Source organism: Squalius cephalus (genome assembly GCF_949319135.1).
Source record: "Squalius cephalus genome assembly, chromosome: 3".
Classification (NCBI taxonomy): Eukaryota; Metazoa; Chordata; class Actinopteri; order Cypriniformes; family Leuciscidae; genus Squalius; species Squalius cephalus.
In genome coordinates, this window is record NC_137124.1 from 3,758,073 (window position 1) to 3,824,192 (window position 66,120).

Genomic DNA, 66,120 nt, shown 5'->3' on the forward strand with positions numbered 1-66,120 from the left:
CCCTCCAAGTTCAGGCGGCTGAAAATATTAATATTGCAGTAAACGAGCCTGTTACAGTACACGCACGCCTGCAAACATGATAACGCTCTCTGGCTACTCGCTCTCCCCGCACTCTCTCCCTCTGTTCGAGCCGCGCAGACTGCGCCGCTCACAAGGGATTGCAGAAGCTGACAGTCGCGGGGTTAGTTTTCTTTACGTTACAAGAAAGCTACTGTCCCCGCGTCCGTCACTCGCCGGTGATAGGAGAAAAGAGAGTGTTCGAGTCTCACCGAGGCTTGGCTACCGCCTTTCTCACATATTTCTCAGTCCCCTCCAAGTTCAGGCGGCTGAAAATATTAATATTGCAGTAAACGAGCCTGTTACAGTACACGCACGCCTGCAAACATGATAACGCTCTCTGGCTACTCGCTCTCCCCGCACTCTCTCCCTCTGTTCGAGCCGCGCAGACTGCGCCGCTCACAAGGGATTGCAGAAGCTGACAGTCGCGGGGTTAGTTTTCTTTACGTTACAAGAAAGCTACTGTCCCCGCGTCCGTCACTCGCCGGTGATAGGAGGAAAGAGAGTGTTCGAGTCTCACCGAGGCTTGGCTTCCGCCTTTCTCACATATTTCTCAGTCCCCTCTAAGTTCAGGCGGCTGGAAATATTAATATTGCAGTAAACGAGCCTGTTACCTTACACGCTCGCCTGCAAAACATGACGACGCTCCGGCTACTCGCCCCGCTTCCCGCGCAAACTGCGCCGTTCTCAGGGATGTCAGAGCGGACGGTCACGAGTAATGCTCAGCACCCCGCGTGCCTCACTCACCGGCGGAATGAGGAGGGAGATGTTTGTAGCCCCGCTGAGGCCGGGCCATTCTCCAATTCCCATACGTTTCTCAGCCCCCTCTGAGTTTAGGCGGCTGAAAATGTTAATGTTGCAGCAACGAGCCTGTTATAATACACGCACGTCTGCACGCTATCGCCGACGAAAAACATGACCCGCACTCTCTTATGCTCGAGCGAACCGATAGCCTATGCACTCTTCCCCTGTGGCTCAGTGGCAGAATAACAGGCTTTCACACCAGAGACCCGTGTTCGATCCCGGCTCTGGCAGCAAAATTTTTATGCTGTTCGCTGATCCAAGCTCGCGGCCAGCTTCTCACACGCAGAAAGTGTGTGTATTGCAGCCAATGAGTCAGTTATACAACTCGCTCGCCTGCACACAAACGCTGTTCGTACAGCGGCCCAGAAAATCTGGCAAAGAGTGTTAATTCTGGTTATTCGGCTCACGCCGACGGTGTTTGAGTGTAGTAAATATGCCCACGACCCAGTGTTCATTTCTACACACAAGCACAATTCCCCCTGTGTACCCCACAGAGCACACTCACATAAAGCGCGCACTTGCCGCTCGAGTGTTAAGTGTAGGAAAGGTGCCCGCTCACGAGTGCTCACAACCACACGCTGTTCGCTCTGTCTCACACGTTCAGGGTTCAGATATCGCCACTGCCACCGGCCGTGTTTTAATAAAGAGTCCTGTGCCCGCTCCCCTGCGTTCACACTCTGCTATAAACACTCACGCGCGCTCTCTCAGCGCAATCCGGCCGGTCACTGCTATCAGCGAGTCCCCGTCTCGCAGCACTGTCTCGGCGCGCACCGCGCGCCCGCCACTGCAGTTCCCTCGTCCCGCGCTATGCAGCGGGCAGGACTCAGAGGCCATTCGACCCCTAGCTATGAGTGCGAATGCATGGAAAGCTATTCCGGGTGTGTCGACATGGGTGCTGGACACGGTAATACAGGGCTATTCGCTACAGTTCAGTCGTCGGCCTCCGCGCTTTCAAGCCCGGACCGAAATGAAAGTGAACGCAGAAGCAGCCCATCTGCTTCATGCAGAAATAGCGAAGCTGCTACGAAAAAAAAAAAAAAAAAAAAAAAAAAAAAAAGGCGATAGAGAGAGTTCCTCCTTCTCTGACCGAGGCGGGCTTTACAGCCGTTATTTCCTCGTGCCCAAGAAGGACGGTGGGCTCAGACCCATATTAGATCTGAGACATTTGAACAGGGCTCTCATGAGACGGCCGTTCAAAATGCTTACGACCAGGCAGATCCTCGCGCTAATTCGCCCGAGGGACTGGTTCATATCTCTAGATCTGAAAGACTAGCGCAGTCAAAAGAGGAACTCATCTCTCACAAGATAGCGCTTCTCAGTCATCTGGAAAGCCTGGGTCTTTCGGTGAACTGGGCCAAGAGCTCACTTATCCCCAGTCAGTCAATTTCCTTCCTAGGAATAGAACTGGACTCGGTGGCGATGACGGCCAGGCTGTCAGAACAGCGCGCGCGCTGTGTTCGACACCTCGCAGCATCCTTCCAAAAGGGCAGATACCTCCCTCTGAAACGTTTCCAGAAGCTGTTAGGCCATATGGCATCAGCCGCAGCGGTCCTACAGCTGGGTTTACTTCGAATGCGCCCGCTTCAATGCTGGCTGAAATCGAAAATACCCCGCGGAGCGTGGGTTTCGGGCAGCGCTCAAGTCAGCGTGACTCAGGTCTGTGTCTCAGCCCTGCAGCCCTGGCTAGCGCCCGAATGGTACCGACAGGGAGTGACAATGGGAGTCATCTCACACCGCAAAGTGGTCTCGACAGACGCGTCCAACATGGGTTGGGGAGCGCTTTACGGGGGCAGACCAATCTGCGGCCCCTGGTCGGGCCCAGAGCGGAACCTCCATATAAACTGTCTGGAGATGTTAGCGGTCGAGAAGGCTTTGAAGCATTTTCTCCCATACTTGCGGGGACACCACGTGCTAGTTCGCTCAGACAACATGTCAGTGGTGTCCTACGTGAACCGCCAGGGCGGACTCAGATCCAGAGCCCTGCGCGCTCTAACAGAACGCCTTTTGGTCTGGGCTCAGGGCTCGCTGCGCTCGCTGAGAGCCGCGCACGTGCCCGGGCACCTGAACGACGACCCGGACAAACTGTCCAGGGACAATGTTACCCCAGGGGAATGGGCGTTACACAGCCAGACGGTACAGACGTTGTGGCGCCGCTTCGGCGAAGCGAAATTGGACCTTTTTGCCACAAGCGAGAACGCTCAGTGCAAAAGGTTCTTTTCGAAGAGCAAGGATGCGCTGGCCCAAGTTTGGCCCAGTGTCCCGTTGTACGCTTTCCCCCCGATCTCAATGCTGCCTCAGGTATTAGCAAAGATCAGGGAAACGCGCTGCGCAGTGCTCCTCATAGCCCCGCACTGGGAGAACCAACCCTGGTTCCCGGAGCTGGTGAGCCTGTCAGACACAGCCCCGTGGCCGATTCCGGCGAGGAGAGACCGTCTCTCTCAAGCCCGAGGGTCAATTCTGCATCCCCATCCAGAGCGCTGGTCTCTGCATGCGTGGGTAATCAACGAATATTCGCTGATCTGCCAGAAGGGGTAGTTAACACGACCTCGCAGTCCAGAGCCCCCTCGACGAGGCGGCTCTATGCGTCTAAATGGTCAGTGTTTAACAAATGGTGTGCAGGGAAGAGTTTGAACTCTCAGTCCTGTGGGGTTCCACAGGTTCTGAACTTCCTCCAAGAGCTCTTGGACGCGGGCAGGTCCCCCTCCACGCTCAAGGTGTATGTTGCGGCGATTGCTGCGTTCGCCGACTCGGCGCGCGGCCGCGCACTAGGAAGAAACAAACTCATTACCCGTTTCCTGCGAGGCGCCAGGAGGCTGAACCCTCGCGGCCACCTTCGGTTCCGATATGGGATCTGTCTTCGGTCCTGGAGGCCCTTAAAGCTTTTCCCTTCGAGCCGTTAGACTCTGTGGGTCTCTAATACCTCACTTTCAAAACCGTTTTTCTGCTGGCCCTCGCCTCAGTAAAACGTGTGGGTGACTTGCATGCGCTATCAGTTAGCGCGTCGTGTCTCGAGTTTGGACCTAACGACTCGTTAGTCATTCTCAAACCTAGACATGGCTATGTCCCTAAAGTGTTGGGTACTCCTTTCAGAGCACAGGTTATCTCCCTCTCAGCCCTGCCGCCGGCAGCCAGCGAGGTCGATAATAACCTCCTTTGCCCTGTCAGGGCGTTAAGGCTTTATATTACGCGCTCTGCAGCCTTCAGGCTCTCAGAGCAGCTCTTTGTTTCGTTTGGTGGGCACACCAAGGGTCTCGCCGCCTCGAAACAGACGCTATCCAGATGGATAGTGGACGCTATTGCGACAGCATACGCGTCCAAAGACCTGCAGTGCCCTCTGGGCATACGGGCTCATTCCACCAGAGGCGTTGCCTCATCGTGGGCATGGTCCAGTGGGATTTCCATTTTTGACATTTGTACGGCAGCAGGCTGGGCCTCCCCGTCTACATTTGTTAGGTTTTATAACCTGGAAGTTCCCGCCCTGCAGGCTAAACTTCTTGCAGTCTAAAATCATGTTCATGCCCTGCTCTTCGCAGGCTGGATATTAGATTTGACTCTTCTGGTCGAGCCGCACTTTCAGGGAAAGCTTTTATATACAGACCGGCTGCGCCGCTCTGTTTCTCCCTACGGGTGCTTATGTACATGTGTTGGCCCGCATTGCTGGCCACCTCTCTCCCCACTCTTCACTCCCCGGGTCCCCTCCCCCTGGAGTTGTGTGTGGATGCATGGCGCGCACGGCGTTGACAAAGGGTTCCCGTAGCGTAAGTTCCTTACGCAATACGAGAGAACCTCTCGTAAGAGAACGATACTCGGTTACTCACGTAACCTCGGTTCTCTCTAGAGAGGGAACGAGTATTGCGTTCCCTGCCGTGCTTGCGCCTCGAGCTCATGTCGCTTCATTCGACAGAAACCAGAGAATTAAGCCTCCGAGCCCTGTTTTTATACGCTCTGACGCCGCCCCTTCTGGCGGGCTGTGACGCGCGAGGGCGCGCGCACCCTGATTGGGCGTGACGTCACGCGGGGCTCACTGGTAGGCTTAAGCAGTTGCCGCGCGGCAGCCAATGAGCACGCAGTATTGCCCGCTCTAGCTCTGCTGTGCTGCCTGCTGCACTGCGTTGACAAATTATGAAAAATTAATTAAGGATAATTTTTTGGCTTCAGTATCTCGAGAAAAGATGACTTTTCCCGTAGCGTAAGTTCCTTACGCAATACTCGTTCCCTCTCTAGAGAGAACCGAGGTTACGTGAGTAACCGAGTATCGTTTTCCTGGTTTCGCTTTAGCTTGGTTTGTTTTCCACTGCAGTCAGTACCGCTTCAAAGTGGGTGGGATTATAGACTGATCGTTATTGTTTGAGATGAGCAAAATCTGCGCAGAACCGATCACCGGTGATCAGCGCGAGATGCATGTGTAGCGGTGTAGATATTTTTAAATGTTTTGAATAAAATAATTTTCCACACAAAGCTGGTCGTGCAAAAGTTGAATTTAATTACAATACCTGTGTGATAAAACACATAAACAGACAGGCACTGTTAAACCGCAGCTCTTTTAACCTCTCCTCAAGTGACATTGCAGGAAAGAGAGACACACACTTCGCCACACACATACACAATATATAATAATAGCAATAGTATAAATAATGATAATAATGATAATAATAATAATAACAAAAATGTCATTGTATGCAAATAATTCAAAACAGCATTAGGCTACAGTGTTTCTTAGATCCCAATTAACATACCTGTGTGATAAAACACATAAACAGACAGGCACTGTTAAACCGCAGCTCTTTTAACGTTACCCGTTAAGCACAAAATACATGTTTAAATACACCACAGTAAGTTAACTACAGAAACCAGCACATATACATATACACATATACATATACATACACATACACACACACACACACACACACATATATATATAAGTTTAATATATATATATATATATATATATATATATATATATATATATATATATATAGCCTAGCCTAAGTTTATTTTTGTGCTGTTAATGAGTGAATAGTGCGTTGCGTGAAATGGCGGCGAGGTGTGTGCGTCACAAGTGAGACTTAGCCTCAATTGTCTCGTATAAAACCCATAATGCATCGACCTTTACGGTCGTATAAGTTGGAGGACTTGTTGGAGAGATGTGTTAGTGGCTAAGCGGCTAAAGTCTTGATTAAATTATATATATAAAGCGGCTAAAGTCTTGATTAAATTATATATAATTTAATCAAGACTTTAGCTGCTTAGCCACTAACACATCTCTCACTTGTGACGCACACACCCCGCCGCCATTTCACGCAACGCACTATTCACTCATTAACAGCGCAAAAATAAACTTAATTTAACAAGTTAATGACTCGAACTAATAGTCAAATATAACATCTCAATGAATACTCTTTCACAATTGATTATTTAAACCTGACATGAACACTTATGGGTGCGATTTGCCGGGGGGGATGCGTGGGATTTCCCCCTTTCTGGTCAATGTATCCCTGCCTCTGCTTAATTATTTTTGTCCTTTTATTTTATTTTTATTATTTGTATGCTTATTAAAGTTATCTAACGTTATATTTGTGTGTGTGTGGACTGTGGAGCTTTTTAATCTATGGTGCTGTTAACGTTACCGTGGTCATTACGTTAATTAATCACAGAAAGCTGCAGAGACTGTTAGGTTATATTACGTTTATAAAAAGTTGTTATGGTCGATGGGAAGTAACTTTAGATAAACCCCGCTGCTTGTTGACGATGATATAGCTATGCGCGGATTTCGATCCTGAAATATCGATACTGATGTTGTATATTCTATACAGGATATCCACACATAAAAAATGTCGATCCTAAGGTGTTTTTTTTTATTTATTTTAAACCAGTCATTTTATTTATTTAGCACGAATTTATTTTATTCAGAAAGTATGCATTAAATTGATTAAACGTGACAGTAAAGGATTTTACATTGTTACACAAATATATATATTTCATGTAAATGCTGTCCTAATAATTATTGATGCTGAAAACTCAGCTTTGATCACAGGAATAAATTACATTTTAACATATTGTTTTAAATTGCAATAATATTTCACAGTATTTGTTTTTACAAAGATTTACTGTATTTTTGATCAAATAAATGCAGCCTTGGTAAGCAGATTAGACTTCTTCCAACATTAAACATCTTACCAAACCCAAACTCTTGAAAACTAGCATGCAACATTTACTATAATTTTGATAGTTTGTGCAATTAAATTTATTTTGATTGATCGTTAAAGTTCAAATGGATTGTGTTATGTTCTGTAATTGTTGTTAATAAATCTGTCAGAATGAAACGTGCAAAAGTTTTACCTATTGGGGTACAACAGTGGCAATCTTTAAAAAAAATAACAATGGTTTTACGGTAACCATATAATCCAGGAAGCTTACCGCTACCTGTATCTCTTCATAAGAAAACCAACGGAGCCACTCCTTTTAAGAGCCACTCCTATACTCCTCTTACTGCCTCTCTCTCACACTCTCTTTCTTTCTTTCTTCACACACATTTCTATTTCTCTCTCTCTCTCTCTCTCTCTCTCTCTCTCTCTCTCTCTCTCTCTCTCTCTCTCTCTCTCTCTCTCACACACACACACTCTCTCTCTCAATTTCTTTCTTGTAAAGCTTCACTGTCTTCAAAGTATTGCTACTCTATTCTTTATTTTTCTTTCACCTTACTCTATCTCTCACTGTCCAAAACATTTTTTAAAAATGTAGTTTTTAATTTGCAAAAGGTTTACCTATTGGGGTACAACAACACTGGCAGCCTTTTAAAAAAAATTAACAATGGTTTTACTACGGTAACCATACACATGACTAATTACAGGCGCATCGAGAGCACAAATCACAAATTATTTTAGAGGTCATGAAAATGTATTCACCTCATATATCAACCCAAAGTGCATGCTTTTAAAAGTAAAAAGTATCGGTATGTTGTAAAGTTTTTCTTTCTTCAAAGCAGACCAGGAGATGTTGGAGTTATTGTTTATTGAGCGCGGCTGCGGATTCGTCCAACAAAATCTAATGTACATAAATTTACATGGGGTCTTATAGGTATTTTAGGAGGAGGGACTTTTGATGGAGACAAATTCAAACAAAGCATGTAAATGAGTATACAGGTTAAGGAAACCCGCCCCAGACTCCAGCGTGTTACCAGTCTCAATCCAATCAGCATAACCATTCAAACATGTGCTAATCCAATCAGCCTAACGATTCAACGTCTGGACTGTGGCTCTTGCTCCAAGAGCCATTAAAGACAATAGGTTAGCATGATAACATGATCCTTCAGAAATCATTCTAATATGCTGATTTTATGCTCAAAAAACATGAATTATTATTTTCAATGTTGAAAACAGTTGTGTACAATTTTTTTTTTTTCAAAATTCTTTGATGAATAGAAAGTTCAAAAGAACAGCATTTATTTAAAATATAATATTTTCTACATTATAAATGTCTTTACTGTAACTTTTGATGAGTTTAACTCATCCTTGATGAATAAAAGTATTGATTTATTTTATTTCTTTCCCCCAAAAATAAAATTAAAATTCTTACTGACCCCGAACTTTTGAACGGTAGTGTTTAATGTTACAAAAGCTTTCCATTTCAGATAAATGCTGTTCTTTTGAACTTTCTATTCATCATAGCATCATGAAATAAAATTGTAAAAAACTGTTTTCAACATTGATATAATCATAAATGTTTCTTGAGCATCAAATCATCATATTAGAGTGATTTCTGAATGATCATGTGACACTGAAGACTGGAGTAATGATGCTGAACATTCAGCTTATGCACAGGAATAAATTACACTTTACTATATATTCACATAGACAACAGATGTTTTAAATTGTAATAATATTTCACAATATTACTGTTTTTGTTTGTATTTTTAATCAAATAAATGCAGCCTTGGTGAGCAGAAGATACTTCTTTTAAAAACAAAAAAAATCTTACTGATCTAAAACTTTTGACCGGTAGTGTAGGTGCTGGTCATAAATATATATATATATATTTATTTCAAGAATTCAACTTAACAGGTGAAACTAATATATTATATATACTCATTACATGCAAACTGAGATATTTCAAGCCTTTATTTGTTATAATTTTGATGATTATGGCTTACAGCTTATGAAACCAAGAAATCAAAATCCCAGAAAATTAGAATATTACTTAAGACCAATACAAAAAAAGGATTTTTAGAAATGCTGGCCAACTGTAAAGTATGAACATGAAAAGTATGAGCATGTACAGCACTCAATACTTAGTTGGGGCTCCTTTTGCCTGAATTACTGCAGCAATGCGGCGTGGCATGGAGTCGATCAGTCTGTGGCAGTGCTCAGGTGTTATGAGAGCCCTGGTTGCTCTGATAGGGGCCTTCAGCTCTTCTGCATTGTTGGGTCTGGCGTATCGCATCTTCCTCTTCACAATGCCCCATAGATTTTCTATAGGGTTAAGGTCAGGCGAGTTTGCTGGCCAATTAAGAACAGGGATACCATGGTCCTTAAACCAGGTACTGGAAGTTGCCAAGTCCTGTTGGAAAATGAAATCTGCATCTCCATAAAGTTGGTCAGCAGCAGGAAGCATGAAGTGCTCTAAAACTTCCTGGTAGACGGCTGTGTTGACCTTGGACCTCAGAAAACACAGTGGACCAACACCAGCCGATGACATGGCACCCCAAACCAACACTGACTGTGGAAACTTCACACTGGACTTCAAGCATCTTGGATTGTGTGCCTCTCCATTCTTCCTCCAGACTCTGGGACCTTGGTTTCCAAATGAGATGCAAAATTTCCTCTCATCAGAAAAGAGGACTTTGGTCCACTGTTCTTCATTACATCCAGAGTCAACGCAGCCGTCTACCAAGACATTTCCAGAGCACTTCATGCTTCCTTCATTTTCCAGCAGGATTTGCACCTGCCCACACTGCCAAAAGAACCAAAACCTGGTTCAATGACCATGATATTATTGTGTAATTACTGTGTGATTTCATGTAATATTCTAATTTTCTGAGATTTTGATTTCGTGGTTTCATAAGCTGTAAGCCTTAATCATCAAAATTATAACAAATAAAGGCTTGAAATATCCCAGTTTGCATGTAATGAGTCTATATAATATATTAATTTCACCTGTTAAGTTGAATTCTTGAAATAAATCAACTTTTTGATGATATTCTAATTTTATGACCAGCACCTGTATATAGGCTATATAATCCACAAATCCGAGTGGAGACAGATGCAGTGATTTGGTTGAAACTGTAACAAACCAGACGAGACCAGTTTACTCATTGTTAAAAAATTGTTGAATTACATGAAGTGGTTAAAAGGAAATCATGACCTGTGCTGTCTCTTGCTTTAAATTAGCAATAATTTCCATTTACATGTTCCCTAAGAGATGAATGGCGAATCAGTAGACACAAATCCTTTATTACAATTAAAATATTTATGTTGTGATATGATGCTGGCCTACATCAACGATTTATTTAACGTGTTTAATGAGATAACATATTGATAATCTGCTGACCGAAGATAAGGGCCACAGACAGACTCTGAGACGCCGGATGATGTTCGTGTGCTTCAAGCTGCCCAAAACAACAGCTGTATGAAAGCCTCCTAACGCTCATCACTGATGCTGATTACATTGAAGTCTCTTTCAGACTGTTTTCTGAGCACACACATTACGCGTTCAGGCTTTTATCAACTGTTCCGTTAAAACTATCCATCAGATTTGAGCACGGCTTTCCCCCGCGGCTGATGCTCACCTTGGATTTGGTCTGACGAAGGCAAAAGTAACTTTTCCTCTTCGCGTTTTTTAGTCTCTAATGAAAGCCCAGAACCTCTGCTTGGTGTTCACTTAGTTTTGATTGTGACAAACTAGTTAACAGCTCCAGTTTCGCCCCAAATGTAAGAGAAGAAAACACAAGCGTCAGTGAGCAGCAGACACCGAGCGGGACAGGTTGAGTCTACGAGGTTCTCATGTGTCATTTAAGACCGCGGCGCCGCTCGAGCGCTATTCATTCATTGCTGAAACCAGACAGAGTTTATCAGATCCGACCAGAGAGAGAGAGAGAGATGGCAGAAACCGCCCCAGCCCCCGCTGCTGCCGCCCCGGCCAAAGCGCCCAAGAAGAAGTCCGCTGTGAAAGCCAAGAAAGCAGGTCCAGGCGTCGGCGAGCTCATTGTCAAGGCTGTGTCCGCATCGAAGGAGAGGAGCGGTGTGTCCCTCGCCGCCCTGAAGAAAGCGCTCGCTGCCGGTGGATACGATGTGGAGAAGAACAACTCCCGCGTCAAGATCGCCATCAAGAGCCTGGTGACTAAAGGCACCCTCGTTCAGGTCAAAGGGACCGGTGCCTCAGGCTCCTTCAAACTCAACAAGCAGCAAGCCGAGACCAAGAAGAAGCCAGCGAAGAAAGCGGCTCCTAAAGCCAAGAAGCCCGCAGCCAAGAAACCCGCTGCCGCTAAGAAGCCCAAAACTGCAGCAGCGAAGAAGCCCGCCGCTAAGAAATCCCCGAAGAAGGTGAAGAAACCCGCCGCTAAGAAGGCGACGAAGAGCCCCAAGAAGGCCAAGAAACCGGCGACTCCTAAGAAAGCAGCCAAGAGCCCAAAAAAGGCAAAGGCAGCAAAACCCAAAGCGGCGAAACCTAAAGCAGCGAAACCTAAAGCCGCCAAGCCTAAAAAGGCAGCTCCCAAGAAGAAATAAATCTAACGTTACTGTGTGTTCCTCAACGGCTCTTTTCAGAGCCAACCACTGACTCCAGTAAAGAGCAAAACTCATGTTTCTGAATGATTTGTTAGTTCTGGAATCAAATAGCCAAATATGTGACTCAACAAATTTAGTTTAGGTAAAACTCAAATAAATAATTTTTATTCGCAAGAAATTGATTGAAAATTGCCAAAAAGCTTGTTATATTTCAAAGTAAACCGTTATCACAGTTCGACTCGATGTTGATTAACAGTAAATATTAGAATTTATACACAAACCATAATGCTGGAGAAACGTGGCAATTCAAAATAACCCCACAAACAATAATGGCAGTGATAAAATTATAATATTACATTAAGGGTAATAATACTCTACACTACAGTATCAGATCTGGTCAGTGTGAACAAGTGTGTGAAATGTGTAGCACTTTTGGTAGGAACATCGTATAATATCCATTGTTGTACTTATTTGAATTTTCTATAAAACATTTCAGTGATTCAGTCTCTGGATACATTATACGTTTATCTCTGTAAAGCTGTTTTGAAACAATCTACATTGTTAAAAGCGCTATATAAATGAGGATGACTTGATTTAATCTCTTCTGTCTAGTCAATACATGTGATCGTTCCAAAAAAGGGGTTGGGCTTTTAAGGGGAAGCTCAGTGATTGGTTTAAAACTTATCACAGTCTAAACCAATGGGCGACTGGCACTCTCGTTTAAAGCTAGTATGAGCCGACACTGATCTTCATTCTGTTATCTTCGTCACGGTATTCTTCTCTTTTAGTTTCTGATTTTAATAATGAGTGGAAGAGGTAAAACCGGGGGAAAGGCTCGCGCTAAGGCCAAGAGTCGCTCTTCCAGGGCGGGACTGCAGTTCCCCGTCGGCCGTGTTCACAGGCTTCTCCGCAAAGGCAACTATGCCCAGCGCGTCGGTGCCGGAGCTCCGGTGTATTTGGCCGCTGTGCTCGAGTATCTGACCGCTGAGATCCTGGAGTTGGCTGGAAACGCCGCTCGGGATAACAAGAAGACCCGCATCATCCCTCGACACCTGCAGCTGGCGGTGCGCAACGACGAGGAGCTGAACAAGCTTCTGGGCGGCGTGACCATCGCTCAGGGCGGTGTGTTGCCCAACATTCAGGCCGTGCTGCTGCCCAAGAAGACCGAGAAGCCCGCGAAGGCCAAGTAGACTGACGGAAGCTTCTCTTCAGACCAAAGGCTCTTTTAAGAGCCACACAATTCCCCAAGAAAGAGTGAATTCATTTACCCGATTTTTATTTGATTTTCTATTGAAAGTCCCTTTGATAAAACAAATAAGAAAGTTGCTGCAGAATGCACATGAATAGACTTTTATGAATAGTAAACATGAATATTGTACAATGCTGACATCAAAAAAAAAGTTTGTTTCTTGTCTGAGATTCCATTATACACTTAAATTTTGACTAGAAATACACATGGTCCCCAAATATTCTTTTTGAAAATAAAGCATTTTCTAACTAACCGCTACACTTTGTGAGGGTTTAATGAGGGCATTATGAAAATGTAGTTTTATTTGGCATTGCTAAAAATATTTAAGCTGATACATTGATAAAAAAATGAATGAAATGTATCGTGATGATATAAGTATCTGTACTTGTCTAAATTTTATACTATATTATTTCCACAAGTCAAACTGTACGTCCAATTCGTTTTTAAGAAACATTACAAATCGCCTATTTTGGTTTACAAATTTAAAACTGATTTCGCCTAATGTATTTTCGTGGATACAGAGAAAAAGCAAAGTACGTTTGGGCGGGAACCACAAACTGACGTCACTTGTTTGAAAACAGCCATTGGCCAACTGTCATTTACAGACGCCAGACAATAACCAATCAAATGCATCTGAAGCAAAGCCATCCAATGAGCGCACGGCAGCCCTGGGCTTAAATACGCGCTGTGTTCGCCTGAACTACTCACTCAGTCTTTCGATCTGATTAAATCAGCATCTGAACACTTTAAATAATGGCGAGAACTAAGCAGACCGCTCGTAAGTCCACCGGAGGTAAAGCCCCGAGGAAGCAGCTGGCCACTAAAGCCGCCCGTAAGAGCGCTCCCGCCACCGGTGGCGTTAAGAAGCCTCATCGGTACAGGCCCGGTACCGTGGCACTGAGAGAGATCCGCCGGTACCAGAAATCCACTGAACTGCTGATTCGCAAACTGCCCTTCCAGCGCCTGGTGAGAGAGATCGCTCAAGACTTCAAGACGGATCTGCGCTTCCAGAGCTCGGCTGTTATGGCCCTGCAGGAGGCGAGCGAGGCTTATTTAGTGGGTCTGTTTGAGGACACCAACCTGTGCGCCATCCACGCCAAGAGAGTCACCATCATGCCCAAAGACATCCAGCTGGCCCGCCGCATCCGCGGAGAGCGCGCTTAAACCCCCAGCAGACACACAAACCCAACGGCTCTTTTAAGAGCCACCTCATTAACTCTATGAAAGATGATTTCCATATTATATGGTGTTTTGAAATCGGAACTTCATATGTCACGGTTGTAAAAATGCAATTTGTATGTATTAAATCTAAAAGCAAAGTTAAGGAAATGAGCGGTGGTTTTAGTGTTATGTGCTACAATAGTTAATATGTAGTCAAAATGACTGAAGCTCTATAGTTATATTTGTTTATAGGGGTTTTTATGTATTATATAGTTAAATTATAGAGCTATTAATATTACTTAAATTCTACTCATTTCCACTAGTATCAAGAATCAACTGACCTCGACTAGGTAATGCGTAACTGGTGACGTTTACTAGAACCGCCCATGAATGTGGTTTCAACCAGGTCCGCTAGCTGACTATAAATCCTCTTCTCCAGTGGTTTTACTCTCATCTGTTGTTGTCAGTTGAAGAGAATCTGTCGTCATGTCTGGAAGAGGAAAAGGCGGGAAAGGACTCGGGAAAGGAGGCGCTAAGCGGCACCGAAAGGTTCTTCGCGATAATATCCAGGGAATCACTAAACCCGCTATTCGTCGTCTTGCTCGGCGTGGCGGCGTCAAGCGTATTTCTGGCCTGATCTATGAAGAGACTCGCGGTGTGTTGAAGGTGTTTCTGGAGAACGTCATTCGTGATGCTGTGACTTACACTGAACACGCCAAGAGAAAGACCGTCACCGCCATGGATGTTGTGTACGCGCTGAAGCGACAGGGGCGCACTCTGTACGGGTTCGGGGGTTAAGAGATCCACGAAGAAGAAAAAACAACGGCTCTTTTAAGAGCCACACACATTATCACACAAAGAACAAGTTACGAGGTGGTGAAATTATATTTTGTAATATAATAATTATTGTGCTTTCCTTAAACGTTACCTCAAAATGATTTATTAAGCAAATACAAATAATAAACTACTGTTATTCTCACTATTGTGCTTTGCAGTTAAAACTACATTTTCACAGAGTTGTGGGCGTTCGTTGTCATTGTGCAACATTTTATGTAGTTCACTATTGTTCTTACATTTGTATATGCATGTCTTTCAAAATACAGTTTATTCTTCACCTTATATTTTAGTGAATTTCTATCACAGAACGTGTTTTTCAGCCTGGATGTAAAGTCAAATTCAGGGCTTTCCAAAATTTATAAATGTTACAGAGCGAGAGGTAACACTTCTGTCTGATCTCTCAGATACCAAATGTTTGGAGGTTTTATCATGACTACTACAACTTCTGCTTAGTCTTTAAAAATGACTGGCATTAATTTAGCACTCATATGGAAAATTAAAATATTTTGTAATTATCATTTAAATCAGACTTGCTTTCAAGTTGTTTGTCATAAATCAACATCTCAGGAAACATATATGGGGTTTTGGAGACGAGGTGTCTAGGGAAGGAAATTATACATCGATATTCATATGAATGTAGACACTTTTGTCATCATGTTGCCCCAAGAACACATTAATGCTGATTAGATACAGTTAGATACATTGTGTTGAATGGGAATGGCATTTATGGCCATGTTTACAGGCATAATTAAGTGCATGAAGTATACATTACATTATATCTTTCATAACATAGCTGAGAATCATCTTTGCACAACGTTTGATTAAACAAATCCTGAAACTTCCCATAGTTTTTGCCTAAACATGTAATATCTTGTCATTTTATTTTTAAACAACTGGACACAGCATAGCATATGAATAAAATATAATGTTTCAATCTGTTTCGTATGTTATCTTATGCTGTTTCTTCTGCTGTAAACAATGAATGACATGGGAAAATACAACAAAACGTTTCTGGGTCTCAAGGGAATATGCGTATCTTTCAAAGCACAGTATTGAGCAATTAATAGTGAATTCATGGAGTTTGCATTGAGTACTAATACATTGTGCTATTTCTGCTTCCAAATAAACGTTCAAATGATTGAATCCGCAGCATTCCTGGTTAAAGATTTCTGAAAATATTCACACATTTTCTTATTCATTCCGAAAAAAATGCGGGAAAATGAAACAAAGGAATGGAGTCGATGTGGGGGATGGACGGTATTAATAGATGGGCGTGATTAATATTTTAAAGCTTCTGATTGGTCCGCCTACAAGTCAGTGAATGTGTAATGTGGCCAATGAGGTCATTACATGGGTTGAAGACTCACAATCAGAGGCTCGTTCTTCCCTTTGTAAATTAGCATAGAGCAGCGCATAAAGCCCGCCTGCAGTGATTCAGCTTTATGTTCTCTGAGTTTCTCTGACTGAATCATCATGCCTGAACCAGCGAAGTCCGCACCCAAGAAGGGCTCGAAGAAGGCCGTCACTAAAACCGCCGGCAAGGGCGGGAAGAAGCGCAGAAAGTCCAGGAAGGAGAGCTACGCGATCTACGTGTACAAAGTCCTGAAGCAGGTTCATCCCGACACCGGGATCTCCTCCAAGGCGATGGGAATCATGAACTCTTTCGTCAACGACATCTTCGAGCGCATCGCCGGTGAAGCGTCTCGTCTCGCTCACTACAACAAGCGCTCCACCATCACATCTCGCGAGATCCAGACCGCCGTGCGTCTGCTGCTGCCCGGAGAGCTGGCCAAACACGCCGTGTCTGAGGGCACAAAGGCTGTGACCAAATACACCAGCTCCAAGTAGAGGAGGAGCTCAACACACACAAAGGCTCTTTTAAGAGCCACACATATTATCTGTGAAAGAGCTTTGATCATACATTATCTTTTCAGGCAAAAGTAAAACCTATCATCCGTCCTTCTGTGTATTGCTGATGAAAAAGTTGCAATCCTTTTTCTTCTGATTAAGATCTGTATTCACTCTAACACCATATTGGCTTTGATCTGCAGCTAATGAAATTAAGTTCAAGATTTTTTTTAACATTTAGCTTTGAATATTGTTTTTCTGTATAATCAGCTTTATTTTACAGTAGCAGAAACTCTGAGAAATACTCTCAACACTATTGTTGATCCTGTAGAGGAAGATGATGATGATGATGATGATGATGATGATGATGAAGATGTAGATGTGAAACTTGTGCTCTAGTAGTGCTGGGATTTACACACATGATCATGTCAACGTTCACATCTTCCTCCACCAAACACACACCACAGATCAGATTTCCACTTTGAGTAACATTTATTATGAGCTTCATAATGAAAACATTGACACTTTATTATTTTTGTCTTTGTTGTCTACCTTTTTAATTCAATTGCTTGTTCTATGTCATGTGTGACTATGTACAGTTGTACAGTTTCTATTTATTCCTGTAGCCTCTTGGCCAGGTCATGTTTGTACATGAGAAGTGGTTCTCAGTTTACCTGGATAAATAAAGGATAAAAAAAAAATAATAATTACTAAATAATTTTACCCAAAGCTTCTCTTTTAGTCTCTTAGTCAAGCCAATTTTTTTTTTTTTTTAAAGTCTTTTGATTATAGTCTTGATCAGAGGCAAGTATTGCTGGTTCAACTCTTTCTGAGTGTTTGAGTCTGTTATAAACTGTCAAATACATTTATTGTCTTTGTCCCCGAGGTTCTTTAAAGGGAAACTGTCAACAAATAATTTGAATGATGAAATGCTTACAAATGATTTAATTACAGACACTAAATATATAAAGATTTATTATTCAATTATGACTGAAACATTAAAACATAGTTTTTGAATTAGATGATGGTTTACAAATGTACAAAACCAAGAAAAACACCTCTAATAAACACTTAATTTCAACAGTTATTCATTTATACAGAACATTTGATACAGAATAAAACTGTTATGTATTTACTCAAGCGAACTAGAACAAGCAACAGTATCATTGTCAAGCTTTCACTATTGAAGAACAGACTAACAACACAAGGTTATGACAAATATAAAGCTAATATAAAGAAGAACGAACTACAATATTTTCTAACCATGTTAAAGGACAAATAAATGCTGACAGAACATTCACACATGTGGACAGAATTAACTCTTTAATATCAGATTGAAGTTTCTTCCTCTGTTACGGCGTACTGACTCTGGTCTTCAGCAGATGAGACTGAAATACACATAAATCACTGATTCAGTGAGAGAGAGAGAGAGAGAGAGAGAGTGAGAGAGAGAGGGAGAGAGAGAGAGAGAGAGAGAGAGAGAGAGAGAGAGAGAGAGAGAGGGAGAGAGAGAGAGAGAGAGAGAGAGAGAGAGAGAGAGAGGGAGAGAGAGAGAGAGAGAGAGAGAGAGAGAGGGAGAGAGATCAGACAGAAGTTTTACCTCTCGCTCTGTAACACTTGTAAAGCAGCACGACTGTCGCTAGCAGAAACGGAGAAGCGGCCAGAAGAGAACTGAGGGTTTTGAGGACAGAAATCTGACCCAAACGTGACACTGGAAAACAGAAACACAAGAACATTATTGAGCAACATTACAGAGCTCTGAAGGGCTTTCAGAAAGTTTCTCCAGGAACCCAAAATTTGTGAGTGAATATAAAAGCTTTGAAATATTTTTTATCATCTCATATTATTCCACCACCATTTCCCTCTTACAGCTCTGTGTTAAAGCAAGAGTTCATTCACAAATATATATTCTGCCACATTTACTGACCTTCATGCTGTTCAAACCTGTTTAAATTTCTTTCTTGTGTGGAAAATAAAAGATATCTTGAAGGAACTTTTAATTTCATTGTATGGAAAAAACAACTTCCAAACACCTTCTTATATGATCCACAGAATAAAGAAAGTCACACATGTTTGGAACGACATGAGGGGGAGTAAATAATGACATCATAGTATATTAATATAAGTTATTCAATTTAATGTTTATGAGGTACGTACAATTGTTTTCCTCTTCAGACCAAAACTGTATGTTTGACACTGAACATATATGAGCTCAATCAGATTCATTCCTGCTTTCAAATGAAAAACTGAATTTATGAAAAGTCAGTTTCATTGAATTGTGTGATGTTTTTTATAAGGTGTTGATTTCACTATATTTCTGCATATTTTGCATGTGATTTGATATTTCAACTGTGAAACAAACACACTTCTGTCATGAACTCTCTGAGTGTTTGGCATGGTAATGGATATGACAATGCTGATATGTTCGGTCTTGAAGGAATAGATCTGCTACGCTGCTGTGAGCAAGTAAGACATGCTGTACAAAACACATGAATTACCTGTAGCAGATCTACACAGGTGGAGCTGGGGAAGGGGGAGGGTTTCTGAAAGCGCACAAGCTCATTGGCTGCTGATACAGCAGGAACCAATCAGCTGTGCCCTATAGAGAATGATGTGATTTCAGACTGAGTTAAAGGCCGGTCCGCCAGCGCCATCTAGAGTTTCATGACAGAACTTTGTATTTGTCAACACCTGATTGTCTCCAGCAGAAATAAGAGACAGAGACTCATATGAATAGTGTGGCGTATCTCATCAGATGCTCATGAATAAAATAACCTCTGACTGAGATCCAGCTGTGGAGTGACTGTCCTCTCTCTGTTTTACAGTAGTAGAAACCCTCATGTGACTTTGAGACAGTAGTGATGCTCATCTCTCCTGTCGTCTGATTCTGGATCAGTGATCCGTCTTTATAGAAATCAGCGCTGAGGATCGGGGAGTTTGTAGATCGATGGAAACAGTGTAGAGTCAGAGTCTCTCCCTCAATCACAGGATCAACAGAACTCTCCAGGATCACCTCACCGTCTACAAACACAAGAAACACATCAACAGATGTAGTGACGATACAGGCTGTGTTAATCAGAGCCATACTTCAGTTATTAATAAGATCTGGAGGGGCAACATGTTCACTACCTTTAATCTGAGAAACTTTTATTCAGCAAGGATTCATGATCAAATGTGACGCATTGATCAAAAAAGACATTTATGTTACAAAAGATTTATATTTCAAATAAATGCTGTTCTTCAAACTTTCTATTCATCAAAGAAGAAAAAAAGCATCACGTTTTCCACAATAGTTTTTTTTTTCAACATTGATAATAATCATAAATGTTTCTTGAGAAGCAAATCATTATACTGATTCCTGAAGGATCATGTGACACTGAAGACTGGAGTAATGATGCTGAACATTCAGCTATGAATAAATTACACTTTACAATATATTCACATATAATTTTTTTCACATTTCATATGTAATAATACTGGAAAAGGAAGGTTTTCATGCATTTTTGGTAAAATAAATTCAGCCTTGGTATCAAACATATTTCCAAAACATAAAAAAATACCAATCCCAAACTTCTGAATATTTTATTTTATTATAGAGTTTAAATCTTGATATTCACTGTGCAGTTTTCTGATATTCAGTTAGTTTATGCATAATCATAAGACTGAATTCTCAATTATATTAATTTTTAATCTTGCACAGATTGTTATTTATTGTGTTTTATAGTTGTAAGCGTGATTGGACTCACCATGTACAGTGATGTTTCGAGGACGCCGTTTCTCTCCAGATTCAGACTCACACCAGTACACTCCAGTGTCAGATGTGCTGAGAGAGTCCATTACACATCCAGATCCTGTTTGATTTGCACAAGTTTGTGTGTCTTTGTCTGTGTATCTTCTCACTGTCCATCCAGCAGAGTTACTCTGATCCTCACAGCTCAGAGAGAGAGAGTCGGATGAGAAGTGTTGACTTCTGCTGGGCTTGAGGACCAGAGACACTGAAGCAGAAACTCCTGAAAAGAGGAAAATCTCCATCAAAACTGACAGCACAGAGACTGCAGTGAAACACAGATCCGGATGAGCACAAGCATAAACCCTCACCAGTGATCCACAGTGTGTGTGAGCTGCTGTTGTGTGTGTAATAGGCTGGTCGTCCTCTCTCTGCTCTGCACGTATAAACTCCTGTGTGCTGTAGAGCAGCAGGACTGAGAGTGTAAGATCCTCCAGCTCCTCTGCTGCTGTCTGACAGATGATCATGATCTCTGAACCAGCTGAACGTCCAGCCTTTAGAGGAGCCTGAAACCTCACAGGTCAGAGTCACTGATTCTCCTTCAGTCAGCCACGGCTGTGGAGACACTCGCACTGATGCCTGAGCTTCAGCTGAACAAAACATCACGAGTTACAGAGCCGTAGAGAAACTGATGGAGAAGCTGATCACAACAAACACACACTCACCTGAGACAGTCAGTGTAACAGCATCACTGCGCTGAGAGCTTTGAGTGTGTATCTGTCCTGTACAGGTGTATTTACCGCGGTGAGAGAGATCAACACTGCTGATGTTCAACTCTTGTGTTGAGGTTCGGCTGACAGTGTTTTTATATTGGTTGTTGGTTCCCTCTATTTCCCATCTGTATGTCCACTCAGTGTCTCCTCCCCACTTTATATCACATCTGAGAGAGACTGTTTCTCCTCTAAACACTCGTTCATCAGGTCGTACCGTCAGCACAGCTTTAGGACTCTCTGTACAAACACAGATTATTGCATTTATAGTTTCAGAAGTTGTGTAGATATTGTCTCTGATCTGTATTTGTTGCATCACACACTACAGTCTCTCTCACCTGTAACATTTACCCACAGTGCATCACTGTATTGTGTGTAATAGACTGGTTTCCCTCTTCCAGCTCTACACCAGTACTGGCCTCCATCAGACACTGAATCAATCTTCAGGCTGTAGTTTGTTTCTGTCTTCTCTGTCTCAGGGTTCAGTGTGTGTTTGTACCAGTAAGAGTCCCAGTTTCCAGTGGACGGATCCATGCGACAGGTCAAAGTCACTGTGTGTCCAGTCAGTGCAGCTCCTGCAGGATCTGATGTGAGTTCAGGCTTCGGCTTTAGATCTGCAGGAGAACAACAACAGATTCAGATCCTCGAGAGTCAGAGTTCACCAGTGTTACACAAATCAATGAGTATTTCAGTCAGTAATCAGTATCAGTTCATACAGAAGAGAATTGAAGTGCTGAAATATGGATTTCAGATTAGCATTATAGATCTGAATATGAACTACATCAACAATGTTTATAATTATTAAGTAAAAAAATAAATAAAATGTTGATATTCATATCCAGTCTGCATGTACGTTATTTTAGCATTCAAATATATCACACAAATGTGGATAATACAATATTTACATCATTATTTAAAAGTGTTTAAAATCGTGTAGATTCTGTATAAACTCACTTTATTAGTAAAGATAACGACTAGTAAACCTGTTCCTTTGTGTTTGATGAGTGATTTCTTTCAACATCTGGAGTTAATTTTCCTCTTTCATATTCAGTAAAATGATCCTGTATGACTGATATGAAATAACTGGACAGTCTGAACTTTTCTAAGCTTTAATGTCTTTTTCTGGTCACGTATAAAGTGCAGTTTTGACAGCGACGGCCATATTGTTTTAGCAGGGGTGCGTCTCTGAGAATCACACTGGGTTTTTTGTAGTTTTCCTTTTCTTCATAACATTAGTGATCAGAGATGTCTGGCAACTGTCAGTAAATCTTCGAGAGGTTGAATATGTTGTTTCTATAAACAGTGTTTGTCTCTGAACAGTGATGTTGGGTTGTGCTCAGATCTAGTTACTCGTAATCAACAGCTTCATGGTTAGAAAGACTGACTGACGTGATCAGGATGATGGAGACTAAAATACTCTTAGTCATTTGACTTCATTCATATGAAATCATAGGAATCATTTTATGATACAGTTATGGTGCTTTTGTGTCCTTTTTTAACTCTGAAAGTTAAGCATGTCATTCATTATAATAGCGATCAGCACATTAATAACATATTTGTTTGCTCCAGGGAAGAAGGGCATATAGGGGTCATGTGAGGGTCTGTGAGATTAGATGATGACATAACTTTCATTTTCAGGTGAGCTACTGAAACTTTGGTGTCGGATCAAATAAATCTTAAATCTAAGTCTAAATCTAGACAATCTAAATCTGAATGTTGTGCTTTTAAGATTACACTTAGAGTAAAACAATACTTTAGCTTTAAAATGTCAGACCCCTGAATTCAGTTTAATTGTTTTTCTCCTTCAAATAGTTTGTAACACAAGAACAGAGAGAATTAAATAAAAAAGAGGAGTGACAACTGTATTAATCAGCAGTGTGAATGAGAGTAAAAGTCTCTCGATTGGTTGTGTGATCATGATCATGTAGAGAGAGTTTATGAGGACAATGATGTTCAACTCACCCTTCACAGAGAGAGAAACAGCAGATCTTGGTGTTGATGAGTTTGGTCTTCCATCTCTCTGTCCTTTACACCAGTACTGACCCTGATCAGACTCAGTAGCTCCTCTGATAGTGAGAGTGTCTCTGTTTACAGTGTAACGATAACCAGACGTCTGTAACATTACACTGTCTTTATTCCACTCATATCTCCAGTCACTGTGATCAGACTTTATCACACACTTCAGATTAACTGTTTCTCCAGTGAATACACGACTGTCTGGTGTCACAGTCACTGTAGATGTGGGGAAATCTGAGAAGAAACAGAAACATAAAGACTGAAACGGCTGTTTCAGGGAATCAAACTGATTGTTCATAAGGACCTTCGGTTGTAAACGCTGGTTGTAAATGGGAATGTTGCTGGTATAAACCCTGCAGTGAATGAACTGTTAACCATCACTATTGTGTCCTTGAGCAAAGCATTTGACCAACGGTTTCCAGAGGGATTTAGTTCATGGAGCCATTCTGTGACAGAAATACATTACACTGGTCTTGGTCATATGATGATAAATTTACTTTTGCAAAAAGAAGGAGAAAATTGGAAAACCACAGCTCCAAAAATGTGATGTTCTCAGCACAGGTGAAGTTTCGAGTCTAATGGCCATTGCAAACGTGACCCATACACAAAATAAATAATATATATTATATTTGAAATATATTTTCAGAGTATATTTTGGAATATATGCAAATATTTGAAATTGGCCCAATAAATATATTTCACACTTAACATCATATATTTTTGTTATATTTCACAATATATTTCAATGTATTTGGAATATATGCCACATATATTTTTGACACTTTTGGGGACCCATACAGAAAAAAATACATTGAAATATATTCTGAAATATAACAAAAATATATGATGTTAAGTGTGAAATATATTTATTGGGCCATGTAACGATATTAGCTCAAAGGGGAAATATAAATAATAATCCATAATTACCAATTATGATTAATTATTAATATTTAGGTCAGTTAATTAGATTAACTTTGAGGTAAGCCAAATTAATATTACAATCAATTAATCAGTTCCAACAAACTCTTTGATTATTCATTTATTCTAAGGAAAATGTATCTTTCATGGTCGCTGAAAAATAATTATTCCTTATGTACAGCAATTAGAGCATGTAACAAGATCAAAATCGTAAAAGGGACTTTGTATGCAAACAGAGGATCAGAAACCAAATTCATAATTGTGCACAAGTTTTATTAACTAAATCACAAACATAACTAAACTAAACAAAACAAACAAACAAACATACATACATTCATCCATCCATACATGCATAGGTCAAGTGGTGAGTGTTATGGAACCGGAAACAGGAAATAGAACTATGGAGCAAGATCTATTTTAGTATGAAAAGAACCATAAGCTTATCTTCAGAACACCTCATTAAAGTATACTTGCATGGCAGTTGCAATCGTGGACAATTCTTGAAGTGGTTGAAGATTGAATTTGTTGTTAGTTCGACACTGTTCTCATAGCTGAAGTGCAGATTGTGGCCTGCCAGCCCTGGGCCGGAGAGGACACGCAGAGCAAATGGTGATTTCAGTCGACTGGCCTCCGAAGTATCTAATCAAGCTAATGTACTCACTGCACATCAGCAACAGCTGGTAAAATTAACCACTCTCACAAAGAAGCTCACAAGAACTGTTCAATCCCTATCACTGCCTAACGCGATTGAGAATCAAACTTCTAACCCAGCTGCACCCGCTTCTGCACCACCTGTCGTGAGTAAGAACTCCATTCTACCCAAATTATCCCTCCCTGAAAAATTTGATGGCTCACCTTCTGCTTGTAAGGGATTTCTGTTGCAGTGCAGCTTGTATTTTGACCAGCAGACACAGTCCTACTCCACTGATGAGAGCCGCGTGTCCTTCATATGTTCCCTACTCACTGGTCGAGCTCTGGAATGGGCCACTGCACTCTGGTATGGAGGTCAGCTCTCTTTCCCCTCTTGTAACGAATTTCTGACTCAATTTAGAGAGGTGTTTGAGCACTCAGCGGGAGGAAAGGACCCAGGTAAACTACTGCTCACGTTACGCCAGGGAAATTCGACCGCAGCGGACTACACGCTCTCTTTCCGTACCCTTGCTGCCCAAACTGGATGGAAGGAGGAACCTCTTAAGCTCATTTATCGCAAGGGACTTAACCCGAACCTCCAAGGAGAGCTGGCGTGTCGCGACGACGGTAAAACTCTAAATCAAATTATGGAGCTTGCTATCCGCCTTGACAATTTGTTACGCTCCCGACACACACCTCTCAGATCCAGTCCTCTTGAGTGTACTCTCCCCAGCGCAGAGTTGGAACCCATGCAGATTGGCCACACACGCCTCTCCACGGCGGAGCGGGAGAGGAGACGCCGTAATCATCTCTGTATGTACGGCTCTACCTCCATCTCAAGGATTCACTACCATCCTCTCCGTGGTGGATCGTTTCTCTAAGTCCTGCCGTTTCATTTCCCTGACCGGCCTGCCCACGGCCTTACAAACTGCAGAGGCTTTATTCAACCAGGTTTTCCGTCTGTTTGGCCTGCCCGAGGACATTGTGACTGACCGCGGTCCCCAATTCACCTCCCGTGTCTGGAGAGAATTGTGTGCAAAATTAAACATAAATGTCAGTTTAACTTCTGGTTACCATCCCCAGGCCAAAGGGCAGGTTGAACGCCTTAACCAGGACTTAATTTGTTTTCTGAGAACTTACTGCCACCAGAATCAACAGGACTGGAGTCGTTTTCTGGCCTGGGCGGAGTATGCCCAAAATTCCCTGCTAAAGCCTGCCACCGGTCTAACGCCCTTTCAATGGGTTCTAGGTTTCCAGCCTCCCCTTTTCCCATGGGCCGGGGAGCCTTCCGACCTCCCACCCCGAAGAACGCTCCTGGGTCAGGTCTCAAGATATCCTGGATCCCACATTAACTGCTGCATTTCACCGGGACCACCCAGACCAACCTGCTCCAAGACCCCGTGGAAGACCCCGTCGTCGGCCAGGTCCTCGCTTCCGGAGCCGCTCGCAGGGGGGGGGGGGGGGGGGGGTGTGCTCTGTCACGGAACGCACGACAACGCCTCCTCCTGGTTTCACTAGGTCCCTCTCTCCTGCATACTAGGACTGCATTTCCCTCATCACCTCATTAGTTTTTCAGTCTCACCTGTGCACCCTCATCCAGTTTGCTGTATTATTCATTAAATAAATGAATAATTTGTGTGTGTCCGATTGGTCCAGACGCTACAGCCAATTTCAAATATTTGCATATATTCCAAAATATACTCTGAAAATATTTTTTTTTGTGTATGGGGAGATACATGTTTCTATTATTGGAGCTGTGGTGTGCCAACTTTCTCTTCCCTTTGGCAGGTTCTGTGGTTGAGATCCTCACTGAGTTTGTTTTGCCCGCTGGATGTGAGTATTTTGTGTTGAACCTTTGTGATAAATATACTTTTACCACAACCATAACCAGCTAACAGTGAACATTATCATAACTTTGGCTAACGTTAAGGATCTCTCAAAGTTATGAACAAAAATGATTCCAGTAACATTAATAAAATGTTTGTTCAATGTTATCTGCTCTTTAATAATGTTCTCTAAATTAGCACAAAAAACTGTAGTTTCTTCATCTTTAACACTCTTGGACTCATGTCATTATCTCTGACTTCAGTACAAAACTCATCAGAACTGAACTCAAACGCTCAAGTCCTCTTCTATTATCATGATACTCATGAATATCTCCTGTAACCATAGTGACAGTGACTAAATATTAAAGATGGAGATGCCCATAACACTGGAAAGTCACAATTTACATGATTTTATAATAAACCAAAACCTCCACAAAACACGCAACACGCAACACACACACACACACACACACACAAACAACGTGTGCAGTTACTGAATAATGACTAAAAGTGAATTTCTTCAGTCCTCTTATAAGAAAAGATGTGGCTGCAGATTATAAGTGTTGAAATATGAATTTAAATGATAATTAAACAGATGTGAATATGAAGACTCACCTGATACAGTCAGTGTAACAGCATCACTGAAGTCTGTGTGTGAGTCTGATCTCTCTCCTCTACAACTGTATTCACCACTGTCAGGCACATACACTCTGAAACTGAGCTCTGCTGTTGTTGTTGTATAGACAGTGTCTCCATCTCTAATCCAGATGTATCTCTGAATGTCTCCTCCTCCCTGTATGACACATGTGAGAGTGACTCTCTCTCCACTGAACACACGCTGATCTGGCTTCACCGTCACTACAGGTTTCACTGAGAAACATAGAAGTAAATATTGAAAAGCATCGCAGTATCAATATCTCTGTCATGAACTCAAACTTCAGAAAAACACTTAAATTAAAAACCTAGTTTGCTTATAAATTGTAATGATAACATCAAAATGTATGCATTTGTAAAAACTAACTGAAACTGATGTATTTATCCAGTCTGCATGTCCTTTGTATTATTGATCTTCCAGTTCTGACCAGTAGATGATGCTGTTTACAGTCTGAGTGTTTAAAAGATCTGAACTGGGTACTTACTAACTGTGTCCCAGTGTGAAGGCTGCATCCTTCGAAGGACTGAAGACTTCAAGGATGCAGCCTATGCGTCCTCCGAAGGACGCACCATGTAGCCTTCATAGGATTTCCTAATTGCGCAACCAGGTGTTTCTGATCACCGCTCCTCAACGGTGCGAGAGGACAGCTGCCATCCTGATAATTCATTTGATACAGCCTAATTGAGTAAACAGCTATGGAGCCAGAATTGGCTATTGTCATTTTTATGTTTTATATTTTACTGGAGGACATGTTGAGGATGCTTTAGCCCCGGCGCTGCCGGATCATGTATTTTCGGTTTAGCCCGGTTTGAATATAAAACCCAATTGAATATAAAAAAGTCCAGTATTTCTCACGCTCGTCATCGGCAGCTGTCACAGTTGCCAGGCGACAAGAACAATCTTCCGTATGCTAGACTGGTCCGAGCGCTTTAGATGCGCCCTTTGATATGGGACGCTGTATAGCAACAATTTGTTAATATAGTGACTGACAACAGACCTACATTTTGTTACTTTAATTTTTGGAACTGCATATTTCGTTAAATATTCACGTATGTGAAGTAACCTACTGAAGTACCTTTTTTCCCTCACATATGATTTTACATTAAACTACACAAAAGTATATAATGTAACAACCTTGAAAATATTCAGAAGTAAAATGCAGTAGTATCATAATATAAATACAAAACTATAATAAAAACCCTGACAAGGAGTTTTTTTCCCCTGCAGAATACTCTAGTTTTACTCTTGATACTAAAAACTTATTAAAAGTACTTTTTTCAGAAATTACTCTTTTAAAAAAAAAAAAAAAAAAAACATCGATTGAGTCAGCCCCTGCAAACCTGTTGGTAGACAACTTAGTGGATACTGGAAATATGCACTCTAACACTCTGGAGACCATCCCAGATGATGTCCCACCAGCAGAGAGGCCTTACCAGGGGCAGCCCATCCCAGTCCAGCACCACCAGGGTCTCCCTGCTCAGCTGAATAAAAGTCTACATCATTTTTTTCTTATTTTATGTACTGTTGATTTTGATATGTTTAACGTATGTTGTTAATAGTTGGAAAAATTACTTTAATGTAGCCTGTGGAACAAATGATTTTGTTGCACGTCACCACGTAGGCTCACTATTGGCCGACGCTGGTCATGTGTGATACGTGGTGACGTGCAACACAGACGCGCTACGCTTAAACACTACGTGCAAAGACCCGAGGCCCAGAGAGAAGGAAATGAAAAGTGGAATAAAGTCGTTATTTTTGTTTGTTTTTGCGCACAAAAAGTATTCTCGTCGCTTTATAAACTTAAGATTGAGCCACTGGAGTCACTTGGACTATATTAACGATGTCTTTAATACATTTTCTGGGCCAGCAAGTTTCGGTCTCTTAGAAGCCTATGGAGGAGTTAGACAACTCTCAGATTTAATCAAAAATATCTTAATTTGTGTTCCGAAGATGAACAAAGGTCTTACGGGGTTGGAACAACATGAGGGTGAGTAATTACTGACAGAATTTTCATTTTTGGGTGAACTATCCCTTTAAGAAATCATATTTCTATATACTCAAATTTGGTTAAAAACCACATAGCTTTCATGACAGCGCTACAAAAACACATAAAAGTGAAACCCCATTCCCTTATCAACTACTTTTTTTATTGTTGTGGGCTTTATAGGGTGAGTGATACTTCTTATAATACACAAGTGAGACTAGTGCAAATATTACAAATAGGTCGTTAAACTAATATTAGCACAAGTTTTGCCTCAAACTACCTGACAAATTAAGCCACGCAATGGTGACGAAGGAGTTAAGATGAAGTTTATAATAAACTTTAACTCTGGTTTCGCTAGCTATTTGAGTAAATGAAAACATAATACTTACATTTAAATTTGAATTTGCTGTCCACCACCGATCTCTAGTCTCAGCCGCCTTTAAAAATAAATAAATAAATAAATGCTGTTGTCAAAGGCACGCAATGACTTATGGGGTAGAATAGGGTAGGATAGGCCGCTAAGTGTCCATTTATGTATCCTTCCTTTCACGTGGAAACGAAGGGCGCATTTGGCGTCACTTTTGAATCAGGGTAGCCTTCGTCGCGTCGCGATGATGCAACCGGCCTTCGAATAAGGATTTCGCAGGATGCAGAACTGAATTGGGACAGCCTTCATCGAGCCGCGGTGACGCAATCGGCCTTCAAATGCGACCTTCCAAGGATGCAGCCTTTGAATTGGGATGTCCTTCGTCGCGCCGCTGTGACGCAATCGGCCTTCAAATGCGGCCTTCGGAGGATGCAGCCTTCACATTGGGACACAGCTAGTGACTTCTGTCTGTCTGTTCTCAAGCCCTTTTCTCTTCCAGCCCTTCCAACCAAACCACACTGAATGAATAAAGCTAAGCATTGGTGCTCAAGATCTTAATAACACACAGTCAATGATTAATACAAATGAGAAAAAAAAAACTCACTGTGCAGAACTCACTTCTGTTTTATACAGTGGATTATGATCTTTTGAAATCAATGTCTGACTGAACTACTTTACAACTGCAAGACTGTTTGATTGATTGAATAAATAGCAGATTTCTGCAATGTTTTGCAGCATAAGGAACGTCTCGGTTACGTATGTAACCCTCGTTCCCTGAGTAGGGAACGGGGACGTTACGTCGGATGGCGACGAATGGGGTTTCGCTTAGAAAGCCTATCATCTTCGTGTATATAAAACGAGCCAATGGCAAAGAAATGCCATGGGTCTGCGGAATTTGCATAGCGTAACTCCGCCCCACCCTGGGGGTATATAAGGAAGTGCGCTGGCAACATGCAGATATGTCTTCGCTGAGGAGCCGAGACTGAACTCAGGCGTTCCAGCGGTACAGCGGAAGTGGCAGGGAGACGTAACGTCTCTGTTCACTACTCAGGGAACGAGGGTTACATACGTAACCGAGACGTTCCCTTTCGTAGTCACTCCGAGTTACGTCGGATGACGACGAAAGGGGTTCCCAGTGTAATCACGCCACCTCTCGACTGTCTTCCAGTGCCCTGCATAAGTCTGAGCTCCCTGTCCGGAGACTAGCACGAACGAAGGAGTCCTACTTAACACAGGAATACCAAGGTACACTGGGAAGCATATCTCAGTGGAAATATGCAATTATGCCCAGCCCGCAGGGGGGGGACTTGGAATACACATATGACCCCGGGGGGCTGCATATGGAGTATCACTGGGGTGTCCAGCCGCAGGTGGAATCTTTCAACCCCAGGGGTGGCAAGGTGGCTTGCCAAGGGAAAGACACATGCTCAGAGAGGCTTACAGTGGAATACACATGTGGGGGTCGCCCAGAGGGAGGAACCATGCACATGGAGGCACCTAGCCTAGCGCGAAAGCTGCCGGTGGCAACTCTGGCGTTGACGTCGTCAGTGCTGGAGGAGACTCAGGGCTTACTAGGCTCACCTGAGGAGAATATCGCACGTATCCCGTCCGTGGAGAGGAATGGCGAGCAAGCGAAGACACCTGAGCAGAATCTCTTACCGGCTAGTTGAAGCGAGTACATGAGAAGAAACTGGCTCCACTCAGAGATTGTAGAATCTCGCGAATGTGTTCGGTGTCGCCCAGCCTGCAGCTCTGCAGATGTCTGTTAGCGAGGCGCCATGCGCTAGAGCCCAAGAGGATGCCACACTCCGAGTGGAGTGGGCCGTCACACCAAGGGGGCATGGTCGACCTTGCTGCTGGTATGCCAAAGCAATGGCGTCCACTATCCAGTGAGACAACCTTTGCTTGGAGAGAGCCTTTCCCTTCAGCTTCCCACCATAACAGACAAAGAGCTGGTCTGAGGTCCTAAAAACACTGCGTTCTGTCGACGTAGGCACGGAGTGCGCGTACTGGACAGAGCAGTGCCAAGGCTGGGTCTGCCTCCTCCAAGGGCAGCGCTTGCAGGTTTACTACCTGGTCTCGAAAGGGAGTGGTAGGAACCTTGGGCACATATCCAGGCCGGGGTCTCAGGATCACGTGAGAGTTAGCCGGCCCGAATTCCAGGCACGCTTCGTCAACCGAAAATGCCTGCAGGTCCCCTACCCTCTTGATAGAGGCCAATGCAACCAGGAGTGCTGTCTTAATTGACAGGAACTTAAGCTCCACTGATTGCAGAGGCTCAAAGGGAGCACTCTGCAGGGCAGTTAAAACCACTGAGAGGTCCCAAGAGGGAACGAGAGGAGGGCGAGGAGGATTCAGTCTCCTCGCTCCTCTCAGGAACCTGATGATCAGGTCGTGCTTTCCCAGAGACTTACCATCAACTGCGTCGTGATGTGTGGCAATGGCGGCAACATACACTTTCAGGGTGGAGGGAGACAGCCTTCGCTCCAACCCTTCTTGCAGGAAGGAAAGCACGACACTGATCGGGCATTTCGTGGGTTCTAGATGTTTAGAAGAACACCAGTTGACAAAGAGGTTCCACTTCAACGCATAGGCATGTCTCGTGGACGATGCTCTAGCAGAAGTGATGGTAGCCACCACCGCTGGTGGTAGGGTACTCAAACCTACCTCGTCCCGTCCAGGAGCCACACGTGGAGGTTCCAAAGATCGGGACGAGGGTGCCACAAGGTGCCCCGTCCCTGAGAAAGAAGGTCCTTCCTCAGAGGGATTGGCCAGGGAGGTGCTGTCGCGAGAAGTATAAGTTCCGGAAACCAGGTGCGGTTGGGCCAGTACGGGGCAACCAAAATAACCTGCTCCTCGTCCTCCCTGATCTTGCGCAAAGTCTGCGCAAGAAGGCTCACTGGGGGAAACGCATACTTGCGGAGGCCCCGCGGCCAGCTGTGCGCCAGTGCATCCGTGCCGAGCGTGCCTTCGGTCAGGGAATAAAACAGGTCGCAGTGGGACGAGTCGTGGGAGGCAAACAGGTCTACCTGTGCGTCCCCGAACTGATCCCAAACCAGCTGAACCGTCTGGGGATGGAGTCTCCATTCTCCAGCGAGAGGCCGAAGCCGAGACAGCTCGTCGGCCGCCTGGTTCAGGTCTCCCGGGATATAAATGGCACGAAGCGACCTCAGATGCTTCTGACTCCATAAGAGGAGGTGGCGGGCGAGTTGTGACATACGACGGGAGCGCAGACCACCTTGACGGTTGATGTACGCTACAGTCGCGGTATTGTCTGATCGGACTAGTACGTGTTGACCCCTGAGCAACACACGGAAGCGGTGCAGGGCAAGACGTACAGCCAACAACTCGAGGCAATTGAGATGCCAAAGGCGCTGGGGTCCTGTCCAGGAGCCCGCGGCAGCATGTCCATTGCACATGGCGCCCCAACCCGTGGTGGAGGCATCTGTTGATACAACAACATGCCTGGAAACTTGTTCCAAGGGCACTCCAGCCCGAAGAAAACTGAGGTTCGACCACGGGGTGAAGGTCTGACGGCAGGTCGGAGTCACTGGAACTCGGAGCGTGCCGCGATGCCATGCCCACCTCGGGACTCGATCGCGAAACCAAAGCTGAAGTGGTCTCATATGAAGCAAACCGAGCGGTGTGACTGCGGCTGCGGAGGCCCCAATAGTTTCAGTGGAACCACACTCTTGCCATCGAACTGACGAAGGCAAGTCAGCAGTGACTGCGCGCGCGCGCTCGTAAGCTGCATGCACATGGCGACCGAGTCGATTTCCATACCGAGAAAAGAGATCCTCTGCACGGGGCAGAGTTTGCTCTTCTCCCAGTTGACCCGAAGGCCCAGACGAGCTAGGTGCCGGAGCACTAGGTCCCTGTGTTCGCAAACCTGGTCTCGAGAGTGAGCTAGAATCAGCCAGTCGTCGAGATAGTTCAGGATGCGAACCCCGTGTTCCCGAAGGGGAACAAGGGCTGCCTCGATGACCTTCGTGAAGACGCGAGGAGACAGGGCTAGCCCGAAAGGGAGAACAGCGCACTGGTATGCCTGCCCCTCGAAAGCAAACCGTAGAAACGGTCTGTGTCGAGGAAAAATTGGAGACATGGAAGTAGGCGTCCTTCAGGTCGATCGCTGCAAACCAATCCTGCGGCCGTATGCACTCGAAAATGCGTTTGGCCGTGAACATCTTGAACGGCATCCTGTGAAGGGAGCGGTTCAAGACGCGCAAGTCGAGGATTGGTCGTAACCCACCGGATTTCTTCGGTACAATGAAGTAAGGGCTGTAGAAGCCGGACTTCATTTCGGCTGGAGGGATAGTCTCGATCGCACCCTTCACCAGTAAGGTAGCGACCTCCGCTCTCATGACAGGGGCATTGCCACCGACCATAGTGAAGCGGACTCCCCTGAAGCGGGGAGGAGACCGCGCGAACTGAATCACGTAGAAGAGCCTGATGGTCCTCGCGACCCAGCGGGACAGCCTGGGAAGCTCTAACCAGGCTTCCAGGAACTGTACCAGCGGGGTCATGCGGACTACAGACGTACCCTCGGTGGTGCAGCGAAGCGGAATGACCGGCCCAGGCGTGGGTGGCATAGCGGCCCGGTGCGGGGCACGGTCATTAACCGCGTCCTGCCAGAGGAAGCCAGGGGAGGACCAGCGTCCCACGGGATCGTGCTCTGGCAGGGGGCTGGCGACAGAGGGGGATGAGAGAGGCGAGGCTCGTAAGCAGCGCGCACTGTCATCCCAGCGCTCTGTGTGCTCAGAGATGGGGGAGTGAGTTCTTTCTTTAACCACATTAGGGTGCTGCCGGTCGAGGGACGAGCAGCGGGAGTGGGGAAACCAAGGATTCTCCCCCGGCCCTCCACCGGGGGAAGGAGCGGCCCTGCTACCGTCTCCTGCAAAGAACTCAGTGCCATCTCTGAGCAGCCCGTCGCAGGAGCGCCGCTTTGCCTGGTGTTTAGCGGGGCAAGGGGCGGGAGAGGGCTGTGGCGCCTTCCTGCGGCGTCCTCCACGACGCGACCCAGATGGAGGCTGCTGCTGGGGTCGTGCGGGAGGGGTGGGAGCCGAAGGAGTGCGCCCCTGGCGGCGAGCCTACTGGGGCACCTGTGCCGACGGCTGAGTGGAGGCAGCAGCGGGCCGTCGGGGCAGGACGTGTTTGAGAGCCTCAGTCTGCTTCTGGGCGGTCGAGAACTGCTGGGCAAAGTCCTCGACCGCCCCGCCGAAGAGGCCAGCCTGGGATATGGGAGTGTCGAGGAACCGGGTTCGCTCGGCCTCAAGCATATCGGCCAGGTTGAGCCACAGATGTCTCTCCTGGACCACGCAAGTGGACATCACCTGACCCAGGGAGCGTGCGGTCACCTTCGTCGCTCGGAGAGCAAGGTCGGTGGCGGCACGCAGCTCATCAAAGAGCCCTGGGTCAGTCCTCCCCTCGTGCATGTCACGCAACATCTGGGCCTGGTAGACCTGGAGTGTTGCCACAGCTACTGTGCTGCTCAGCTACTGTTCGGACGCTCTTGCTTACTGCTCCGCGCTTTGCTCTATCGCTTTTACATTTTATCTCCTATTTTTTTTAAATATTTTATTTCCTTTATTTTATGTCATTTTATCACCTAATTTTAACTTCAGCAAATCAGCACAGTGCTCATACGACAAAGTTTGGATTACTACAAAAACTGAGAATTCTTTTACCCGACCAGCTTACATTCCGGGAAAGGAAAACACAACTGCCTAAAGGATAAGAGAAAATGCCTCTTCAGGACTCTACTTGTTGCACCAACTGCCACAGACTTTTACAAAGGATTGCAGTTCTTGAAACAAAGTTACTTACGGGACCACCAAACCAGACGGAGCACACAACAGAGCTTCGTCATGGAAACCCTCAGCATACCGGTGAGTCCCATGAAACTAGTGCTCCTCGACAGGTAGAGAAACAAGCCGATTGACTTACTAATCGATGGCACAAACAGGGAGCGAGACCCAAAGGCACTCGAGATATCAGATTGTCACGAGCATCACATATTGCCGCAGTAGCATCCTCTACCCCAGATACAGCTCTGACAAGGATTGCAAACACTGGTCTCCAACCACCGCCTATACATCTTGAGAACAGATTTGAAGTGCTAATGAATGTAAATGAGGAATCCCCAAATGTGATGAATGTGATCGAACACAGACTGAATCAGCCAGTAGCTAACACTGATGCTAACTGGCGCTCAAGGTCGAGCAGACAGCGGCACTCAGAGCGCAGCCGAGCCCAGGACTCTGATAGTGGGGGACTCCATAATCAGAAACATTAGCAGCAGGGACACAACTACGTGCTGCCTTCCACAAGCAAACAACTTCTGATGTAAACAGGGAACTTCAGAACATTCTGATGAAACATAAGACTGCAAATCGACTCATCATTCATGTGGGGAAGAATGATATTCATAAAGAGCAGTCAGAACTCCTTAAGAAGGATTTCAATGAACTTTTTGAAACACTTGAAAGTCTGAAAGTTCAAACATTCATCAGTGGACCTCTCCCAGCAAGAGGAACAAACAGGTTTTCACGGTTGCTTGGGCTTAATACATGGCTGCAAAAAACCTGCAATATAAAAGGAGTGAACTTCATTGACAATTTAAATCTTTTCTGGAGTCAGAGACAACTTTTTCATCGGGATGGCCATCACCCAAACAAACTTGGTTCAAGAGTGTTAAAGGACAATATCTACTTCTCCCTCAATCATCCTTCTGCAGTGTGTGCCAATCAACTCAATCTGAACGGCACACACACACCTGGACACAGTATGAATAACCACGGGACTTCACTACAGCAAAATGGACATGATAACACCACTCCGCCACAACAACCTCTGCTCACGGACACAATATCAGCTGAGCCCTGCCCACAGAGCTCATCACAGACAGACTGTGACATATTAGAACTGCTCCAAGATTCAGCACCCAAGGACGACTTCCTGGAAAACAGCCAGGGAAGCCAGGACAGCATATCACAGCCTCCGATAACACCAGAGCAACAGCCCCTTTCACCAGACACGTTATCCCTCTCTCCAGCAACTCCACTCCTTTGCTTCTCACAGAAAATGGAAGAACTGGTGTATGCTGGAACCAGACTATCCCACTCTTTTGCTGCAAGCCCCCAGATACCAAACAAAAAACAACAGGCACCACAACCACCATCAAAGCCTGCTGGCCCAGCTCGCCCTCCCCCTCCTGTGAGAGCTCTTCGGCCTCTGCCACAACGCCAGGGCCCACACCCTCCTCCATCAGCTCGAGGTGAACCAAAAACAACTGATACCAGCTCTCAGTGATATGTGTCGGGTCCCCGTTTTGATAACAGTAACTTTCTCAAATGTTTACAGAACAAACGGGAACCCAGTGTGCCTGTATCTTTCTCTATTGCTGTTCTATTACAAGATAGAAAGTCTAAGGCCTTCAATAGCCGTACAGCAAACCTAACTAATCTGGTGCCTCTTACACGTCAAACTAATATTGCTGTGGGGAAAAGTAAGTCTGTTAAGTTAGCACTCTTTAACATCCGCTCACTTAAAAATAAATTACTTCTTGTCAACGACTTAATAACCACAAACAATCTGGATTTTATGCTTCTGAATGAAACCTGGCTTGAAGACAGCTGCAGTGCAACAGTCCTCAATGAAACAGCCCCTCCTAACTTTACTTTTATGAGTGTCTGCAGAGCTGTTAAGAGAGGTGGGGGTCTAGCTGCTCTTTTTAAAGATATCTATCAATGTAAGCAAATATCATTTGGGAATTACTTGTCTTTCGAATATCTGGGTATTGTGTTAAAAGGTGCTCAACGCATTTTACTTATCATTATTTACAGGCCTCCAAAATACTCTCCAGCCTTTGCTGAGGATTTTACAGAACTGTTATCAACAATTACATCAGAGTTTGACTGTTTTGCCATTGCTGGAGATTGTAACATCCACATAGATAGTGCAGAGAATAATATGGCGAAATAAATCAAAAGTGTTTTAAAAACTTTTGATCTGACTCAGCATATACATGGACCCACACACAATCGTGGTCACACTTTAGATTTACTTATCAGTAAGGGTCTAAACATTTCATCGATTGTTATTAAGGATGTAGCACTGTCTGATCATTTCTGTATTTTCTTTGATATATTGATCTCTCCTGCCACTGAAGCTAGATCTGTGTCTGTCAAGAAGAGATGCTTAAATGAGAACACTAGTGTACTATTTATGAAGGCTACAGTATATCCTTAACACCAAGCATATCTGCTGACTCTGTTGATTTTCTCCTTGATTATTTTAACTCAAAAGTTAAAAGTGTAATTGATGATATTGCTCCTGTTAAAGTCAGGAAGAAGAGTGGCAGACAAAAAGCACCTTGGAGAAACTCAACAGCAGTGCAAAATATGAAAAGACAATGCAGAAAAGCAGAGCGCATGTGGCGGAAGACTAAACTTGTAGACCATTATAACATCTACAAAGACAGCATCCATGCTTTTAATATGGAACTAGGCAAAGCTAGACTTTCTTCTCAAATATTATAAACAGTAATTTAAACAACACACGCACTCTTTTTGCTACTGTAGAGAGACTGACAAACCCCCCAAGCCAGACTGCCAGTGAAATGCTCTCAGACAGCAAGTGCAGGGAGTTTGCTTCTTTCTTCTCTGAGAAAATCAATAATATCAGAAAGGTGATCAGCACATCATTGAGTTGCTCTGGGGTCAGACAGATCAAACCACCTGAGAAAGTAGTTACTATGTCTGATTTCAAAGAAATTGATGGCAAAATTTTGGAAGAAACCGTACAGCACCTTAAAACATCAACCTGCGCTCTTGATACACTTCCCACATCATTTTTCAAAAGTGTGTTAAACAGTTTAGAAGCAGATCTTCTAGAAGTGGTAAATGCCTCACTTCTCTCTGGGAGTTTTCCAAACTCCCTGAAAACTGCAGTTGTCAAGCCCCTCCTGAAAAAGAACAATCTGGATAAGACCATATTAAGCAACTATAGACCGATCTCAAATCTTCCTTTCATAGGCAAGATCATTGAAAAAGTTGTCTTCAATCAGCTGAACAAATTCTTATGCTCGAATGGATACTTTGACAATTTTCAATCTGGTTTCCGACCGCACCACAGGACAGAGACAGCGCTCATAAAGATAATAAACGATATTCGCTTAAATACTGATTCAGGCAAATTATCGGTGCTGGTACTACTCGACCTCAGTGCTGCATTTGACACTGTCGATCACAACATACTTCTCGACAGGCTGGAAAACTGGGTGGGGCTTTCTGGGATAGTCCTAAAATGGTTCAGGTCATACTTAGATGGGAGAGGTTATTATGTGAGTATAGGAGATCATAAGTCTGAGTGGACATCCATGACATGCGGAGTCCCTCAAGGCTCAATTCTTGCGCCACTCCTGTTCAACCTGTATATGCTCCCAATGAGTCAAATAATGAGAAAGAACCAAATTGCTTATCACAGCTATGCAGACGACACACAGATTTACTTAGCCCTATCGCCTAACGATTACAGCCCCATTGACTCCCTGTGCCAATGCATTGATGAAGTCAACAGTTGGATGTGTCAAAACTTTCTTCAGTTAAACAAAGACAAAACTGAAGTCATTGCGTTTGGAAACAAAGATGAAGTTCTCAAGGTGAACGCATACCTTCACTCTAGGGGTCAAACAACTAAAAATCAAGTCAGGAATCTTGGTGTGACACTAGAGTCAGACCTTAGTTTCAGTAGTCATGTCAAAGCAATAACTAAATCAGCATACTATCATCTGAAAAATATTGCAAGAATTAGATGCTTTGTTTCCAGACAAGACTTAGAGAAACTTGTGCATGCTTTCATCACCAGCAGGGTGGATTACTGTAATGGACTCCTCACTGGCCTTCCCAAAAAGACCATAAGACAGCTGCAGCTCATACAGAACGCTGCCGCCAGGATTCTGAGCAGAACCAGAAAATATGAACATATCACACCAGTCCTCAGGTCTTTACACTGGCTCCCAGTTAAATTTAGGATTGATTTTAAAGTATTATTACTGGTATATAAATCATTCAATGGCCTAGGACCTAAATACATTGCAGATATGCTCACTGAATATAAACCCAACAGATCACTAGGATCATATCAGCTAGAAATACCAAGGGTTCACTCAAAGCATGGCGAGTCGGCTTTTAGCTATTATGCCAGCCGCAGCTGGAACCAGCTTCCAGAGGAGATCAGACGTGCTCCTACAGTAGTCACTTTCAAATCCAGACTCAAAACACATCTGTTTAGCTATGCATTTAATGAATTAGCACTGTGCCAATGTTCGTCCGACTGTTTGTACTGTACTGTATTTTATTTTTTATTCTTCTTAACTGCTTCTTAACTTGTTATTATTTTAATTTATTTTATGTAAAGCACTTTGAATTGCCATTGTGTTTGAAATGTGCTATATAAATAAACTTGCCTTGCCTTGCCTTGCCTTGCCTTGCCATGGCATGCAGTGAGGAGGCCGCCAGCCCCGCAGCTCTATAGGCCTTCGCCACAAGGGTGGAGGAGAACCTACAGGCCTTGGAGGGGTGCTTAGGGTCGCCGCGGGAAGAAGTACTCTGAGGACACAGTTGCATCGCATCAGAGCGTTCAACCTGGGAAACCCCAGTGTACCCTTTGGCAGCCGCCTGATCGAGAGGAGGCAAGGCGGAGGAGGTCGCCGAGCGATCACGGGAAGACAAGGGTGCCTTCCAGGACCTCGTGACCTCCTCATGCACATCCGGGAAAAAAGGCATTGGAGTCGGGCGCTGACGAGGATCAGCGGCCGCCTCCAAAAACCAATCATCCAGCCGTGAGCGCACTGGACCAGGTGGCGGGGACCACTCAAGACCAATGGCCGCGGCTGCCCGGGAAAGTATGGCCGTCATCTCGGGATCAGACTCGGGCAATGCTGGCACACCCGAAGGTGGCAGCACAGCCGAATCCTCACTTCCCAAGGACTCCTGCCCACCTTGTGATGCAGCGATCGACATCACATCTTCCTCTGGAGCGCCGAATGAGACCCGTGGCAAGTCAGAGGACTGTACAGCGGGCTCATTGAGGACACTCGCGGGTTGCACGGTGCTAGAGGGAGGTGTGGAGCGTGGAATGGTCGGCACTTTGTTCCACACCGTAACCCTCAGGTCACCCTGGCTGCCAGCCGAAGTACCAGCTCTCGTGGAGCCAGTAGATCGGGGTGTGGATGAGGGGACTCTACCATGAAGGTCATTGAGTCTTGACCGCAACCGTGCGATGGGCATGTTCCCGCAATGGGAACATGACTCATCCACAAACGCTGCCTTAGCGTGCTCAATACCCAGACACACAAGACAGCGATTGTGCCCATCAGAGTCAGATATAAATAGACGGCAACCAGAAGTGCACGGGCGAGGCATCTTTAAAAAGACGTGCCGCGTCGCAAGCTCTTTTAGAAAGGAGATTTCTCCGCAAATGTTGAAGCGACCAGGGAGAGAACACACAAACACTGGCAAATCACTGCACAGATAAGCAGGGAATCTGCACTCGCTGGAACTCGCTGTCACACCAACACTTGGAGAGAGGCTCGTTCGAAGAGAAAGAGAGTTGAATCTCAGGATTGGCTGTGGAGTGAAGTACATCAACTTGGCTCCGAAGCGAAAACATATCTGCATGTTGCCAGCGCACTTCCTTATATACCCCCAGGGTGGGGCGGAGTTACGCCATGCAAATTCCTCAGACCCATGGCATTTCTTTGCCATTGGCTCGTTTTATATACTCGAAGATGATAGGCTTTCTAAGCGAAACCCCATTCGTCGTCATCCGACGTAACTCGGAGTGACTACGAAAGGGAACTACAGTCAGATGATTCTGTGAAATATGCAAAACATGGACATAAAAAAAAAGCAAAGAGACAAATGTGGGATCCTGATGTAAACATGAAGATAATTTGGTTATAGTAAACCATATAGTACCATACTATATAACAATTCACATGAGTTAAAAACTAAAATTTACTGCAGTAACGGACAGTACCTCGACTGAGTCCAGAGTGAACGAGGGACATCAGCACTAAAAGCAGAAGAAACACAAATATGAATCATTTCCATTCATTCAACACAATGTAAATCACACACTGAAACATGTCTAGAGTTTATTCTACATGAACTGAAAGTGTTTTTCTGTTGTGATGCTCATTCAGGAGAGAACTGATGGTTTATTCTCCAGCATTTAATATCATCACACACAATGACGTCACAGGACTCGTGAACTGATACGAGAGTCGGTTCAGTGATTTACTGTTTGATTCACTGTTTGATTCACTGATGCTCAACAACAATTAAGCAGTTTGAACTCTGAGCTTCATATGAACATCATATGACATTATAGGCTAATATAGAAGATTTTATTATTAAGCAAATAAGTAATTTAGCTATATATTTGTACACTATTATTTCCTCTGTGTGTGACTTTGGTTTGACTTTCTGAAGCCTGAAGAAAGCAGAAAATTATATTCTAGTATATCACACAAAGACCTTTTCCCCAAAAATATCCATAGAGTGTGTTACCATCTTTGGAAAAGGATGTATGGTATATATGTGTGAGCTGAGCAAAAATCTGGAGTCGTTTTCTGCAGGAGACGCTCGGCTTTGTTGCAAAATAAAGTCTAATATTTCTGGCATCAAAGGGAAGTGATTTTTCACAAAAGAGAGAAACCAACAAAACTACTCATCAATAAATGTGATGTCAGTGTATTTCTGTAACTCTGTCTTCACACTGTCTTCATTTAGCAGAGGCGCAACTGGAAGAAAACAAAACTAGAGGTATTTCGCATTTCATGGAAGGAGAGCTCGATTGCATACAGAGAGGCTTTAAAAGCTGCTAGATCTGCTTATTTTTCAACCCTATTAGAAGAAAATAAACATAATCCTAGATATTTATTTGAAACGGTGGCTAAACTAACGAAAAATAAAGCTTCAAGCCCAGAAGTTTCCAAGCAACACAGCAGTAATGATTTTATGAATTTCTTCACTTATAAGATTGATAATATCAGGGAGAAAATTATAACTATGCAACAGTCTACTACAGTATCGCATCAGGCAGTGCATTGTAGTCTCCCTGAGGAAAAATTTGATTCATTCGTTGCTATAGGAGAGGAAGAATTTACTAAACTCATTAAATCATCTAAATCGACAACATGTATGTTAGACCCTATACCAACTAAGCTACTGAAAGAGATGCTTCCAGAGGTCCTAGATCCTCTTCTTAATATCATTAATTCATCTTTGTCTCTAGGATACGTACCAAAAAACTTTAAGCTGGCTATGATTAAACCGCTTGTTAAAAAAACGCAACTTGATCCTACAGAATTAGTCAATTATAGGCCGATCTCGAATCTACCTTTTCTGTCAAAGATATTAGAAAAGGCAGTATCCTCACAACTGTGTTCCTTTCTTGAAAGAAATGATATCTGCGAGGATTTTCAGTCAGGATTTAGACCGTACCATAGTACCGAGACAGCTCTCGTTAGAGTCACAAATGATTTGCTCTTATCATCCGATCGTGGTTGTATCTCGCTATTAGTGTTACTCGATCTTAGTGCTGCATTTGACACCATTGACCACAACGTTCTTTTAAATAGATTAGAACATTATGTTGGCATTACGGGAAATGCACTAGCATGGTTTAAATCATACTTATCTGACCGTTATCAGTTTGTAGCAGTAAATGATGAGATGTCTCATCGATCACAAGTTCAGTATGGCGTACCACAAGGCTCAGTACTAGGACCGCTGCTGTTCACTCTGTACATGCTACCATTAGGAGATATCATTAGGAAGCATGGAATTAGCTTTCACTGTTATGCTGACGATACTCAGCTGTAAATTTCTTCAAAACCTAACGAAACTTACCAATTCATAAAATTAACGGAATGCATAGCAGATATAAAAAATTGGATGACTCGTAATTTCCTACTTCTAAATTCTGAAAAAACAGAGTTTCTAATTATTGGACAAAAAACTTCCTCACGTAATAACCTAGAATACTGTCTAACACTTGATGGCTGCTCTGTTAAGTCTTCGTCGTCGGTTAGGAACCTGGGTGTGCTCTTTGATACCAATCTTTCATTTGAAAGTCACGTGTCTAGTATCTTTAAAACTGCATTTTTCCATCTTAAAAATATATCTAAATTACGCCATATGCTCTCATTGACAAATGCGGAACAATTAGTTCATGCGTTCATGACATCAAGGCTAGATTATTGTAATGCTCTACTGGGTGGCTGCCCAGCACGTTTAATAAACAAACTACAGCTAGTTCAAAACGCAGCAGCTCGAGTTCTTACCAGAACCAGGAAGTATGACCATATTAGCCCGGTTCTGTCAAAACTGCATTGGCTCCCTATTAAACATCGCATAAATTTTAAAATATTGCTGATTACTTACAAAGCACTAAATGGTTTAGCTCCGCAGTACTTAAGCGAGCTCTTAACGCATTATTGTCCTTCACGTCTATTGCGATCTCAAAATTCCGGCCAGTTGATAATACCTAGAATATCAAAATCGACTGCTGGCGGTAGATCCTTTTCCTATTTAGCACCAAAGCTCTGGAACAGTCTTCCTACCATTGTCCGGGAAGCAGACACACTCTGTCAGTTCAAAGCCAGATTAAAGACACATCTCTTTGACCTAGCATTCACATAATACATTATAGACTTCTATAATTTAATGTTAGGCTGCATAGATTAGGTCAGCCGGAACCGGGAACACTTCCCATAAATCCTGATGTACTCGTTACATCATGAGAAGAATGGCATCTACGCTAATTTTAGTGTCTGTGTTTATCCCGAGGTTTTCCTGCAGCCTGCCGGATCCGGGCCGTATCCAGATCTGATGAAGGACCTTCGCCTGGACCCGATGACAACGCAGTGCTGAAGTGCCAACTAGTCTCTCCCTATGGAGGATCCCTCTACCACTCTACAGATAAGGCGTTTTCGGGAAATTCGTTTCGCGTTCCTACCCCAAAGCAACAAAATAAAATAAAATTCTTTATCAAAATTTATAAGGAAAGACAAGTACTTTGTTTAGGCTTGGCTTGTAGGGAATTCCAAACCTGCGTATTTTCAAATGCACATAACTATAGAACCCACTCTAAATGCGCATGTGAACGCCATCAGCGTTTCTCACAGGTTCGCGTTTAAAGTCTGTGTAGAGGGAATGGTGTCGTCTTAGCGGCCCCTAATTTAATAACAAATGATCGTTGCGACGGAAGCAAATCAATCAAAACTAACTTTAGATGGAAAATAACTTAACTCTGCTATAAAGCCAAAACAATCTCTGTTACCTTAAATTATACGCTTATCTCTGTGAAGCTGCTTTGAAACAATCTACGTTGTTAAAAGCGCTATATAAATGAAGATGACTTGACTTGACTTGACTAAGTAAGCAACTCGACAATCGACTACTGTGGACTTCGACCGGAAACAGTAAGTATGTGTATGTGCTGTATGTGTATAACACTGTATGTGCGTACAGTGGTTGTGTGTGGGGGACACACAACCAGTCAATGACGTCAGAGGTGACTCTGCCGAAGGAAGATACAAGCTTACCGTAGGAAGCATGCCGTTGAGAAATATACGGGATCACCGTAGGGATCACAACGTATGGGCCCCACCTAACACAAGTTTCACAAGCATACAAGTGATAGGACTAGTATCAGACGCTCCGCCACGTCTACTACCGACAGGGGGCTCAGAGGTAGGGCTGTCGCGGTGAAGGATTTTCCCTTGCGGTAATTATGAGTGGCTCAATAGCGCGATATGCGGTTTTACCGCATTTATTAATTTATTTTGATTTATTTTGATTTATTTGTTGCTATATAAATAAGTGTTACGATGTGGTCAGCATGCACAAAAACGAGTACATTTTCAGTAACCAATAAACCGAAACTAAACAGCGTATCTGCGCATTGAAAGCCTGTCACTCAGCGCGCAGTTGTTACGGCAACGGACTGTCTTTGAGTGAGTCATAAACCATTCATTCAACAACACGTTCAAAAACGCTGATTGATTCATTAAAAGATAGTAATGAAACAAGGTTAATTATTTTTAACTCAGAGCTCCACTTTTCAAGGCTCAGCTGACCAGCAATGCGTTGCATAGGTAACGCTGAAGCTTCACTTAATAGAGACAAATGGCATTGATTCAATGCGTGACTCACTGAGTTTTGTTTCCCGCGACCGCGAGTTCCTCGCGCTGTGGATGCTGACCAGTGCTGTCGCTGATGCCATTCATGGTAAATACCCTTTATTTTAAACATTAAAAGGATGACAGGACAAATATTTAACTTTCCTTGGACACGGCAACCTTTTCACGAGTATGACTTGACCTCAAAGACAGACGCAGGTAATCGCACGCGCTCAGTCGATCTCTCTCATTCACTGTCTGTTTAGGCTTAAGTGCAAATCCACGAAGCCTCTGTACAAATCACCATGATAAAACCATGATCACCACGTCTTATTATCATTATTAACTTATTTAACATTCAATGCACATGCACGAAGTTCAAAACAAGAAGGGTAACGTTATAGCCTTATGAAAAAAGAAAAGACATGAATATCGCGGTTGCTGCGGTTACTTGAATTCCTCTGCGGTTGGCTTGTCAGTAGCGCGGTACTGCGATATTACGGTTATCGCGACAGCCCTACTCAGAGGAACTCAATAGAGTTCCGTAAAACTCACCAGAGTAAATTTATGCACTTATCCAGTCCAAGGAGGGGAATGGCGTAGCAAGCCGACACTAAACTCAGGCTAAGTGAGGCTGACTTCAATGAAGGAGCCTACTAAGCCGTGAGTTCAGTACACATTAGTGTAATGTCACCCAACCCCTAACACAATATCTGTTCAGCGAGGATGTTGATGCTTAGGAAAGAGCATACGCTCCAGATGGAGGGACTCTTAACCCAAGTGGACACGGTGCACCTTGGACTTCCACCAAGATGATGGCCACACATTCCCACGTGGGCCAACCATCGCACAGGGAACCACCCTCCTTTCTGCTGGTCCCCAAACAGACAAGAAGTCAGTCTGGTACTGAGACTTTGCGTTCTGTATTACCACCGCAGAGTGAGAGAAGCAGAGAAAAGTCAGGGCTGGGTCTGCAGCGCTCGCAGGCTCACTATCTATTCCCATTACAGGAGAGATAGGAGTAGTGTTGTTTTTGGTGGCCTGTTTTAATTTTAGTTTTAGTCTAGTCTTTGTGTCAAGCTGTCGTTTTAGTTTTTATTAGTTTTAGTCACGTTCATACTCTTTTTAGTCTAGTCAAGTTTTAGTCGACGAAAACTGATGACATTTTAGTCTAGTTTTAGTCGACGAAAACTGATGACATTTTAGTCTAGTTTTAGTCAATGAAAATTGTATTTTAGTCTCTTTTTAGTAATGCAATTCTATTTAACCCAGTCAATATAGAATTTCAAACAAGGTTATCTTATTAGTATATTTAGGGCTGTGACGGTGGCAGTTTTTTTTACCACCGCGGTAATGGACCAACTACCGGCGGTGGTTGGGGGTTATTTAAAAAAAATAAAAAAATAAAAAAAAAAACTCGTTTTATATTTCCACACAAAGACGCGTGATATAGCACTCTGCGCTCTGAGAGGGATGTGGGACACGAGCAGGAAAGAGACCATCGATCTCTTTATGATATCTTCGTGTTTTCTACTTGATGTAAATTGGTCTGAAGAGCGAATTTTATCCTCCACAAGGGCGAAATATTAGGCTGTTTGAGATTGCGCTGCCAGAGAAAGTGAAACTAAAAATCACCCGCGCGTGTGAAACTATGGGTTCACGCACAACTCTCTCATTCGTCGTGACGTTATAACATTTCGTCTCGTCTCGTTTTGGTCAACGAAAATGAAGAGACATTTTAGCATAATTTTTATTTTGTAAACCACATTTTAGTCTCGTTTTTATTCGTCAACGATATTGCATTATACATGTATTTTAGTCATCGTCACATGACCAGCATTTACGTCTCGTCTCGTTTTCGTCAGGTGATAACGGTTCGTTGACGACAATACTTCGTCATAATTTTCGTTGACGAAAGCAACACTAGATAGGAGCCTTGGCATATATCCAGGCCAGGGTCCCCTGCAGGAGTAGCCCTGGCCCGAATCCAGGCACACTTCGTCAACTGAAATGATGCAAGTTCTCACCTTCTGAGGAGTAAAACACAATAGGAGAACTTAAAACAGGTCTTTAACTCGATACCTGACTACTCAGGGGACCGCTCCGAGTGCATGGCACTGGAGAAGTCTCCGAGAAGGTAAGAGCTATGCAAGAAGGATGACCCCTTGCATTGCTCAGTAATCAGACGATCAAATTGTATTCCCTCAGAAGCCGCACCGTGACGTGCCGTGAGAACATCGTCACCCAGAAAGATGAAGCGGAAGCCACACCCCACATTTCTAGTGCAGGAGGGAAGTCACAAAATTACCAAACATCTCAGGGGTTCTTATTGCTAAGAACGCCAATTAACCGGTTCTACTTCAGATCACAAGCAGGCCTCCAGTATGGAGGGGACTCACGCAGAAGTATTAGTATCCATAGCTCTTTCAGAGGTACTGAGTAATGAACCACCACAACCAAGCTGCCGTTTAGGGCTCAGTGCGGATGCCATCGATGCCCATCTCTGAGTGACTCAGAGGAAGTCAGAAGGCTCTCGAGGAATAAGTCTAATTGGGCCAGAACGGGGCAACTGAAGACTGTTCCATTCTTACATAACACACTGACGTGCAAGAAAGCTCCTTTTCACACCTTTGATTCATAAAAAAAAAAAAAAAAAAAAAAAGCATTAGATGTCGATGCTGTGAAATAGGGATGGGCAAATGAAGCCTCATGAAGCACTGAGGCTTTCCCCTGAATGTTCCGGGAAAAGATTCGAAGCATCAAAAGTGTCGAAAACAGCGCCATCTTGTGGCAGGTCAAATTTATAGCAGCCATAAACCCAAGTGCGCAGCGCCATTGTTTTATCTATTGAGCACAAATAAAAGCCTGTAATAATAATATAATTCACATATTAACATGTGGCAATAGATTAAATGTAACAATTATATTAATACTAATTATAAAAATACCAGCAGAGTTGCTTGATGCAAGTAAATGGTGGTCTAATTATTTTATGGTTTCTATGCTGTTTATATGTCAAAAAATATATATATATATAGTAAATGTTAGTAAATGGACTTAAAACAAAAGCCTGTAGAGTAGTGGTCTGGGTTCAAACATTCCGACACGCAAAGTGAAGCATTCACATTACTGGAAAGAAAGTGAGGCTTCGTTTTTCATTGATCACGTGTTTCTCTGAAACCAATACGCGCTCCGACACAAAGCTTCATGAGAAATTGCGCTTTGTACGCGATACGCGTTTTGAAGCTTCAGTGTCAAATGTAACATCACTACTGTGTAATGCTTCAAATGTACAGATTATGCATTTGGCGTGAAGGGAAGTTGCAGTTCAGCAGGCTCTGATGGCTCTAGTATTACAGCTGAGGTCAAGCATAGCGAGGCTGGATCCAGCAACACGGTCAGTGCCCGCTGATGATGACCAACAACACCTCTCCCCTCCCTACCTGTACCTGAGCCAGTGAAGAGGATGGCAATCAAACTGAAGCCGTAAACTCAAATGAAATCAGTAGTAGCATTATTTTGCCTGCACTAGTAAACTAGTTACTCATTTTAACAATGATGGTATTTAATATTAATTCCCAACATTGCTGAGTGTTGAGAAATTAGTTCTTAACTCAACAATTAGTATAAAATTTAAATAAAATATCTGCAAAATATGAATAAATGGTACCACTTTAGATTACAGCCCGGAAAGTACTACATATTTAAGACAAATTTACAGCGTAACTTTCGGTAATTATAGTGTACCTATGAAGTACTTCCATGTAAGTATTAGGGAACAATATGCAAAGTTTGGGGAATAAAGGGGTAACAACAAGGATAATTAAAAAAAAACATTTATACTGTAAGTATTATAGAACTAAGGGTTATTTATTCTACTATTATGATACAACAATCTTACATTTGGGAGCAATTTAGCGAGAACATACACTGTGCACCTTTTTGGTAATAATTGTGTACCAATACAAGCTGTATAGGCTTTTTAAAAATTACAGGGTACATATCTACGCATTTATAGCCTACAGTTTTTATATAGCAAAAGTGCAGATGTTTAAGTTTGAGCTTACATGCTTCAAGGCAAGTAAAGCTAAAACTATTGCATTTTTTTTATATATATACTGGGAAATATACTCTTGTTCTATGTAGTTACAGGGTAAGTACAATAAAAAATACATACAGACAATTTTATAATACTGACTTGGAAACCTTTATAAATTGGTCCCAAATGTGATTGTTGTATCATAATAGTAGAATAAGTACCCTAAGATCTACAATACTTACAGTATATAAAAAAAATATATATATTTCTCCCGGTTGTTATACCCCTTTATTCCCCAAACTTTACATGTTGTTCCCTTATACTTGCATGTAAATACTTTATAGGTACACTATAATTACAGAAAGTTACACTGTAAAATCGCTTTAATTATGCAGTACTTTCCGGGCTGTAATCTAAAGCTTTACCGAATAAATAAATATGTTTAAAAGGACAACAAAAGTCTGAGACACTTTCTGATTGTCAAGCATTGGTGGAAAATGTTCATATGCTGACGTAATGGATTTATTCTGGAAACCTGTGGTTATTCTGACACACGTGTGAACTGACATCATACAACAACTAAATATGAAGTTCAGGAGAACTGGTTAAAAATAACTGAAACGTGTCTCAGGAAAGAGAAGGTAGTTCTGAGAAAAGCTCTACTTTGTTTGATAAACTGTTTGTCCATAGAATGACAATGAAATTTAATTGGCCAAATACTTTTTGCAGTTATTTCTCAATAAGAGAGTCAGAGAGAAATAGAAGTGATAGAGAAGATGAGTGTGTGTTCGGTCTCTGTTCTCAAACTCTCTGAGTCTCTGATGGAGAGATTATTTAAATATACAGCATCATTCAACACTAACTCACATCAACATAAATACATCTGATTTATCTCAACTACTTGAAATAGAAAGAAAGATATTACAACCAAACTAAGCAAAAATACAAGCACACATTGCCTCCATCTTTCACACGCATTATCACACAGATAAATGCATCATAAACCTCTTTATCTGATCAACACGTAACATCATCACATACTGTAAGATCTGATCAATAAATAATACAATAAGCAGTGAGACTGTGGATTCATAGACTCTCCTACACAACAATCATTATTATATCCCATCTTCAGCTGAATATAATGCATTAGGAACAGAAAACAGAAGATAGTAAAGAATATGATCTTATACTCACAGATGAGAGGCAGTGCACAGGAGCCCATACTGTCACATTAATAGACAGTTTTAACAGGGCTGAGTGTTAAAACACACACTTCCTGTGTTTGAAAGAGATGAGGGAGGAGGAGATAAACTTACACAGAAATACACAGATAAAGAAAAGAAAAGCTTCCCACTCGTAATTATGACTTTGTGGTGCAGTTCATGTGTGTTCAACTCGTAATTACCATCTTTCTGACAGGACTTGAACACACCAGTCAATGTTTTTACTGACACTTACAGGAATTGGACACAAGCATATTTTATGGGTGGAATGAACATGATCGGGTCATTCCCTCTGACAGTGAGCTTGAGGAGAGTCAGGAAGAGAGGATCCCTGAATCAGGCTTGAGAGACAGTTAGGGGTCAGGGGTCAGTTAGGGGTCAGTCAGTAAAGTAATGTGTGTATGCATGTGCATGTGTATCTGTAAGGATAGTAGTGGGAAGGGCAGTTTAGAAGACATATTTCATCACTTCTAAACAACCCTTTCTCCTGCCATCCTTTTAGAGAAGAATTAACATGGTTCTGGATTTCTAAAAAAGGGAAGTCAATTAAAATTACACAGACATTATGTGAATCTTTGATCTTGTGATGATATTTTGAGGTTTATGAAACTAAAGATGCAGATCATGCATAAATGTTTCCTCTACTCTGGTTAAAACCACAGAGCAGAAACAGAGCAGAAGTCAAACCACAACTATGAGCTCAACTCTATTATTAGGCCTGAAGAAATAGGTTGGCTGTGAAAGCACAATCATCTTTAAGTGTCCGGAAAGAGACTTGGCCAGTAGATATTTGGGAATAACCCATTTATTTGTCACCACATATCTCAGAAATTGGCAGTTTCCCTTATGGAAGTATAGCCTATATATTGGTTTTTTCCATAAAAAAAAAAAAAAAGAATAGTAATAATAATGATAATAATAAAAAAAGAAGAAAAAAAAGAAAATGTAGGTACCGGTAGGTATAAACATACATAATGTAGCAGCGCTTGGCTCCTTAATAATGGCAGAAAGTCTCTAATGGGTGCAAACATGTTTTATTCTCCTAGAATCAGCATGAGCACCGTGAAAACTAGAAGTAAACACACAAATAGCTTGTTAATGAATCTTTGGCATGCCACACATTTACAAATAAATCCTCAACTCTTTTACAGTGCATCATCATGCATTTGTGGATATGTGCAATGCATATTAAAAATAACAACACATACATCAATAATTTTCCCACTTAACACACGCAGCTTTCCTGTTACAAGATACACAACAAAACAATCTCCAGTAACAGTCAATATAGACATTTTACACCCTTATCTCTTATACATTGAGTCAAATAATACACACCTCGCTCCGCTCACCAAGGGTGCAAACTTTAGACTTGCTGCTTTCCTGAATTAGCCGCTAGCTTGAAGGTCTCAGAAAAATCAGGCGAGAGCAAACTGTTGATCAGCTATACAGGTTCTCTTCTTCTTCTTCTTCTTCTTCTTCTTCTTCTTCTTCACACGCATCACACACATGACCAGCATCGGCCAATAGTGAGCCTACGTGTGACGTACAACACAGATGCGCTACGCAGTTATACTACGTGAAAAAACTCGAGGCCCAGAGAGAAGGAAATGAATGGTGGAATAAAGTTATTTTTTTATATTTTTTTGGGCACAAAAAGTATTCTCGTCGCTTTATAAACTTAAGATTGAGCCACTGTAGTCACTTGGACTATATTAACGATGTATTTAATGCATTTTCTGGGCCGGCAAGTTTCAATGTCTTAGAAGCCTATGGAGGAGTGATCCAGCTCTCAGATTTAATCAAAAATATCTTAATTTGTGTTCCGAAGATGAACAAAGGTCTTACGGGGTTGGAACAACATGAGGGAGAGTAATTACTGACTTTTGGGTGAACTAACCCTTTAAATATCTCTGCACCCTATACTTGTCCATGACAATTTCTTGCTTTTCTTCTAACAACCGCAAATCAATAGACATTTCTTTATAATCCTATGGTGGAGCAGCTGGGAAAGGTACAGTAGTACTTACTTTCAGATCATTAAACCCCATTTCATTTACCTTATCATTAGCTGCGTTTACATGGACACTTATAATCGGATTGACGGCTCAATCGGACTAAAAAACCTTCATGTAAACACCTTAATCGATCCGATTGAGCTCGATCCGAATGAAATTTCGATCGGATTGAAAGGGGTGGTTTATCCCTTTTGTAATCCAATCGAGAGAACATGTAAACACTTGATCGGATTGAAAACCGAAACTGAAAGGACTGCGCATGTGCGATGACGTTAACTAGCGTAATGACGTATGACGCGCGGAACGAGCTGTTCTTCCTGTTGAATAAAGTGTCATATTAATAAGTGTCCCGTCATTCTAAAATTCTCATTTCACTCGCACGTCTGTGAAGTGAAGCAGGACAACATCCCACCAGTCCTTGTTTTGGATTCTCATCCACAGACGTCTGGTTTTGGCCGCGGGGAAGGGCATTTTTACTGCGTGATCAATAAGCAGCACGGCAAATATGCTCTAAATTATGACCAGAGACGAATTAATATTACGTCTGCTGTTTAAAACAAATAAAGAACCAATAGAGGAGAATATTTATGCGCGAAAAGCGGGAAACTCTGTATATTCGTGCAGTGTGCGCATGTCAAAACATCAGATCTGATTTGAAACTTGTGACATATAAACGCGCACATCAACCCGATTACTTTATTTATCATTCATGTAAACACCTTGTTCGGATTCATCAATCGAATTGATTTCATTCCAATTGTGTCCATTTAAATGTCACCGCTAGGGCCGAGAACAACCACCACTCTGGAGGAGCTACACCAAAGTACACCAACGAGGTCAGACAACGACGTGATATAAAAGCTTGATTATTTTTATTGAATACAAAAAAAAACTTTAAGGAAATGTCACTGACACAGGACTCCTCGTAGGGGCCGCTCGTTGAAACAGGTCAAAGGAGTCTTCAATGGAGGAAGACTCAGGCCAGCCGGCAGTTGGTCATCTCCTTTAACAGAACAGCAGTGTGGGGGGACAAAGGGCGTTAGCTTTCAGGTAATAGCAGCGGATGACTGGGTATCTCCGCTTGTAGGACCACAGTGGGGGGATTGGACAGAGGACCAGGACCTTCCAATGAAGAGCAGCAGACAACAGTATGTGGTGGGCAGAGCACAATGACTGTCAGATAAGGCACAGCAGACAACAGTATGTGGTAGGCAGGACACAAGTGACTACAGGTAGGTAGCGGCTGACAGTGGGCTTTCTCTTTTCACAGGCCAACATCAGACAACTGAGTGGCACCTTTCTTTCACAGGGCAGCGCCAGATAGCGGGATCTCTCTGTTCACAGAACAGCAATGGTGAGTACAGAATCCAGCAGTTAATAACTGAGTCTTCTCTTACCACAGGACAGCAATGGCAGAATGCAGCGGCGGATAACGGGATCTCTCTGATAATGCAGATCTTCACAACGACACACCGAGCTGAACTTCTTTCTTTACCACAGTGGCATGAACTGGGACACCTGTACAAAGCTTTACCCACAGCAGTTCAAATTATTTCCTGACGAACCCACTGGGCTAAACGATCCCCAACAAAGATTTCAGAGTGCTGATAACGTCTAATTTTCCCTTACTCGTGCATGTATCAAACCACTGTAAATCCTCACACGTGCTCACTTAAATCTTCAGACACTGCAATGACACACCACTTCACAGTGAAAAGTATACCTTCACTCCCTCTCGTCGGGGCCGGCCAGTCCACCGTCATGATCTGTATATCCAACAATGCTTACGCTCGTTCCGTTCTCCCAGTCCTACTGGCCAATCTCTTGTCCGTTCTCGATCTCAAACGGGCCCCGCGCCTCAGCCGCACTTTATCCTTCCCGTCTCCACTTCTGTGGCTTCCCTACAGCTTTTGCCTCTCTTGCTCTCGTGACTCACACTTTGATTGCGACCGCTATGCCACTCTTGCATCTTCGAGCCGCCACTTTTAAATCCCCCATTGGAGACACGCGCTCCAATGGCTGCTTAATTAGCCGCTGCAGCTGCCGCTTGTCAACTCGTTTTGGCTGCAGACCCATATATTACACTTCCATAATCTAATACTGACCTGATCAATCCTGTGTAAATTGTTCTTAGAGCAGATCTAGTTTAACTCCACATAGACACCTCATTACATTTATAGTTTTCATGCATTTATCAATTAGTTTTTTGTATATGCAGTGCCCATGTTAATCTTTGATCAAACCATATGCCCAGGTATTTAAAGGTGTCAACCCTTTCCATTTCATTAGCAGACAATTTCATTAATGTTTCAGTCATAACTGAATAATAAAGACATTGTTTTTGAATTAGATGATGGTTTACAAATGTGAAAAACCAAGAAAAACACCTCTAAAAAACACTTAATTTCAACAGTTATTCATTTACACAGAACATTTGATACAGAATAAAACGATGTATTTACTCAAACAAGCAAACAAGAACAAGCAACAGTATCATTGTCAAGCTTTCACTATTGAAGAACAGACTAACAACACAAGCTTATGACAAATATACATCTTATAAGAAGAACAAACTACAATATTTTCAAACCATGTTAAAGGACAAATAAATGCTGACAGAACATTCACACATGTGGACAGAATTAACTCTTTAATATCAGATTGAAGTTTCTTCCTCTGTTACGGCGTACTGACTCTGGTCTTCAGCAGATGAGACTGAAATACACACAAATCATTGATTCAGTGAGAGAGAGAGAGAGAGAGAGAGAGATGTGTTACCTCTCGCTCTGTAACATTTGTAAAGCAGCACGACTGTCGCTAGCAGATATGGAGAAGCGGCCAGAAGAGAACTGAGGATTTTGAGGACAGAAATCTGAGCTGAACGTGACACTGGAAAACAGAAACACAAGAACTTTATTGAGCAACATTACAGAGCTCTGAAGGGCTTTCAGAAAGTTTCTCCAGGAACCCAAAGTTTGTGAGTGAATATAAAAGCTCATATTATTCCACCACCATTTCTCTCTTACAGCTCTGTGTTAAAGGAAGAGTTCATTCACAAATATATATTCTGCCACATTTACTGACCTTCATGCTGTTCAAACCTGTTTGAATTTCTGTCTTGTGTGGAAAATAAAAGATATTTTGAAGGAACTTTTAATTTCATTGTATGGAAAAAACAACAATTCCCAAACACCTTCTTATATGATCCACAGAATAAAGAAAATCACACATGTTTGGAACGACATGAGGGGGAGTAAATGATGACATCATAGTATATTAATATAAGTTATTCATTTTAATGTTTAAGAGGTACGTATAATTGTTTTCCTTCAGACCAAAACTGTATGTTTGACACTGAACATATATGAGCACAATCAGATTCATTCCTGCTTTCAAATGAAAAACTGAATTTATGAAAAGTCTCTAACAGTCTCTTGATTTCATTGAGTTGTGTGATGTTTTTTATAAGGTGTTGATTTGACTATATTTCAGCATATTTTGCATGTGATTTGATAGTTCAACTTAGTTATGTGAAACAAACACAGTTCTGTCATGAACAACTGTCATCACAGAGGATGATGTGATTGCAGACTGAGTTAAAGACCGGTCCGCCAGCGCCATCTAGAGTTTCATGACAGAACTTTGTATTTGTCAACACCTGATTGTCTCCAGCAGAAATAAGAGACAGAGACTCATATATATGAATAGTGTGGCGTATCTCATCAGATGCTCATGAATAAAATAACCTCTGACTGAGATCCAGCTGTGGAGTGACTGTCCTCTCTCTGTTTTACAGTAGTAGAAACCCTCATGTGACTTTGAGACAGTAGTGATGCTCATCTCTCCTGTCGTCTGATTCTGGATCAGTGATCCGTCTTTATAGAAATCAGCGCTGAGGATCGGGGAGTTTGTAGATCGATGTAAACAGTGTAGAGTCAGAGTCTCTCCCTCAATCACAGGATCAACAGAACTCTCCAGAATCACCTCACCGTCTACAAACACAAGAAACACATCAACAGATGTAGTGACGACACAGGCTGTGTTAATCAGAGCCATACTTCAGTTATTAATAAGATCTGGAGGGTCAACATGTTCACGACCTTTAATCTGAGAAACTTTTATTCAGCAAGGATTCATGATCAAATGTGACGCATTGATCAAAAAAGACATTTATGCTACAAAAGATTTATATTTCAAATAAATGCTGTTCTTCAAACTTTCTTTTCATCAAAGAAGAAAATAAGCATTACGTTTCCCCCCCCAAAAATTCTTTAAACATTGATAATAATCATAAATGTTTCTTGAGAAGCAAATCATCATATTAGAATGATTTCTGAAGGATCATTGTAATATTACATTTTTGTAATATTTCATAGGTAATAATACTGGAAAATGAAAGTTTTCATGCATTTTTGGTCAAATAAATGCAGCCTTGGTATCGAACATATTTCAAAAACATAAAAGAAATACCAATCCCAAACTTCTGAATATTTTATTTTATTATAGAGTTTAAATCTTGATATTCACTGTGCAGTACTCTGATATTCAGTTAGTTTATGCATAATCATAAGACTGAATTCTCAATTATATTAATTTTTAATCTTGCACAGATTGTTATTTATTGTGTTTTATAGTTGTAAGCGTGATTGGACTCACCATGTACAGTGATGTTTCGAGGACGCCGTTTCTCTCCAGATTCAGACTCACACCAGTACACTCCAGTGTCAGATGTGCTGAGAGAGTCCATTACACATCCAGATCCTGTTTGATTTGCACAAGTTTGTGTGTGTTTGTCTGTGTATCTTCTCACTGTCCATCCAGCAGAGTTACTCTGATCCTCACAGCTCAGAGAGAGAGAGTCCGATGAGAAGTGTTGACTTCTGCTGGGCTTGATGACCAGAGACACTGAAGCAGAAACTCCTGAAAAGAGGAAAATCTCCATCAAAACTGACAGCACAGAGACTGCAGTGAAACACAGATCCGGATGAGCACAAGCATAAACCCTCACCAGTGATCCACAGTGTGTGTGAGCTGCTGTTGTGTGTGTAATAGGCTGGTCGTCCTCTCTCTGCTCTGCACGTATAAACTCCTGTGTGCTGTAGAGCAGCAGGACTGAGAGTGTAAGATCCTCCAGCTCCTCTGCTGCTGTCTGACAGATGATCATGATCTCTGAACCAGCTGAACGTCCAGCCTTTAGAGGAGCCTGAAACCTCACAGGTCAGAGTCACTGATTCTCCTTCAGTCAGCCACGGCTGTGGAGACACTCGCACTGATGCCTGAGCTTCAGCTGAACAAAACATCACGAGTTACAGAGCCGTAGAGAAACTGATGGAGAAGCTGATCACACACACACACACTCACCTGAGACAGTCAGTGTAACAGCATCACTGCGCTGAGAGCTTTGAGTGTGTATCTGTCCTGTACAGGTGTATTTACCGCGGTGAGAGAGATCAACACTGCTGATGTTCAACTCTTGTGTTGAGGTTCGGCTGACAGTGTTTTTATATTGGTTGTTGGTTCCCTCTATTTCCCATCTGTATGTCCACTCAGTGTCTCCTGCCCACTTTATATCACATCTGAGAGTGACTGTTTCTCCTCTAAACACTCGTTCATCAGGTCGTACCGTCAGCACAGCTTTAGGACTCTCTGTACAAACACAGATTATTGCATTTATAGTTTCAGAAGTTGTGTAGATATTGTCTCTGATCTGTATTTGTTGCATCACACACTACAGTCTCTCTCACCTGTAACATTTACCCAAATAATTGAGTAAACTCAAATTTACCTGGTTTCAATGTCTTCAGGTTAAAGTGATGTGACGAAATGATGAACACACTCACCTGATACTGTCAGTGTAACTCCATCACTGATCTCTGAGTACTGTGGGGTTTCAGTCTGAGTTCCTCTACATCTGTACAGACCAGCATGAGACGGATCCACAGATGTGATTATATAGATCTGGGGTCTCATTTATAAAACTGTGCGTAGGAACCTTACTAAAAGTGTACGTGCGCCCGAAAGCCAAAAATGGCGTACGCAAAAAAATATTAAGACTTATAAAACCGTTCGTACGCCAGAACCTGCGCAGAATTCACTTTATAAGTCCCAGTCAGCGGAAGATTGTGCGCACATGCGTCTCCACCCCGAAATAACCATATATGGAGCTTACAACGCCTAGTTTTACTATGCAGATCCTCATCTGCATATCATTTGCATATGATTATTCATCCACGTGATAACGTTTAACGGTACAAGACACATTACATTAATAAAAATCAAGTAGTTCCCTATCCTTGCCTTGTTTTTGAATACATAAATCAAATAGTGTAAAATACATTTCAGAGAAAGTTTTTCTCAATCTTTTCCACTGGCCGAATTGTATTTTTAATTGATTTATATTTTTAATGGAAACAGATAGGCCTTGGGCATTATTTGCACAAAATTATTTTCTCAGACAATCTGGTATTATCATGATAAGCAATTATCTCTGTGGTTAAAACATTAAAACACAGCACGCCACAGGAAAAGTGTTCAAAAACAATCGCATCCACAACAAATATTTCTAATGATTGAATATAAAAAATGTTGTAACTTCTCAGTAATGATTTCAAGTGTTTAACTCCATTAATTTGAATGGCATATTTGATCTAAATGTTTATATCATAAGTAAAACATAGTTTAAATAATTATTTTATTTATTTCAACTGTTATTTGCGTCAGTTTCACTAAACGGCCAACGCGCTCGCTGGCGCGGACATTTAAGAAGGGATGGATATTTGCTTCAGTGACAGGCATGGTGAGTGAAATTATATTTGTATTATCTTTCTGTATATGTTTAATTTTCTTTAGATTTTCTGCCTAAAAGTGACCAAAAAGACATTTAACTCCAGTTCACCATCGGTGTCGCCAAACTGCTCCATCTCCAAAACGTTCGTACGCATGGGTCAGAGTTTGCGTGCAGGTGCGCACATTTTCCCGTCAAGTTTGTTTTTATAAATCACAACTTATGCGTCGGAAGTGGCGTACGCCTCTTTCAGGGCCTGTTTTGTGCGTACGCAACGGTTATAAATGAGGCCCCTGGTCTTGTCCTGTGGACAATTGCTTAATTGCAATTAAACTTAATTGCCAGGCAGAATATTTTTACCAAGCAGTCTAATGCACAGGAGTCAGCAACAAAAGTGAGCTATATGGTGTCACACAAAATCGCCAAACACAGCAAACCATTTTCAGATGGTGAGTTTGTAAAATACTGTATGGTAGAGGGAGCTAGCGTGCTGTGCCCTGACAGCAAAAGTCAGTTCGAAAATGTGAGCCTGTCTAGCCGTAAAGTTACTCGTCGCATCGAGGTAATTGATGATGAGCTGACATCTGCATTGCTAAAAAGGGCCACCGATTTCACATACTTTTCAATAGCGCTGGATGAGAGCACTGATATTAAAGACACTGCCCAGCTGCTTATATTCATCAGAGGTATTACTGACACATTTGAAATAGTGGAGGAGTTTCTTGCGATGGAATCCATGAAGGGGACAACAAGGGGTTCAGACCTCTATGATACGGTGTCAGGATGCATGCAGAGAATGAACCTACCGTGGGCGAAGTTACTGAACGTGACCACTGATGGCTGTCCAAACCTCACCGGGAAGAACACTGGGCTATTGCGTAGGATACAGGACAGGGTGAGAGAGGATGACCCCAACTAAACTCTTATTTTCTTGCACTGCATCATTCATCAGGAGGCCTTGTCTAAGTCGGTGTTAAAGCTTGATCACGTCACCAAAACTATGGTGAAACTTGTCAATTTCATCAGGGCCCGGGCGCTTAACCACCGCCAGTTTATCCAGTTGTTGGAGGAGAGTGAGGCAGAACACACTGATGTCCCATATCACTCAAATGTCCGCTGGCTGAGCCTGGGCACAGTACTACGCCGTGTGTGGGACCTGAGAGGTCAGATAGGGGTGTTTCTGGAGAATGTCGGGAAGGCTGGTGACTTTCCAGAACTTGAAGATTCCAATTGGATGCTTGACTTTGCCTTTGCTGTGGATTTAATGGGCCATTTGAATGACCTCCATCGGAAGCTGCAGGGGAAGGATGTGTTCGTGCACGAATTGTATTCCTACGTGCGAGCATTCAGAGCAAAGCTGACCCTGTTTTCCCGACAAATGACAAACAAGAGCTTTACACATTTCCCAACTCTCGCCACAATGAAGCATGTGCCATCCCGACTCACTGTCAAATACACCACTACAGTCGAGGATCTGCACACTGAATTCAACAGGCGTTTCTCTGATTTCGGAAAAATTGAAAAAGAGATGGAGCTGGTGTCCGCTCCCTTTTCCTTTGACAGTGACCAAGCGCCTCCGGAAGCTCAGCTTGAGTTGATTGACATGCAGTGTGATCCCACTCTCAAGGAGAAATTCACCTCATCATCATTGGACATAGGTTTTACGGTGCATTGAACGAGGGCAAGTTTCCTAACATGCGGAGGCATGCGCAAAGGATGCTCGTTTTATTCGGGTCCACGTATGTATGCGAGCAGACTTTCTCTATAATGAACTTTAACAAGTCACGTTACAGATCACGACTAACCGACACACACCTGTCGTCCGTGTTGCGCATCTCAACGTCGAACACGACACCAGATTTCGATGACTTAGTAAAGAAAGGTGACCGTCTCAATTGTTCACATTGAGATACAGAACACAGACAAAAAGCTCTTCATCTCAGTTGCATAGGCCGAAATACATTTCTCTAAAGTAGGCCTAGCCAAAGTTCCATTAAGTTACCCTTGATTGATGATGTTATTTTTACAACATTGTTCAGTTTCATGTTGCCATTTCTTATGCATGTCCCGTAGATGGTGATGATACAGCTAAATCAAATTTAAATTTTGTGAGATGCATAGGCCTATTCCATGTTGTCCTTTTTATCTTTCAAGCAAACATACATGTTATGAAGTTGATCTGCACTTAAATTGTGTTCTATTTTCTAAAAGATTTAAACAAGATATATGAAAGAATTTACAAAAAATGATCACAACTGAAATCAGCTAAATGTTTTTCATTCAGTGATGAAGGTCTCCCTCTGGTATAGCCTCAATTAAATTTGATAATTCCAAGCCAGATTGCCTGAAGTCTGTATGTTAATGTAACCTGCACACATACATTTGCAGTTTTCTTAATAGTTTTCTATCTTGAATAGCTACAGCTGGTATGAATGACAGTGTTGAACAATATGCAGGGTAGTGTAGGAAATGAATCCTTGAAAGTAAATCCAGTTATTGTAACCTTAGAGTACCCTAGGTCAGACAGGCCTAGCAAAAATAAATATCAGGCCTTGAAACAGGCTGGCAAAGTCAAAGTAACTGTAGTAGCCTTATACATATTTGCATTGAATTAATTTGTACCATTTAATCATGTAACTATGTTTAATTGCAATTGTCCAAAGTGTGGCCCTCCGTTTACTTTGCCAAAGTAACTGTGGCCCTCAGACTAAAACTGTTGCCCACCCCTGCTCTAGGGACTTCTCTTCCTGCTGCCGCTATTGGAGCTTTGAATCTCATAGGCACTGGAATTACAAGCATAACATGCAGCTCTGATAAAAAGCAGCAGATTACACAATTAAGACAAGACGTTGAAGCTGAACTGGATGAATTTCAGGATAGAATCACCCCTATGGCTGAAAAGATGACAGACATTCAGAAGCGTACTGAGAAAATACTGAAAGAGCAAGATGCCATACGGATAGAAGACATTGCTGAATTGACTAGGCAGATGTGTGAAACTATAAATTTGATTGCATCAGTAACATCAGTTGTTGGCAGGTTTAGTCTTGTGCTTGACATGTTCTCAGTTTGTAAAAATAGCAGTGTGCTCAATGACATGAACAAACTTGCAGAAACAGCTGTACCTGAACAAATAGACGAAAGTGAGATGACATCAAAGGCTGGGAAACTCATTGTTGAAATGAGGAAATTAATTAATCAGCTACAGAACACCCTTGATAAACTTGAGAAAACAAAAGACAAAATAGTAATTTATTAGGATACAAGTTACAACCTGACAAAACAAATCAATATGAACAGCTGAGACACAAGCTGTTACCCGATCCAGCTGACAGAGGACAACAGCCTGGCTAGAGACCAACATTTAGATGGGGTGTCATTTAGAGGGTTTTTTTCACTAAAGAAAATGTATATAATTGACATGCAGAGAGTTTATGTTCACGTTCCTTTTTCTATGCATAATTGATCAGTTATTTTGTGAATGTACTATAGTATGTACTATACTTTGTATTTATGAAACATGCATTTTGTGAAAGAAGCGAAGAGTATAAAGCATATTTCCATAAATATAAAGATGTATTTTATGTTGTACAAACAAAATGTATGTGATTACAATGCACTGTAAAAAATACATATTTTGAAAAATGTTGGAAACCTGACAATTAAATATTGATTCAACAAATTGCTTCCAACTAATTATCCACGTTGCGTTACATTACGTTAGGCAAGTGCTCAGCCGCTGGCGCGTTTAGCAAAAATGAAGCGGTCTAAACCCTCTGGTATAGAGGTAAGTCTTCTCATCTCAGCAGGGCCGGCTCAAGCCCTTTAGTTGCCCTAGGCGTGATTAAGTTTTGCGGCCGCTGTTTTGCCTTGCCCTGTTAATGGATAAGTATTTATTAAAATATACAAACAAAAATGCTCTTATTGTCACTCCATTACTTCAACTAGCAAATTATGACTTACATGATACACTCTAATAAACTGCACATACAAAAATGCTACAAAGAATGTTCAAGGATATTTAACAAATTATGACTCAAACAATGGATTAACAAACACAAATGCGCTTATAGTCACTCCAACACTTCAACAAGCAAATTATTACTTGAAGGATCAACTGTAACATTTTTCATACACAAATGCTACAAGAATGTTCAAGGATATTTACCAAATTGGATTAACTCCATAAACTGTGCAAAAACACTATTAAGCATCTGTAAGTACACTTAAGCAAATTATGACCCATAAACTGGATTAACTATACCCTCTACAAACAAAAGTGCTATTATACATAATGTACCACTACAAAATTAAAAGATTGAAGTTCTTGTAGTTCTATCCCTATCTATATAATAAAATAATAATAAAAGATGAACAGTTGTTTCTGGCATTTCTATTCACCTTCAAAATTGACGCAGCATTAAAATTTGACTCGTCTGGACTTCCTAGTGGTAAATTCGTTGATGGTATCATCAAATTATATTTTACTTGAGACCTCTTGGTTGATGCTCATCAGTGTAAGCCCATTGAGGCGTTCCTGACTCGTCGTTGACCTCAGGTAGGACTTAAGTAATTTTCATTTAGAGAAGCTTTCAGCAGAAGCTACTGTCACAGGTAGTGTGACAGCAATTCTTAGGGCCACCCACATATTTGGAAAAAAATCTTTAAGTTTCTTCTCCTTCAAGTAAATCAGAATTTCCATTGTCGTCATGGCAGCTTTTGGCAACACTAGGAAATTTTTCAACTCAAGTGCCAGTTCCCTCCCGTCAACATCTTTATGGTCACCGTGGCTCAGAGTGTTGCTGAGGGTTACGCACTCCTTTGCAAGTTCTTCCTCTGGCAAATTAGGAAAGTTCACCAACACTCCAAACTCGTCCTCAACATCACCCAAGAGCTTGAAGCGTTCTTGCAGTAATGTAACTGACACATCAACAATGTCAGAAATGTCCAGTTTCTTTAGTGCATCTCTCTCTGGCTCCCCTTACGAAAAAGAAGTATACTTCAAGTTCATTTTATGAAGTATACTTAAAGGGTCATTTCACCCGTGGAGACATGAATGTGTATTGAAAGTGGGTCATTTATGTAGAAGAAATGTGAAATTATTTTTGAATTTGGAGCTTTCTAGACTGAGAAAAGCCAGAAAATGTATTTTTGGCTTATGTGGATGAAAGACAACAACTCCCAGAATGCACTTGCTTCGCTGCCCTACAAGGCCACTCCCAAGCCACGCCTACCGGTAAGACAGCGCATTTGAAAACAAAAACATCAAGGCAAGGCTAGGCTACGAGTGAGTCTCCGTGACGAGTTTGCCCAAAATGTCCGGGATTCGGCTTTTGCGTTCTACAGTCGCCATTCATCATGTTTACTGTGGCGAGCAGGACGAGGCTGAGGGGCGCTGGAGAACGGCGCGAGGCCGGTGGCGTGATTACTGACGACCGACACCTGTGAGGCACTGTTCTCGTATCTCGCACGGAGGAGCAGGTATTTTCTTAGCAATGGTAAAACACACATCAACCGATCACGCCACCGGCCTCGCGTCTTTCTCCCGCGGCGCTAGCCTCGTCCTGCTCCCTGTATTACTGTGATTACTGATGAGCGCGCCTGTGAGATGCACCGGTCTCATGGGCTATCTCTCACGGAGGTGCGGGTATTTTCTTAGCAATGTTAAAACGCAAATCAACCGATCACTTGTTTAGCATTCATGTAAACATTACATTCAGATTCACCAATCGGGGTGAATTCAGTTAGATTGAAACAAAAGGTGAGCATGTAAACAATGGATGGCGACCGCAGAAAGCAAAAGCTGAATCCCGGACATTTTTGTCGATCTCGACGGCCGGACATGTCCGGGAAATAGAGTATGGTAACCCCTACTACTCAGCTTTCTTCGTCCCTGTTTTCTGCAGGTTTCTGCCGTTGAAATCAAACGCACTCGCACTGATCTGTGATAGGTCTGTTAGCGCATTAGGTCCAACCCCCTATGGGCGGGTTTGAAAGGGTGGATCGAGCTGCTTGTAGTCTTAACAGAAATCCCCCCCTCTTACACTTCCTCCTACAATGACGCAAAATGACGATTTTTGCGTCATTGTAGGAGGAAGTGTAAAGAGGTAAATACAGATTTCTCTCGTCTCGGGGGAAAATGAAAAAATGTTGCATGACCATTCAATAGTATGACTGGGTTTCTAACAATGCAAAGCTTAATGCAAATGGGTGAAGTGTCCCTTTAAGTAATGTTCAAGTATATTTTTAAGTATACATTATGTAGTAAGTATACTAATGTCAATATGTCCT

At 42.6% G+C, this 66,120-nt stretch overlaps 6 protein-coding genes across 6 annotated transcripts; 5 read left to right on the forward strand and 1 right to left on the reverse strand.

Annotated features, from left to right (window-relative positions):
• Positions 1-10,931: 10,931 nt before the first annotated feature.
• Positions 10,932-11,585, forward strand: LOC307155354 (histone H1-like; the record flags this gene model as incomplete). The annotated part of the gene is made up of 1 exon (XM_079865960.1): positions 10,932-11,585. The coding sequence occupies exon 1, from the start codon at positions 10,959-10,961 to the stop codon at positions 11,583-11,585; it is 627 nt and encodes a 208-aa protein (XP_079722086.1). The 5' UTR covers positions 10,932-10,958.
• A 778-nt stretch (positions 11,586-12,363) lies between these two features.
• Positions 12,364-12,828, forward strand: LOC307155362 (histone H2A-like). Its single transcript, XM_079865968.1, has one exon. The coding sequence runs from the start codon at positions 12,389-12,391 to the stop codon at positions 12,773-12,775; it is 387 nt and encodes a 128-aa protein (XP_079722094.1). The 5' UTR covers positions 12,364-12,388; the 3' UTR covers positions 12,776-12,828.
• Positions 12,829-13,564: 736 nt separating this feature from the next.
• Positions 13,565-14,012, forward strand: LOC307155358 (histone H3.2). Its single transcript, XM_079865964.1, has one exon. It carries the CDS (start codon positions 13,588-13,590, stop codon positions 13,996-13,998), a length of 411 nt encoding a protein of 136 aa, XP_079722090.1. The 5' UTR covers positions 13,565-13,587; the 3' UTR covers positions 13,999-14,012.
• A 465-nt stretch (positions 14,013-14,477) lies between these two features.
• On the forward strand, positions 14,478-14,867 carry LOC307155370 (histone H4). Its single transcript, XM_079865976.1, has one exon. The coding sequence runs from the start codon at positions 14,482-14,484 to the stop codon at positions 14,791-14,793; it is 312 nt and encodes a 103-aa protein (XP_079722102.1). The 5' UTR covers positions 14,478-14,481; the 3' UTR covers positions 14,794-14,867.
• Positions 14,868-16,287: 1,420 nt separating this feature from the next.
• Positions 16,288-16,785, forward strand: LOC307155365 (histone H2B-like). The gene has a single exon (XM_079865971.1). It carries the CDS (start codon positions 16,306-16,308, stop codon positions 16,678-16,680), a length of 375 nt encoding a protein of 124 aa, XP_079722097.1. The 5' UTR covers positions 16,288-16,305; the 3' UTR covers positions 16,681-16,785.
• Positions 16,786-17,226: 441 nt separating this feature from the next.
• On the reverse strand, positions 17,227-59,015 carry LOC307156314 (Fc receptor-like protein 5; the record flags this gene model as incomplete). The annotated part of the gene is made up of 15 exons (XM_079867606.1): positions 17,227-18,068; positions 18,281-18,391; positions 19,456-19,701; positions 20,427-20,690; positions 20,779-21,057; positions 21,133-21,417; positions 21,516-21,791; positions 27,183-27,437; positions 41,613-41,648; positions 55,824-55,934; positions 56,792-57,037; positions 57,702-57,965; positions 58,054-58,332; positions 58,407-58,691; positions 58,886-59,015. 15 exons carry the CDS (start codon positions 59,013-59,015, stop codon positions 18,010-18,012), a joined length of 3,126 nt encoding a protein of 1,041 aa, XP_079723732.1. The 3' UTR covers positions 17,227-18,009.
• Between the last annotated feature and the right edge of the window lie 7,105 nt (positions 59,016-66,120).

Coding starts and splice junctions, on each gene's coding strand:
- LOC307155362 (XM_079865968.1), top strand. CDS start 12,389: ATGAGTGGAAGAGGTAAAACCGGGGGAAAGGCTCGCGCTAAGGCCAAG.
- LOC307155365 (XM_079865971.1), top strand. CDS start 16,306: ATGCCTGAACCAGCGAAGTCCGCACCCAAGAAGGGCTCGAAGAAGGCC.
- LOC307155370 (XM_079865976.1), top strand. CDS start 14,482: ATGTCTGGAAGAGGAAAAGGCGGGAAAGGACTCGGGAAAGGAGGCGCT.
- LOC307155358 (XM_079865964.1), top strand. CDS start 13,588: ATGGCGAGAACTAAGCAGACCGCTCGTAAGTCCACCGGAGGTAAAGCC.